At 40.2% G+C, this 72,089-nt stretch overlaps 3 protein-coding genes across 3 annotated transcripts; 2 read left to right on the top strand and 1 right to left on the bottom strand.

The window, feature by feature from the left end:
- The first annotated feature begins 29,603 nt into the window (after nt 1-29,603).
- LOC139744506 (E3 ubiquitin-protein ligase Trim36-like) lies at nt 29,604-42,421 on the top strand. The gene is made up of 9 exons (XM_071654939.1): nt 29,604-30,247; nt 30,769-30,912; nt 33,630-33,825; nt 36,519-36,665; nt 37,620-37,715; nt 38,130-38,383; nt 39,498-39,625; nt 40,376-40,750; nt 41,658-42,421. The coding sequence occupies exons 1-9, from the start codon at nt 29,622-29,624 to the stop codon at nt 42,317-42,319; spliced, it is 2,628 nt and encodes an 875-aa protein (XP_071511040.1). The 5' UTR covers nt 29,604-29,621; the 3' UTR covers nt 42,320-42,421.
- Nucleotides 42,422-48,114: 5,693 nt separating this feature from the next.
- LOC139744505 (cathepsin J-like) lies at nt 48,115-54,267 on the top strand. Its single transcript, XM_071654938.1, has 5 exons — nt 48,115-48,473; nt 49,317-49,509; nt 50,970-51,184; nt 52,137-52,374; nt 53,070-54,267. Exons 1-5 carry the CDS (start codon nt 48,210-48,212, stop codon nt 53,159-53,161), a joined length of 1,002 nt encoding a protein of 333 aa, XP_071511039.1. The 5' UTR covers nt 48,115-48,209; the 3' UTR covers nt 53,162-54,267.
- Nucleotides 54,268-65,382: 11,115 nt separating this feature from the next.
- On the bottom strand, nt 65,383-69,039 carry LOC139744482 (trypsin-1-like). The gene is made up of 3 exons (XM_071654915.1): nt 68,748-69,039; nt 66,669-66,811; nt 65,383-65,544 (listed from the first exon to the last, which is right to left on the bottom strand). Exons 1-3 carry the CDS (start codon nt 69,037-69,039, stop codon nt 65,383-65,385), a joined length of 597 nt encoding a protein of 198 aa, XP_071511016.1.
- Between the last annotated feature and the right edge of the window lie 3,050 nt (nt 69,040-72,089).

The raw sequence follows: 72,089 nt of genomic DNA, 5'->3' as shown, positions 1-72,089 counted from the left end.
TATTCGCCTTTTTACGAACTTCTACAATGTATGGATTGCCAAATATACTTTTATTATGTTATCATTTTCAAAATTTGATTTCCATATCATTTTGACTGTATAGCGTACAGTATGTATGTCAATATCATTTTGACTGTATAGCGTACAGTATGTATGTCAACTGTATAGTGAGAGGCTTGACCCCATACGAATCTACCACTCGTTTACCTCAGTGCAGTAAGGCAGATGACAACATGTATACTCTGTGTTGTAGGTCCCTTTCCATATTTTTTTTCTCGCAAATACATTATATAATTAGATTTACATTCTATCATTCAGTGCATGGAGTGAGCTATAGCAATTCAGCGGTATATATATATATATATATATATATATTTTTTTTTTTTTTTTTTTTTTTTTTTTAGTGTGTGTTGGTAACATTTTTTAAACTTCATTTTCTTTTAGTACAACTAAAAGCAAGATATTAAGACTATCAAGGTTATTGTCACAGTGTATGCAGCACCTAAGCATAATGTATAGTAGTCGAGAGAAATGCGGCAAATAATGTGTGTATACACTTGAATACTATACGTTTCGTGCAATGCCCTTCCATTGCACTCTACAATCCAAGAGTGACTACAAACATTGACAAAATCGTTTGTCCGTTTACTTTTACGCTTCCTTTCATAGGACTTGATACTGTTAACCCTTTCTGAGCCAGTGACTTTGGACAGTGTAATGTGTACAATGCTATGGGGTTTTCTTGCCAATCCGGAACTCCAAAGCGTACAAAGGGTTCAGAAATACACCGTGTGCTGACACCCTTAAACAATTTCAAGTGCATCGTTTTCCTGTTTAACCCTTTCAGGGCCACCCCCTGGATATATGCCATTGACTTTGCGTACAAACAGGTTGCTCTGAAATCCCCTCCTGAGGTGAGAGTTAGGCCTATATTAAAGAAACGGTAATGAGTGTGTTGAATCAGGAAACGTACAAAGGCAAAATGGCCTTCTTTCAAATACACCAGCACGCATTCCCACATCTCTTCTTCTCTCATTTCTCTCTCCCACTCCCCTCCCCCTTCTCTCTCTTACTGTTATTCTCTCTTCCTCCGTCGTCGGTCAATTCCACTCTAATCAATACAATCGAACCACACTCTTGGAAATGAAGATGGGTTGAGGCAGAGATTGGGAACGGCGCCCCTCCCCCACCTCCCCCCCCCCCCACATTGCTCCACTCTCTCTTGCGTTTATTGCTTGCCAGCGCGCCTTGTGTATTTACAATGCATGCACGTGCAAGTTAGAAGCTGCGAACTATGAGGTAGTCTCCTATTTTAGTGACTATGATGTCAACGGTAGCAGGCCCCTCCACATCCAGGGTTCTAGCTATATAGACGCTTCTCTAGATGAATACATGGACAAATTGAGGTTCTCTCTTCAATATGCAAGACATGTTTGGTGTTTCGGAAATGTCAGAGTGCTAGATTACTCATGAATGCCAAGGATCGAGACACAGACATGATGTAATTTCACTGGAGCCACGATCGATACAATCTTAATTCCACCTGCCATGAGTGACTGCCCCCATTTTGTCCTTCTATAAACGCCTTAAAGTAGGCTTATATGGGCATTGGGCCACAGTACTACTCGTATGCGAAAACCCACTATTCTACTTTCCATGGTGTTTTCCCCTTCCTCATACAGAGACCATAACCCAATACAACGGCAATAACAATTTTCACATGCAGTTTTCGTCATCTTTTACTGTGGTTCTATAGGCATACATTAGATGGTTAGATATCGATATAAGGTAGACAATTAGTCATAAAGAACTTCATGGCTTCGATCGACTCGGTCTTTGCCTCATACGTATATGTAGTCCCATACCTACTATTCTATGTAAGTAGAGAGAAGCATGTGTCGATATTGATGCCTGCTTTTCTTTAACTTTATTTTTCTTGAATACTTAGTATTGGGGAAGTCTGTCAAGGAAAGCCAAAATGTTATTATGTTGCTATATAAGGCTTTGATGATCTATTTTGAATGTCTCATGAACTCTGAGAAATAACCACAGTCATCACGTTCAATCATACTTCTAAAAAACAATAAACATCCCCCAATTCAATACACATTACGACATTGATTATACAGAAACCTGCTGGAATTCCCCCCCCCCAAAAAAAAAAAAAAAAATGTTGAAAAACGATCACCCGCGCCACAAAGATGTAGGGGAATTGAACACAATGTCTGTTGTTTGTGTATGTTACAACTGTACTGTTTGCTGTTTCCGTACATTGATCCTTCTACCACAGTGTTGTGAACATTTAATAGAATGATGGTTATTACTGTATACCAATAATAGGGTTACAACATACACACAAGATCTTCCAACACAGTTAATACCAAGGGTTTCATTTTTCAGATGTATATCGTGATTCTGTTACAAAACTTTCAAAACTATACTTGACTGTCTGTAAAAACCAGTCCCTTTTTAACCACTTTCCACTTGATATTATGGAATGCAGATTTCACATTTGCACAACTGTTTTCGACATCTGATAAACTTAGAACATTGTGAAGTGTTTTGAGAATTAAGCCGCACTTGACTCAAGTTTGCCTGGTTTGGTGTTCACGCACTGTATATGGCATTCAGAATCTTAGAAAGTCATTATCTATTCATGTACAGTGCTCCTGTTGACAAACATAATTTATCTGTTGACCTACAGTATATAGGAAGGTGAACAGCAGTGTAGAGAATTTAACATTTTACTTAACGAGGATATAGCCTTACTGAGATAACTGTATACCAAATGTCAGGAGGCTGACACATACGTGTATCTTTGTAGACCTGTATTGGTCTGTATGCCTACTTTTATCATCACATAGGAGCTGCGGATGCATTTGTTTTGTATATTGCCAGACGCGGTCAATCGCGACAGTTTGTGAAAACGCGCAAACACGTCTTCCTATTTTCACGAACTGAAGCGATGGGTTTACTCCGAGATTGCTCCTAAAATTGTGCTTTTAGAATACAAGATGACCAATTATGATATTATTAAGATTGGAGTAAAATTCTCATATTCTCTCATACTATTATGATATTTAGGTAACTTTTTGTGAAATTTGAGCATAAACATTGTTTTCGAATGATGAAAACTTCAGACACGATTATCTCAGAAAAAAAAAAATGTTTTCATAACTCCGGGGCTGATCGCGTCACTTCGTGAGAAAACCAGAGATGACTAGAAGTATATGGAGAATAATGAGTAGAAGGAGGAGGAGGAGGAGGAGGAGGAGGAGAAAAAGAAGAAGAAGAAGAAGAAGAAGAAGAAGAAGAAGAAGAAGAAGAAGAAGAAGAGGGATGAAGAAGGAAAAATGTATACCGTGTATTACATTGTTAATCAGTTATGGAGTTCTACAATATGCGACTATCGCAATCATCGCAACCTACACGTTTGTCGACAGCTTAGCAATAATGATAAGCGGAAAGGAGGCAATCTTCAACCTAAAACGGGCTTGCCATTTCTCGTATCCGCAAGGGATACCAACTTGGTACTTGCGCATTGTTAAAGCTCGTTATAAAGACACGTTTGACTATACATTATAGCAAAGACATTTCGCTCACCGTAATATTAACAATCCGTAGCATTATAATGCCAATTAGTCTTGATCCTTTTTGCATCAAATTTGATCAGTCCGATGTAATAGCAAGTCATTCATTTCACACTGTTCTACACTTCTAAGTAGCATTTGATTGCCAGGACGCGTGTGTGTGGGTCCTGAAGGATGCTACGTGAGTAGTTCATAGCATTACATCTGCGTACAACACTGTTTAGTGTTACTCTTTGTACGTTAATCCTTGTGTGTGTGTTGTAAGGAAGGTGGAGTATTTATTACACGCTGGGAGGTTGGAACTGTTTTCATTGCAACTAACTATGCAGTCCTTCGTTGAGAGCAATGTCCTCCCTTGCTCCACACAGAATGCTCTCTTCTCCAATACGAGCTGAGGACCCCCACAGCATGACGTAGCCAGCTATTTCTACCCGTGTGATCGCAGACCTCGCGGCGCAACTTCCGTTGCCTAGCAACGGCGCTGTCTACCGTAGATGAGGGCTTCGATCGGTGCGTTCAGACACTAACGCAACTGTGCAAGTGTGGCGTTATGGTGCGTAGCGCAAAATGTTGAGTTTACCCACACGTGGGACTCATTCTCTGTGAAACTGAACACGCAGCATGAGGTTTTCCTGATTCCACGTCACCACTCGTGCCTTGGAGGAGTGGCGCGGATCGATTGGAGTGACATTTCCCGAGGCATCCACACATATTTGATTTGGTTTCGCCTCATTCAGGAAGATCTTCAAACAAACCGACAAGGGTTTATTATTGTCATCAAACATGTCAAAGTGAGTTGGCTTTTCATCCATCTTATTGCAAATCAGTGTACTTGGATGAAAAAGAATAGAAAAGAAAAGGCATTACGCAGTGCCAAATGTCAATAGCAAACGATAATTGCATTTGAAGAAAAGTGCAACATGTCAATTCCAAAGTGCCTGATTAGTATATCATTATTCCTTCATATACACCCCTATGATGCATAAAAGGGTTTTGACTATAATCATACAAACCGACATGGATGGTATTGCTGTGTCCATATGAACACCACGCAGTGTATATATAGTAGATGAGTTTAAGTTTTCTTGCCATGGTCATATCCATTCCGTTACGTACTCAATGATTTTTCTCTTTGACAGCAGTGTTGTTCATCTCTCAAGATTGTCAGGGGTAACATACTGGACTTGGCTGTAAGAAAGTAGAGGCGCTGTGAAGAGAAAAGTGGTATATGATTCATTACTTTAAGCCATCCAGTTCGGTGTATACTCAATGTATATCTGGGTCTAAAATTCTAGCATTACACAGATTAAAGACCTTTCAGTAGTTCAAGTATTATGAGTCATACCAACAGCGGTTGTGACCTTGGAAGGGAAAATAAGGGGGCGCTACGTTTTCATGGTTTACGCTTGGCATGTACTACCACCTGTCAGTATTATTATACTTCGAAGTAGATTAATGTTTCCCGATGTGCTGGTTTATGTGCCTGTGAACAAGTGTACAGCTGATGTTGCTCATCAACGCTCGAACCACTTTGAAAATATTGATTGCTACCAGCCCTCGCTTGTGGATGGTGGCTGTTAAGATCCTTTTTTTTCCGAGTTTAATGGCATGTTGCCGGAATACTGTCAGCAGTAACTCTGTCATCATTATTTCAGTGTTATTGTTTTGAGAAAGCGATTTCAGACACAATTTTATTTCGGATATGATAATGATAAAGAAACAGCAGCATCTTTATTATATGGACAGTGACAAGGAGCATACCGTTTAAAGCCGTGAGGTACGTTTACGTTCCAAAAAGAAATAAAAAGAAGTGTAAGTGTTGTCCATTTCTGCTGTGAAATAATCTTGGAATTTACGTGTCCTGTGTTACTCCTGCTGTTATCCGCATTGTTTGAAAGTGCAGATATTATGTTAGTGTTATTCCATGGGCGTTGATATTCCGAATCCTATATGTGGGTACAGTTTAAATACCTTACACAGCACTCATATTTCTATGTGTCCACACTATTGTTTTCCTGAAGTACACAACGAAAGTCTTCGTCGTCAGCAGAAAGTACACAATCATTCCCTTGACCTGTGTCTGAGATATTATGTTAAGGTAAATATTATTTCTCCGTGCCTTCTGGATCAGCCAGGTCACCTGCAATTTTGGTGTCCTATAAAATCAATTCTTGTGAAATTCTTTGAGTGCCATTTTCTTATTGCCGTTCTACAACTTTGACATCTGAATCCATAGAGTTCATGTAGGCCTAATTAGAGAAGACAGCGGGTGACATTAACTAATGCTCTAAGATGTGATAACTTTCGCAGAACTTTTGATGGTTCGAATTTCCTCGAACTCGCGAGGAGTGTTTCTTTCGGTACTCATTGGATCCAATATTATGATGATTATGTTAGGGGAAACTTTCCCTTTGAAGTGCCATGAAATGGAGGGGCGACAGTTTCTTCCCTCCCAAATCTTCATGATGCTGGCTATGCAGGCTTTGAATACCCATAATGTGCTCTTCTGGTCGGTTTGAGCCCCTGAGGGTTGCCAATCGTTCATGACACAGCGGCTAACATTTGACATGAGACTGTCGTGAGCAGCCTCCTTCCAGGCATTGAATCACAGGAAGAACAAATTGTAGCTCGGACCAATAACGGGGGCGCGAGACTGCACATGCTTGCGGTTTCCCCGTTCCCCACCCCAGTTAGAGGCTGTAATGCGACGACGGGGATTCCCAAACATTACAAACAGTCATGCTGCACAGTGTCCATGTGTAGTAAGAAATCGTTTGTATGTTCAGATCCCTGTTGGTCTTCAGAGATTAAGCTCTTAATCCTTGTTAATTTTATCGTTCATATATTTCCATCACTTATGGAACAATCAATTTATCGACTCTATAGAGAGGCAAGATGAAAAGGGGTGTGAAGTGAGCAATACGATCCTTAGCTCTAGAAAGGATGTTTCATAAAAATACTTGATCCCAAATTTCAATTTGTGACTTTGATTTGTGTCTTTATCTCCTGTTCAGTTTCCCGCTCTTTTCGTTCTTTCTGCGTGAGGTCTATGTACTTCTCACTTACGTTCTTTCTCACATTCTATGTATTTCTCCTGCTTGTCATTTTTCTCTTCCGTGATCTCTCGTGATAGTAAAACTCTATGCAAGACCGTAATAGCTTTTCCCATATCAGTACGCAAACAGTTGCAAAACACATGAAACGTAAATTTGACTTGACGACGCGATGCTATTATTTCACGAATTTCTCCTGGACTGTTCTCATGGAGTGCAACAATCCCGAAAATCACGTGACCCACATTCATTGACATTAACGGATGATGAAAAGTGTGACGGAAATAGACTGCTTGTGAAAGTGAAATAAGTTATTCAGGGTATACATTACATGGTATATATACAGCGCATTCTGTGATATATTCTACACGTAAGCCTGGTGTGTACATTAAGTAGGATTTTTAAGGTACCGTGTACGGTACAATTTGTGATAAATTGGGCACATGAGCCACGTGTGTATATTCCAAGGCAGACAACAACAAAAAAAGTTAGTTGGGTCATTGTGCTACCAAGGAGAACTCCTTGGTGTTACTACCAAAAGGCAGAGTGGATATAGCCTACACGCGATTCGCGATTGTTTTTGTGACCCTTTCGTTGTGCAAATCACAGGATTAGGACGATGATAGCTACTCCCATTGCAGTACGCTCTTGTCTATAATATAGGAGTTTTGAATTTGTTTTCGGTGAATGGTTCGATGATATCTATAGGAAGAAAAGCATTGAGGTCAAGGGGATTTACACTCCGCAAGGTGCAAGCCTGATGCCACATGAGCGCGCGCGTTTCAGCTGACCTCACTGAACAGAATACTAAGTACGCTCCGTGCTGTCCGCCTGTTTGAGCCACAGAGCAGATGTGTCTCCCTGGATGTTGATCGAAGTGATCGAATATTGTCATCGTAGATATCCTCATTCTAGTGCGACGCTCTCGTCAGTGAAGAAGGGTTATTACACGCAAGACAAACGCCACGCAGTACACGGCTGGATATGACGTAATATCAAAGTAGCGGGCCGCTGTTGAAGTTACTGTCTTTCTACGTCGAAAGAAGATATCAATGATTTTTTTCGGATCTAAAGCCATATAGGGAGAGAGTGTTTTCTTCTATCCGACGACAGACAGTGAGAGAGGTAATTTTATTCCTCGTGTTTGTGTACATTAACGTACTGTCCACCTAGGTTGATAACAGAGGCAATTCGAGGATGAAATGCATTCGGCTGTGCTTCAATAAGCTTACGGGGTTTGATGGGCGAGCATGCATCGCAGTGTCATTTCGCAGTCCCATCAATACGTAGACAGTGCAGTGTTACAATTCTAGCAGCGTTTGACTTTCTGAATGCCTCTCACATTTTATGTAACCCGGTTAGGGAAGGTAAAGAGAAGATTAAAGGCCCTGCACCGTGTCATATGTGTTTTATCATCCGCAGGTCACCAATGACGGAGCTCTGAGCGGGAGACCACAGGGGGTGTGTCATTCCTGATTCTGTCAGCGATATTGAGGAAAACCGGCAGAGGAAGCATTTGTTCGAAGTAAGTGTGTCCTCGGTTAGGTTCTCTTGCCTTTCAGAGCAATGGTAATGTTCCTCTTGAATAATCCTCTTGGTAATTGTGTGAGCTCCGAAGAGTATAATCAGCTGATTTGAAGTTTACATGCTTATAAACCAATTTCCTAACGGGTACACTTGCAAGGTCTGCAATTAAACAAATTAAACAAATTAACTTTTACCGTGGAGTAAATCATTCTGAGGTAAAATTATTGTCAACTTTGACGTAACTCTGTACTTCTTACTTTAGTACATGGACTTGATAGTTATTGTCTTTCTGGTGTATCTCACGATGGTAATTCAAGAGGTCAACATATCAAATCATTGATATCATGGTAACCATGAAATATAATTATTCGACCAATTTACCCAAAATACGACGAAACAGAGAAGGCTGGAAGAAATACGATCCTTTTTTTCTGCGTGCTGGCAACAGAAAATGACGAAAGAAACGAAACTCTGATGAATACTGATTTATGCAAGCCTTTGTGAAACCTATATAGGAGTTGAAATTTGTTTATCGTGATATGAGGATAGGTCGGGAGACAGAATCAAAGTGATCCAATGTTGTGAACCGTCATCAGAAACAACGTCCTTCGTAAACCGTAGGATCATGCAGGGAGGTGAGAGAGAGAGAGACGCGGTCACATCTCCCATTATGTGAATGTACAGAGTGAATATGATCTGCAACTTTCTGTATCACTCCTCGTTCGGCGATCGACTCCGCGCTCCATTATACCAGGAAGGTGGAATTATCTTCCATCTCCCTGATTATACTGACCCCTTTTAACCATCTACTAGTATTTCGCCGAGATTTCTATTTGCCTCTATCACACAACGCTGAGAAGAGTGAAACACTTTTATAAGGTGCGAAGCGGGGAGCAAAGCTCTTAGGAACACTTATCTGAAAGTTGCATTTGATTTTGCATGAAATGATTTACACAAATAGTCGCCAATGGCGGTGTGAGAGCTAATAAAAATTATATGCATGTGTTTGAAGGAGACACATACGATACACTAACACATCGACACTTACGTCATAGATCGTTGCCTCTGTTTACAGTGTTCGTGTGGTTTACTCCACATGCACACTTAAATTGACCCTGACACATCAGGGACGTTCACCAATCCGTGCCATGCGATCAATACAACTCATGACGTCATGATATATGCCTTGACCTCACGTGACCGTCACAGACCATTCCCGGCGAAGGACATCACCAGACTATTGTCAACAATATTCGGGCGAAAATGGCAGAGCTGTTAGCCGTATTCATTATCTTCTATTGATTAACGCATCGATCACGTTAATGTTGGGGTTCGGGTTAAAGGGCAAAATTGGTGCTGTAACGTTCCAGACGTTATTATCATAATCGTGTAATTTTACCCCAAATATTTGAGGGTTTGGGTATGACAGGCAGAATTGGCGGTGTAAAACTATAACGGTCCAGACGTTATTATCATATTCATGTAATTTTCCCCAAGCTGCACTTTGCAGTAATTAAGTCTAGAATTTACCTATTTTGTTTTGTATAGGCCTATTCTCCCAACAATATAATATATTGTTGGGAGAATCCACCAAAATTATTCCTTCGCATGGCCATCTACATAATATGTAGATGGCCATGCGAAGGAATAATTTTGGTGGATGAGGAGTTTTATTTTCTGGGAATAATGAAACAGTTGTAAGGAACAGAGACTGAAGATCATCATTGCCACACCTCTCTCTATAACACCGAAGTATTATGTTCATCTTTTTCGCCAGATTTAGCAATTTCCCTCTGTTTGGACAAATTTTCTATTGTGACGACATGTATCTAGCAAAACCAAATTACATTCCGGTGTAAACAGCGTGAAAACGACACTATACATACAGAAAGGTCTGTTTATTCAGGAAGACAATTCAAAATGTGTGACCAGCTTTCAATGTTTGTCACTTTTGAAGGACGTCTCCGTAACATGATCATGTGTTTGCCTAACAGGCCGATATATTGTGTTGGGGAAACGCTGGACTATTTGAACGGCAATCTTGATCAAATAACGCGGTAACAGATACACTCCAGGATGAATGATGACGCGGACAATGGGAGTGTCGCCGGGCGAGTTTGTGCACTTTTCATTCCCCGTGTTTTCTCACTCCCTGGCTTTCAAAAAGCTCAGTTTTTCTTTCCTTAAGGGCAACTAAAGGCTCGAGTTAGGAAGCCACAATTGTCTTGAAGGTTTGCTCACGATACACAGAGGTGACGATACAACAGAGGAAGAATTGAAGTGATCTTATGTTAAGCAGGTGATAATGACAGATTGAAATACAAAGATACAATTCTAATGGACCACAGGACTCTTTACGCCCCCCCCCCCCCCCCACAACCACCACCACCCGGGCAGGTCTATACGGGAACGTCTGCTCTGAAGCGAAAACATATTTCACAAAACACTGAAAACAACGATGAGATATAGCGGGAAAACTGGTAATAAGCTCGTCATCATCATTGTCTAATACACAGAATCACTACAGTTTCATGAATAAGAGGCAGATGTTGGTTATATCATGGACCTAACCATGGTTATATGAGCATAGAGAGAGGTAGTATAAGTCTCAAGGAGTAGGTAGGTTTACGGAATGAGCTGTGCGAGGGAGAAAGAGAAGAGGGAGACCAAAAAAAAAAAAAAAATGGGGGTCACAAGGGAAGCAGACATCCAGGGTTCATGGAAGAGTTGCTGATCAGACATTGTACCGTGGTTCTCCCACGAGTCACGTCCAAATCATGTTATCCAGCTAAGTTTGTAGAATTAAACATCAACCCTACCAACGATTGTGTCATTGAAAAGAAGGTCGAGCAACAGAATTTTCCTTCAACTCCGCACAGCCGGTAAAGCAATCAGTTTCGGCTATTTACCACAAAAGGAGACATTGGCAATCACCGAGTAAATCGGCGATGATCAGTCGGTAATTCAAGCGAAAGAAGGCCGCGGTAGACCCTGTCCAATTCCAAGCAGATGCTCTTGCATGTTATTCGCAGATAGTAGCAGATACGACACCTTTTATAGATCCCCTGCACATATTGGAAATATCCAGTGTTCTGTTGTTAATTTCATGTGCGTCTTCATTCTTCTTTGTTTGATATTCTGTCTGATTTTCTATATACGGAAATGCAGATGTTTGACCATATAACTGACAACTTTATACCAAATGAAATGGTATTCAGCTTCATTTTGATACACAATGACTTTAAAACAGACATGGACAACCACATTTGCTCACATGTTGAAAATCGGAGTTTTCATTCAAGCTGTATACAGCATTGAGCTCACGGAGATATGCATTCTAGATTTGATTCATAATTATGTACTCGCAAGAAGGAAGCTTAAAGGTAGGGGATACCTTTTACAGACCTCCCAAAATGCAGTAAAACATTAAATATGAACCTCAGGGGACTTGTTTAGGCTACTGCTGAGAAATTTGGAAGTCAACAGTTATCTACAATTTGAATAATGCACAAAACTCAACTACTCAGTAGTTCTGTGTGTCAGCCACACTTAAAGCCTTTTTGTTGCAGTCTTCTGTATTTTTTATCTATAAACACAAATCTAAAAGTATAAGAGCTGATGTAATAACATAAAGAGTGTGTGGCAATAATATATATAGAAATGTTTGTAAGTTTTGATGAACTTTCTTCACAAAATATACACGAGGGACACACATGCAGTGCATTGGTCTGCAAAGGTAGCCTAGTAATGCACTGGAATTTACGGTGAGCCCCGAAAAAAAATCAATTCAAAATGTAACGGTCAATGAAAATGTACTAAATGTTACCTTCCACTTTCAATACTTTATGGGAGTTTCTAAAATGATACTCTCTTCAACATACCACTGTATTTGTACAACTCTTCATTTAAGGCATGCAAATGGGATTCCCTACCTTTAAAGGGATCGTATAATTTTGGTTGAAACTTAACTTTAGGTTTCTTACATTTTTGGGTGAGATAATGAGAAACCTCTTATAAATATGAAAGAGCATGTAATTCCATGAGCAATTCAACGTTTATTTGATGAAAATTGGTTTTGAAATGGCTGAGATATCCAAAAAAGAACGATTCTAATAAAGTGTGGGACCCACACTTTATTACGATGGCTTTGTTTTACTTTGTTTTTGGATGTTTCAGTCATTCCAAACCCGATTTTAATGAAATAAACTTTGAATTCCTCTTAGAATGGTATGCTCTGTACTATATCATAAGTGTTTTCTTGGTATCTCGCAAAAAGTTAAAAGCCCAATTCTCATCTCCACCAATCTATACCATCCCTTAATACTGTCTGCTTTCCTCGAGCAGCTGTTTGGCTAATCGTGTCTCGCTGATACGAATCTATCTATATGCTGTTTTTCTGACATTTATTGGCACTTCCCCGCGACATTGTAACTCTTCTCGCTCGTCCAACTTTCGGGAAATGAGTAATTCAATATTGTCATAAATACTGTGAATGATGAATGTGACTTTTTTCATCAGTTTCACTTTCATATTCAGAATCTACGCTGTACATGCGATGTGCTGTGGTTTAATTGCAATCCCTAGTAGCAACATATTTTTGGTTTGCACTGATGTTTCGCGTAGTCAGTTGCGTATTCACAGGCAGGCACATGCCGTTATATAACCAGCGATCATTTGCTACAACATTAGAACATCACCGTGTATCACACGACACCCCATATGCACGCCAGTTGACGTTGTCGATGAAGAGCGTAAAACAATCGACCTTCGACGCAACAGATGCGCCCGCTGCGTCGGTCAGCTGGTCGTCATTTGCCAGACGACACGAGTTTCGCGTATGTCAATGCCATGACAGATCTCGATCATCATTCGACTACTGTTAGTTTACATCCGAGCTGGGACATGGGAGAGAGAGAGACAACCCCTCCCCATCTCCACAAATTGAGGCTTATCCACTAGCTGTTTATGAATGCTTATCTATGGCGGCATACCGAAGCACATAACATTTTGTATTGACACTTTTGTCCAGGGTCATCTTTTCAAACGCTGCGTAAGAAGCACTTAATAACGTATTAGGGAATATCAGAGATTATCAATTTTCACCTGCATATGAATAATCATAATTAATATTCAGTTTCATCCATTAGTCATTGTCATAACTTATCAATGTTCTGAATGTAATTTTAGTACCAATATGACCATAGAATCACGACATTTATTGCTGCCACGGTGGGGTGACAGATTGAAGGTTTATGAAGCTAAGCTAACATTGAATTTTAGGCTATTGATTATTTAGTCGATAGTTATAAGGTTAATCTTTGAACCACTCATTGTGGATGCTTATGTATACCCTGTGAGTGGGTTTCCATCCCATAGCCATTCTCGAAGTCTGCGGAAAAAGCTTACAGTGTATTGAAGTTACAGAGGTTCTTTGCCCTATTATGACGTATATGCCTCCATCAGCTCGCATTCTGAACACGTGTCAGCTGCGTCACACATGGTGAAGGCCGACACGCCACCCTTGCCGACCTCTGTGGCGCACATGTCGAGGCGCACTGCACCCGGAAAAGTCATCGCAGGCATTCAACTTGCAAGAATTGTCGATGAACACGTGGCCCTTGTAATTAGGGGTCTATTTCTCTCCTTTTTTCCCCCGGAATAATGAGGAAGATTAAAAAAAGTGACATTTGTGACAATGCTGACATTGCTGTCAATGACAGCAAAATGACATTCAGAAACTCATGTACTCTCCCGCGTCCAGCTCTTATTCATTATAATGAGACGTTTGCCCCCGGCGTTTGCCTGAAATTTACACTTATCTGAAAGAGGGTGTTTATATTCATACTTCCTGTCACATGCACTACATATGTTCATCATTGATAAAGTATAAAATTTGTTTCTTGTATATATCTCTATGGATATTTTGTTTGGCATGAATCATAATCGATCAATCAAAATCTGATTGCTAGGACCAAAATTTCAAGATGCCCTGACATTCTATGGCATACATGTATATGGAAACGTGTTGCCAATGGTGACGATTTTGATTATTTAATTATTCTTAATTGATTTAATTGAAAAAATAGAACAAAGTTCAAAACATGACTGCACAAAGAAACGATGAAATACAGTAAGATTATGAAAGTAGTCACCTTCACTGCCCTCCATATGCATGTAGGTGCCTAATTATTATGTTGGTGGCGCTGTTCACTGAGGGGATTCATTATGTCACCAAAGTTGCATTGCATCTTCTCATCGTCCTAATTATACAAAGGGAGCATTGCACTTGAAAGTTTGTGTTAAACTAGATATGTCGCCTCTTTATAAAATCTATCAAACTGTGAAAGACAGACTCGATTTCTCTTCAGGGCATGGAGATGGTGTGCAATATAGAGCAGTTTGACAATAAATTAAAATTTATGGATATTCTTATCTCTCAGGATGTAAAGTAACATATATTATTCCTCGTAATCCCATCCATTTCGACATACTCTAGACATACATACATCTAGACATTTCAGTTCCTGATGTTCAGTTTGCATTCTTTAGTTATCATTAGTGTTTGTCGGGCGAGCTTCGGACAAGCTTCTGCTATGAACAAGAGTTGAATGCGTTACTGAATTGGTGTATTCTTCCCATTGACAACATTATGCATTTCAACAATCCGGCTTTTTTGGGAACGCTTGTAGGATTGATTCTTTTAATACTTCATCAATTATATCTCGATTATTCCTGTTTTTCTTTTGTTTCACTATTCTATGGGGGGGGGGGGGTAGAGTCACATCTATGACTACTGATCCTTCAACCTGTTATGAATTAATGAAAACCTTGAAGAATGGTTACAATTAAACTTGTCTGTGAAAACAAAAAACAAAATAATAAACATACCTTATGGAGTTGTCCTCAATGCATGACCAGCTCGGTGAATGTTCACGAGCTCGGTACGAATCGAACTTGATCTGTAATGTATCTGAGATGAGCCCATCCCCTCCCCTCCCCCTCCCCTTCTTTATACTGCTTTGTTTGTTGATGTATCTTACGATGTGTATACACAGCATTCATAAGAGGTCAACGCGTTGGCTGGATGGCCTATCCTGTCCGTCTATACACCTGTTTGACATTAATGATAGACTATCAATCTATCTGCAATTACTACGCCTATTGCCTCCTAGCAACCGTGTAAAGAGAGAAGTCTTAAACATATATCAATATCATGATCTGGATATGGCGAGATGGCGACATTTTTAAAGATGCAATTTCTATTCCGTGCTTACAGACTGCTTATATTATGAATTGTATTGCAGCAAAAAAAAAAAACAAAAACACTCCCCCCCCAAAAAAAAAAACAAAAAAACAACAAAACAACAAAACAACAACAACAACAACAACAACAGAAAACCCCACGGGATTTCCTTTTGTGCTAAAGTAAAGAGCAATTCTATAAACATATTCATTCAAATACTTTTAGAAATAAGCCTAAGTACCCAACTAGAAAACCGTACATAAAAGGAGACTTGCTGTTAAAAAGAAAGAAAGACAGACAGACAGACAGAAAGAGAGAAAGAAAGAAAGAAAAAAAGAAAAAAAGAAAAAAAGAAAGAAAGAAAGAAAGAAAGAAAGAAAGGAAGGAAGAGAGAGAGAAAGAAAATGCCTTTTTGGCACACAACACGGAGGAAGTTATTTTCAATGTTGTATATTGCAGATACATTACAAAGGATAATATTGTACTGAACAACATAGCGGTATACTATATGCACGTATATGAGGACTGACAGAACTGCTATGTCGCTCTGTAAAATCACATTGTATCATTATCCTCAACATCTATACGGAACTCATTGATCGTTGTCTCTTCTCCTCGAGCAGCTTGCCATACGAAGATCTTGATCGCTGTATAAGACTGAATCCATGGGGGATTATTCGGTGAGAGGATAGCGGAGGAAGCGCCGAATTAAGACGCACTTTGTCACGAATTCTGCAGGCGCCAGTCGCCGGATATTGGTAAGGAAAAAGTTCCCATTGGCAAAGAAAATGTGAGAGGAAAAAAGTCATTTTTTATCAGTTTGTTACTAAGAGTATTGTTCTCTAATTTCCTATAGTTGAGGTAAAGGATCGCACATACAATTGTGAATTATATTGGGAAGAGAGCGTGTTATTAAAAGTGCATTCATCGATCATTTTTAAACATGATTGTTTGCTTTGCTTTTATTCGTCAGCATGAATCCGTATATTTTACATCTCGAGATATTAACAGACCAGCCTTTTCCAAAGTTATGAAATTCTTCCGTCGAGATACTTTTATCAATCAGTTGCAGACCAGCCTTTTGCTCTACACCTCACATAAAGATTGCTTCTTGACCCTTTAATTTAAGCTGCGGTGATTACCAATAAATTATGTATCGAAGAGGTTTCTGGCAATACTCGTTTAGTGGACAGATTAAAAAACAACTTCGGTCTAAATTAAGGACGAGATAGGTAGCGTTTGGGACGTTGCCATGGCAACTGTCAAGCCGACGGATATTCGGTAATGATCTCCCGTCGTATAACGGTGCTCCCCTCCAACACGAGCCTCTGCCTTCGGGAAAGGTTTGGAAATTGGACTGCGCACTTCGATATCATATCGTTCATCCCTTTTCACCCCCTTCGGAACAGTGTATTAGAACTTCTGCCGGCTTCTATTTATTAATAGCTAGGCATCATCTTTCAGAAGAAGGCAGTCTTGTTTCAGGCATGCAGCCATATGCATGCACTTGGGCCAAGGAGGCGGAGTTAGGCCGGTTTATTGAACAAACATGATATTCGTTGAAGTTCCTCAAGACAAAATTAGTGGCATACTCGAGCATACAATGATATGCGCTGGGCACTTGCTGGGAGTCATTATAACTGGAGTATCCAAAAGGCGCTAAAGAAGATAAAATATTCATTGAAAATTTATACTAAAGTAATCGAAGAGCTCGCTGCATGCCAAGTCACATTAAAGTGATAAACTGCTGTTGTCTAATCATTGAAGAAAACGCCACGATAGAACAGTCATATAGTTTCAAGATTATCGTATTGTAAATTTAAAAAAAAATGTTAAATTCATGTATGTATAGCCATTGGTGACAGTCATCTAAATCATGCAAATTAAACATTGCGATTTCATTGCCTCGCCAACACATCTTTATTATAATTTTGTTTTGTTGATAATCCATCAACCAAATCGCTCCCCACGGAGACGACGTCCTTGCCCATCTTTCCTTTTCTAGAAAATATATTTGAAGAATTTAATTTCTGTTACATTCAGGTCTTGTCAAGACGGATTTTTATTTATTTTGTTTTATATCTATGTGCGATATTGGAGACTCGTAACGTCACACATCGTATTTACATAAGTATATGACTGCACCAGCCGACAGCACTGGCCTAGGAAAATGATATATGAAACTTAATATTCCACAACTTACCCTCTTTATCCATATTTGTGTGTATATAATAGTATTGCTATGTTTGCTTGTGTTAGTCATGTAGGCCTACTCTTATATCACTGCTTGGGAATTTTAGCTTTCAAGTTGCAATGAATGCGCTGAATAAATAATCGTATAACATCAAAAGAAGCATTCTTATTCACTACACCTCACGATGACTGGATTACATTATTGAATCATTGTGCACTATCATGACACAACATTGTCCTCTATATGTGTGTTTTGTCATTAGCTATATTCATTGTGCCAACTCCCTGTCTTGTGTAAGTGTTTCGTTGCCGTGCACTTTATTTCGCGTCACTCTCAGAAGGGGTGCATACGTTTCAATGTATGAATATCTCCTTTGATTGGTAGTCATGTCTTTCATTAGATGATACTTCCGATAAGTCCCACAATTATTGTTATCGCAAAAGATTCGGGCGACTTGGTGGAGGGCGCACTTGCGCGATCTCCATCTTGTAGTCAGATGAATCAAGGGCAATACGGAAAGAAGAAATGAATTGATAAGGCCTGTTATAATGCATTGCCTTGTATTTTTCCTAAGCCCCTCTACAAATCGAATCATATTAAGGTTCTTCTGATTATTCCATTATTTGAAGGCAACAGAAGAATCCTTGATACTTCATATTTGGTTCACTGATTTGGTCAACGATGTACTGAATTGTATACATTTCAAGTACAAGGAATTATCACTAATGGTATGTCATCATGTGCTGTCCAAAAGAGTATCTGATAAAGCAATCTTTCGGCGAATAATGTTCCCAAACATCTTAAACGTTAATGATGATATTGTTCAGCAACTTGGCATCAATTATATCTCAATTTTGATTCACACATGATGAGAGTGCGGTCGCATTGGTCCACCACTGTCTGCTGGTTGTCAATCTGAGTCCCTGGAAGGATTATATGGACTGTTCTTGTGAATTGTTTCTCTGCCAGTAAGAGAAGCGGAAGCCATATATTAGCCCGTCTCTTGGAGTCCCACCGCACGCAGCCGGGCTTGCACACTACTCCATGCATACACGACATGCACGACGCACGAATCGTGCGCCAGTCCTTCACTCTGATTCATCACTAATCACCCAGATCAAACAGTTATACAGGAGTGAGTTTTAATGACAGTCATCATACACTCCCGGTTAACTCACTTCACCTCGCTTCACCGCTCCGCTGGCTTTTCCCCGGCGACTGAAAAAACGGAAATTCCTGCAAACGTGATGCCATGCTACAAACTTTCAGTGTGGGGTTTAGGTGCGTCTAGAAAAAGACCCACCTAAAATCACTCCTCCGTATTTATACACGGACGGCTCTCGGCGGCACACACCCACTTGTCCTGGATAACGGTAGATCAATTTAGATCAGTGTAGAAGTTACCAACTTCTCCGGAGCCATGACAGTGTCCGTGTAATTGGAATATTAACTTAGTCCTGCTGGTACAAGTCTTTCAGAACTTCCCATGAATCGGTCAAGTTTTTTCGGTCATTTGATGGAATATAACTTCGACAGAAAAAGGACGTAATCGTGACGTACTCTATAAACGAATTTACCAGAACGAGAGTTGGAATCATCTCGCCGCTCTGCGTCTTTGCAAGCCTATAGTCTGGTAAGTTTTTGAAAATAGAATATTACTCAAATCGACGTTATTTTGATGAAATGCATAATGTTGCCTGTGCAATGAACGCCAATTGCAGCGATTGGAGATTGCATTAATTTAGACCATGAGGTTTAACCTGTCGTAGTAATACAGAGGAGTTGATAGTTGTAGCTGTTATGAAGTTTGAGCTCCATCAAGCACCATGCTTGTCTGTCAGTTATGGTTAACACTGCAAAAATTAAAAAATGACAACAATTGATTAATTGTAATTCGTTTCGGGAATACTGACTATTGCGAGCTACGGATTTGGCACAAAACACTTCAATGAAATACACTGTAGGTTTACTCGACAATTGTGATTGTATTGACGCGTTCGATTTGATTCCATTATGCGTCGGAGTGATTATCGCCCACTAGTTTGAAGCCGCAACCATTGTTTCCCTCTCGATATTTGCTTGAGCGTCGAACCTTGGCATGAAATCAAAAGCGAGGAAACACAAGCGTATATTAAACACCACACAGGGGATCTTGTGAATAACTTCTATTTAACCACAATTTTCAATTACCTTTGATTTATTTGGGTTTCATAACTATGACATTTTTTTCCACTTAGCGAAATTGTAATCACAGTGATATCTCATTAATTCACCCTGTAATCCGCTCTTTTGCTATTTGTGCAATGACATAAAGAAAAAAGTTTATCATTGAAAAATCGTGTTTATGACATGTTATACCTGTCATCACTGGTATTGGAATCTTTCGGACATTTTGAATGCTAATACGAAAATTAATGCAGTCCCAGTTTACACTATCATGTCCATACCCACTATGTTAATTCACCACAGCCTTGCTTAATGGTAACTATATTCCTCAGGTGCAAGCCTAGAAGTTGAATATGACCATCTGACTTCGAGGAATATGACTATTGTAAACGTTTTCCAAAAAATGAAAATAAAACAAAGCAAAAGATGTGACACAAACTTTCGTATACTTTTCTTCACGTCAATTTGACGTTAATCTAGCCCTTGTTTTGTCTGCGTGTTTATTGTGCAATTTTGGTTTTGGTTGTTTATTGGTTTTTGTTTATTTGTTTGTTTTTGTTTTTTGTTTTTCTTCTTCTTCTTCTTCTTCTTCTTCTTCTTCTTCTTTTTGATACAGGTGAGAACGATTACCTTTTAGTTAAGTGACATGTCTCGTTTTGGCTTTACCAGCGGCTGTTACTGACATTGTGTCTCAAATCTTTACGTTTTACAAATTATCCTCGTTACCTTGACACCCTACGATGAAATGGTAGTCTCTTTTCATAAAACAAATAAGCATTGTAAATTCATAGAGTTGAGATTAAATGTACATTACACCCTTCGCGTTAGGTCTTCGTCTTCCTGATAGCTTCACTGAAGGATCAGAGAGATTGCTGCGTGACTGTGAGTGAAGGCGTTGGCCTGACTCCAAGACTGCTTTGTATTTATAAATGTCATACTACTTTCCAGCAACTCCAAGTTTGATAATGTTTTTGAATAGTTCTACAGAACATGGAAAATGCATATTTCCATTGTAAACCCAAGATTAGTTTTACTGTGTCGAAGGACAAATGATTATTTTATAATTATATAGGCCTATAATACGTTTAACGTAATCATAATCGTCATGACCGTTATCATGATAATGACCACTATAAAAGATGTTATAGGGTAGCGGCTCTTGCTGGAATGGCAACTTCCCACATCAACAGCCTATCAGGGAGCTGGATTCGTGTCGTTACCATGACAACTGACCTTCCAGCAAGACTTGCTAACATATCATTTTTTTTTCATATAACAATGAGGCCCAAATGGTTGCGTCATTCAACTTTTGATTTATCACGGAAATCATATTCGAAGCTGAAAGTAATGATAGTACAAGTATTCCAGGTTCATCATTTAATTTTGTGTTGTTGTCATACTCTGCTTTTGCTTTTGATAATTGACAGCATTCAAATGTTCTTCAGTCTGAAAGCTAGACTATGCTACGAACTTGTTGGAAACCAAACCCGTCAGTCAAATGCTTACCTCCGAAACCTGAGTTGAATCATCCCCCTCTGAGAGGTGGGCTAATTGAACACGGAAACCTGCCCATATCCTCAGGTGGCATGCGCCATATTAGCCTCCCATCAAGACTCCTCCCGTCATTAGACGAGTGTAATCTAATTAAGATGGTGAAGATTACATCGATTAGGAGTTAGAGTGTCTTAACATCCAGGTATTCGACTTTGATCGAGCCGGCTGCATCGTCTGATCGATCGATCGATCGATAGCAAGACTGTAACATATTGGTTACCTAATATGCGTTATATTATGAAACTATAATCTATATTTTATAAGAGCTGGATAATGATACCTTGTAAAACATCAAGAAAAGCAATCTCATGAAATCTGAATCCGTCAGCATGTTCGAGATCAGTCACCGGAAATCACTCTCTCAAGAGGTACCATGAGGAAAGATTAGATTCACTATCTTCGTGACTTTCAAATTCGTCGTCATCCATGCAAAGGAATATCGAACTGTAGTATTGGTTTGGTTTGGTTATGATTTTGGTGATTGCCCTTAGAAGGTCCATCTCTATTTCAGCGTCCCCTTTTTCAATTTTTTATCCTCAGACGTATATTTTGCAATGACTCCGGCTAAGGTTGTATGTACATGTACAGCTATAGTACAAATTCTTAACATCGCACCTTTTCACACAACAGACTTAAAGGTACTGTTTACCACTGGGAGCAGTGATTTTAAAAAAATGTTTGAGATATCACGTTCAATGTATATGTGTAGGTCTGTTGTATCACAAAACATCCTAATATGTTAAAATTTCGTGATAAAGCCTAAAATAATGTAAGGAGACATCACTTATTTTCTCAATAAACCATAACTGTAGACGGCTTAGTCTAGAAACATTTCTTTCATATCTATTGTTCACATTTTGCATATTCAACAGTATTTAACATTAACTACACTGATTCAAATTTTTACTTTGGTTGTTTCTTTTGCTAACTTACATTTCAAAACTATTTTGAAGCTCTAAAGCTGGGGTTTTTATTTCATTCAAACTAAAGTACGTTAAAGACCGCATTATATCCTCGATTCTGATTGGTCGAAATTTAGAGCATAGGTTGAACATCTACCTGCTGCCCCATCATACATAAACCGCCCTCTGTTGGCTCGTAGCGAAACGTAATAGTTACTAGCTTTCATGCCTTTCATACCGCGAGACGTGAACCTTGTCCGATACGATTATAATGCAAACGTTGATATGGCAGCAGACGACAATTTGTTCATGATAGGGGAGTGAATTAGCTAACGCAATCACGACCGATAAAGTAAAATTTCATTTACTGTAATTTGATGTATAAAACAGATATAGACTGGGTTTTTTTTTGTTCGGGACTTTGTTCATAATTATTGATCTTATCGCTCGAACATGCGTGCAATATTATGTGCGCGAAGCGCGACGTCACTCTCTGGTGCTATCGTATAGCCTTATCTTAGAACAAAAACTGACAAAAAAATAAACTTTGGCAGGAGAAAGCTAAATTTTAAGAGGTAGGCACACACTTGACACAGCTTGAGCGGGAGAAATTCAAACTCAAACGGAAGATGATCGAGAGATTTCACGAAGATGACCTCATGCAAAGCGAGAGATTCTCCGCTTAAAGCGGGAGAGTTACCGATTCTCTGCATGAGGCCAAGCTCAAAGCTGCAATATTTCTTTCATTGAAGAGAACGTTATCCATATTTCCTAATCTGGACGGGGGAAAAGATGTCAATCGATTTCTCCATCACGAGGATCCTTGTTCTCGAACCATTGTTCATTTCACACCATGCTCAAGTTGATGTCTGAATCCCAGACTATCAATGCTATTCATCAGCAACAAACCTCCACGTCATCGGGTACAATGAAATGATGTTGGTAGTCATTTGGGGAGGAGAAAATATGAACTCCGAAAGTTGTTTTTTGCAGGCTTTTCCATTTATCAATGCTGATATTATTTCCGAGTAAGACTATTCGGAGTCTGTTTGATAGATATGTTTTGAGTGATATTAATTATATTGTTTGAATAATATATTGTTTGAATAATATATTATTTGAATAATATGACGCATTGCCACGAACACATTGGTGAGGTCACGATAGGCGTGAAAAGAAAGATAAACCACTTAATCGGTATGGACTTTGCATCAAAAGCAGTTCCTTCCAGTCATAATACGGCCTGCATGTCGCCTATTTGTACACACACCGACTGTTTGTACAATGACTTACATTTGCTCCGATACCATGAATGTTTCGACGTACGACGACCTTCGCTGAAACGTGGAGTGTCTAATCTGTAAGTGGAATTATCGAGAACAGGATGCGAAGAAAAAAAAAAGGTTTTATTAAAAATTGAAAGAATCCATTAAATATTCTGTCAATGATAGCAGTGACAAAGTGCGTTCGTCACAAAGGTTGCTATAGCAACAACCCCCCCCCCCCTCCCCCGGTAACTGCCCCTTACCCGTCTGGCTACAGGTGGATTTGAGCGTTGAGGGTGCTACCGCTACCCGTATAGTTTGCATTTGATATTCATCACGTCATTTTTACCCAGCCGCCATCTCGACAGTCACTCGCGTTGATGTGGAAGTGGAAGCGCGATTGGTGTGTATCAACGCATGACAGAAAACGGGAAAAGCTGTTATTGGTACCTGGCATGTTACACTGGAGCAGTGATACCAATTTTGTGAGGATATCTAGTGATATGAAATTGCAGCGCTGCTCAATTTGTCATTCCCAGGAAATGGATCTGAAATTTCACCATGAAATGGAAGTCGCACCTGCACGCAAGTAGCTTAAGAAGAGCGGTTATGGTTACACCAGAAAACTTATCGTTGCGTTCTATATCGAGGTATTATGCCAGCAAGTGTTAACATCGTCTCGACCTACCTTCAGTGGTTTTTTTTCCTCGAGAAATTCAAGAAATCTCATTGTTAATTAATGCAAGGATGAAGATGCCGGACATTAGCTGGTGTTGACGTTTTCGGAGGCTTTCAGGAATATTGTACTCACATGGGATATGATACCGTCAGCATTCGTTGTAACAATGTGAATTTTAACCCGATATCATTACTTTCGTGGACAAGCCGTAGCTAAAGTCATCATTGACGTCTGTAGACAACACCCATCTGGAAGGAGTGGTTTTGGCGTCAGTAGAAATCCCGCCGTTGATACTGTCAAGGTTTGAGCTCTTCCGCTTTCTTTGAAGCTGTCTCCAAGATGGCGTCCCCAACGGTGTCAGCAAAGCTAAAGAGTTTTAATTTTAACTCGCCAGTTTACGTCTTACCAAAAGGATGGTATCACGATGGTACGTTGTCATGGTGATTGACGTTTTGTTTTTTACTGTCCTGCATTATGCATCTTTAACCAGTTTGATTACTCTGATTGCTGTACATATTTTAACCGTTTCTACAAAATTTGTATGCAATATGTTAGAAATCATGTTGCTGTCGATTTTATTTGCCATACAAGCTGTTACATTTAATGTAGGCCCTACTCATGAAATATAAAAATTCTCACCACCAGACATATAAGAACAATATAAGAACAATATTCGTCACGTACAGTGTGTTGAATGTAGTGAATGTAATATATTTTGTAATGAATAATGTTGTAAATGACGTTAATTGTTATTTTTTAAATAGTGATGAATGATTTGAAAATTGTAAATACTTTCTTTTTTTAATCAACTATGTATTGTGTGAACAAATGTTGCAATTCAACCTTTTGGCTGCGAGAACATTTCATCTAATAAACCATACCAACCAATATGAGATGGATGAAATCGATGAGTAGAATTAACCATAGACGCATGTCACTGCATGTGAATGGTTGAGCCCGAGAGGTAAGAAAGGTGGAACAGGGTACATTTCAATAAGGTATCGAACATAGCGTCATTATAAAATGTTTTATGTAAGATAACCCACTAACATTCTATGACCTTGCCTTTTTAAGATGTCACCTCATTCGCTGAAATGCCAAACTGATATCAACTTGCAGGTGTAACCTTACGTTCACAAAGTGATTACGCCTCCAGAGTTCATTAATTCCGTCATAACAAACTGATAGGTGCAGTAGGTGACTGCCGACTATTGAAGTCGTCATAAAATCCATAACGTTAACCCCTTCATTCTCAAAGGGTTCATCACAAAAGTTCTTAATCATTCCCAACGGACCGTGTTTGGATATATATTGCAAAAAAAAAAAGTTTCAGCACAAAATAACCGACAAACGCTCCTCGCAAATGCTTCACTGTACTCATGCACATTTGTACATTTCTCTCTTATGATAAGCATATTCAAGGCAGTAAAAAAACAACAACAACAACGTAGAATTCCTCTGGTTACATTTTGCTGTATCTGTGTATAATTACTTTTAGTTCCTTGATTGTTTTGCTGCATTAGTCTTTCTATAACCAACAAGCTGTTAGACATAAATTGATACACCTCGTGTCATCTTCCAGGGTAATGACAAGCTTTCATGTAACGTTTCGAATAGCGGTGGATGGAAGAACCACTCCTTGTGATCATTGCAGCTGTCCAGCCAAGTTTATTTGAGTTTCAGCTTCTCAAACGCATTTTGCCATTTTGTCTCAGTGGGAATCGTGGATAATTTAGTGATCATTCCAGGTGCCAGATACAATACCATCCCTTTCAGTTCGACTTGAATTAGCTCACTATACTGACGATCAATTGCACGAAACGATGCCGTGGCTTTCCCTAACGAAGTCGATATTGGTATCTTGGTATATACCCCATACTATCACTAAGAATAAGATCTAATATTTGTCCGTTACTTCCGACTTCTGTGTATATCTCACATGTTGTTGTAGAGGAAAACTCGAGTTAGAGGAGTACAGTGCTAGAGAAAAGCGATCATTTTGAAGGTATAGTTCAGTTTGACAGTCGATATACGAGCTTTTCTCCATAATAAGAAATCTACAATATATTGTTTAAACATGATCCGACGGCACGAATTCACAGCGAAAAGGGGAAAGCAATGTAATGGCTGCTTATACTCTAGTCATTAGTGCGGTACATTTGTAGATCTATAATGTCTATTCTTCGCTTCTTCTTTTTTAACGGTCCGAAATGAAATGTTATGAGCCACAGTTTGGTCTGATGGTTTCGAGTGTTTTGTTTGTGCTTTGTGAAATGAATGTTTGCATTCTGCCGAAACGTGCTTGATTGAGCACTGGGCTGCAGCTGCTCCGCACCGGCCGTTCATTTACGATATGAAACAATCCACTGCCACGAAATTGAACTGGCAATGCAAACACAGCTGATCGCGTAAAATGAGTGTTATAGTACTGATAATTATGGCAGGCATGGTATTGGCAAGAATAAATCAACACGTGATATAATATGTGTACGTGTAATGGGTTCGAAGAACAGACACGACATGAAGTATATACGACAATGTGATTAACAAGCTATGAATACGATAGAAAATTACTCGAACTCCTTATTTTTCGTCCTCCAAAGAGATCATATTACCCGTGTTGGCCTTGCTGTTTTTACTTGTTTGTTTGTCCGTCTATCTATACAATCTAGTCACAAAGACGCAACTTGCAGGAAAGGTCAAAAATACTTCACGCAATAGTTAAGCAAATTTTGTTGGTGATCAGGATTACCGCCGTATTATAATACAACTGTATGTGTATATGTTGTATGCATACTACAGATCACTTTTCGTGCTGTGTGTATTGACATTTCCGGCAGACATGACTCAATAACGTCTGCAAATTTGCATGGCTGCCGTATCGCTATAAGAACCAGAGATTTTTAATCACACTACATCTTTTGTAAGGAAGTAATACAAGGACGTCCCCAAGGTATATCATACTGGCAGTATCAGCAAGTAGACGGAAGCTGGGTAAATATTAAGTGTCAGGCCCGTATCTGAAGAATGTGTTTAAGACTTGCATGAACACAGAATATAGGCCTATCGATATGCTACTTGTCATCTGTATGGTCATACAGATTGCGTATTTTGTTGTCAGTGATATCTCCTTGCCTATATGACATGTTGATACTATAATCATACCAAGCACATGTAAAGATCATCTTGAACACTTTGATATCAAGCGCCCCCACCCCTTCCGAGGAACCTTCATGGGATTGGGATTTGATTTATAGATTGTCGTCAATGTATCTCTACAGTTGCAATATATGATACGTTCTTTTATATTCATTAATCTATTACCATCATCTTTATCTTCATCTATTCATATATTCTATATGTGTACATCTGTCTGCACCGTTCTCCGCCTATCTAGTCTACATACCATCATTCTGTGTATATGTCTCGTTTCCGCTTCATCCATTCTCTCTCTCTCTCCTCCACCCCTCCCTTCCTCCCTCCTCTCGCTCTGCCCTCCCTTTTCATCTTCTAATGTTTTCAGTCTGTTTTGTTCTGATCGTCTCTCTTTTCTCTCTCCCTCCGTCACTCTGTCTCCCCCTCCTAGTTCACTGCCGGGGTAAAAACATGAGAACATTCATGCAATATCGATCTTTGGACTCGCGTCTACGTATATGCACACGCCATTGTAATCATAATGGCGACTGCCTTGGGAAATTTGCTTTGTGCAAACAGAATGGATGGAAGTCGTGGCCATGTGCGTTTATTGTAACTCACTCCAAAATGAGCCTGTCCGTTGGGCAGAGAATTCGTGCGACCTGTCCAATTTGTGGAGGGAGTTGACATGTGAGACCCATTTGTTGCAAACGAGACGAGTATTCCTGATGCATAATAAATATCTCATATTTATAAGTGAACACTGAGGAGACCCGCAGCGCGGTCATGTATACTACCATGTTATTTTGATTCTTAACCTAGACTGCTGAAACGAGCAAGCATAAAATTTAATATTATCAAATTTTCACGCCCCGGGTGTCGTTACCAGGTCGGATGAGAATCACGCGTTGCTAAAGAAAGTATATAGGCCTAATTTATATGTACAGAGCAGTGCAGCTATTTGATTCTATAAGTTTAAAACAGAAAGTGTAAGTGGTCAGGCGTTAGGTGATGTGTTCATGGGTACATTTTGCATCAAAATGAATTTCCATCATTACATGGCGCTTTAATCATTGCAGATGACTTTCCCAGAGCAGGAAAGGAATGCTCTAATTTCTACCCTTCCGTCGTGCAGAATATCAGCAAAATGTTACAGCATGTGAAATCGTGGGAAATTGTGGAAAATCCAGCGTTTTTAGAGACAAAATATGATGTTTACCTCCGATATCCATTTAAACATTTCGAGGCAAAAACATTTTGCAGGAAGTTCATGTTGACTTGACAACTTTGCAATTTCCAATAAAACATGTAGACGTTAATGATAACACCTGGCTCACATCACCCAGCTCTCTTTCTTATTCATTTCATTGTCTACTCTACTAATCAGACCAAGGAGGTATCACACACATACCCCCTTGATTAGACAAAATACTCAGTCGCTGATGAGTTGACCACCTATACGAAACACCGTGGTTGTTCCGCCTTGACAAGACCTATTGACTTCTGTCTCACCCGATCACCGTCTACTAGCGTATCCTCATCAGCGACCGCACAATGTAGTGACTCAAAAGCTTCGAGCCAATGGTATGACTCACTTAATTCTTCTCTAGCCACGTCCGAAACACCTGTTGCGCGAAGCATTCCGGTTTTCGATACCGGGCCAGAGACGCCATGCACATCTCTCTGGACGCGACTTTAGTTCTGTCACTGATCTGTTGAACCAGCATTGAACCATACATGGCAATGTGTACAGTATACTATCTTTGAATGATCTGACGAACCGGCGTGAGATGACGCATTGCAGTAGGTTACGATGCTACACGTGGCGCAAGACCCTGACTGTGCTAGATCATGACCATGTGGTCGTCGACGGGCCCATGGCGCCGGAGGTTATTTTTCGTAGTGGCACGATATCTTACTCGTCTTAGTGCTTAACCAGCTATTCTCCACCAGGATTGTCACCACGCGACCATCACGTGCCGATTTGCGAATCAAAGTAAATCCTAGTATATCATTTCCTATTCATGATCACGCGCTTTACTGAAATATGAGATGCCCTACCACACGGGCAGTGTTTCAGACAATGTCAAAACAGGGAGGTGGGAAGAAACATTCCCACCTCCCTGTTTACGCTGTCTGTATAAACAAACATACCTGTTGACTTCATTCAACTCTTTATGATTCCTTCTCGACAGAGTTATCAGTCCGACCAGGGACATTAAAGAATGAGTTGTCTTAACAGTAAATGCCATCACTTGTTTTATCGTTTGTTTTTCTGATTCACCCACAGACATTGTGCAACAGCTCTTTGCAATGGCGAACTGTAATATGGAACACTTGGAGAGGGAGTTGATCTGCCCGCTCTGTAGCGACTACTACACCACGCCCCTCCTCCTCCCCTGTCATCACAACGTATGCCATCGCTGCGCCAAGGCTCAACTGACAGGCTGCAGCATCACGCCCCGAGGCTTTCACGCCTCCAACGAGAGCCTGCATTCTATCGGCGGCGACAGCGTCGTGACCACACCCACCTCTAGGCCCGACAGCGCTGCGGGAAGGACCAGCTCACGCAAGCCGTCCTTAACCTCTTTTTCGTCCACGCCCACCTCCCCGCTAGACGCACCAGGTGGAGGATTCAACACGGCGCAGCGATCCTCCATGCGGAGGTCGTTCCGGAAGAGGGAGAGCGTAACGGGATCGGGCCCGATCACGCCCAGGGAGTCGGCAAGGACGAAGCGGAAGATGAGCGGGGCTGGGAGGGATTCCCCTAGACCCGCTGGGAGAGAGTCCCCGAGGCCCGAGTCTCCGATCTCCGAATCTCCCCGCCCAGAATCTCCCCGGTCGGACACCCCTGGACCGCCTGAAACCCCGAGGGGTCGCAAGGGTTCAACCGGGAGTTTAACGAGTCGTTCAGACTCGTTCAGCTCAAGTGGATCAAGGTACTCGTGCTGAGCCTAAAACATAGTCATACTAACTATTGGCTATGAAGGACATATACATAATTACGATGTTGTCACAAGTCTTTTCTGAACCTCGTGTTCCCTACGATGCAATGTGACTTTCATCAATGAAACCAGTTTTCAAATATATGCGTGGAAAAATATAAGGGTCAAATGAGAAAGGGGGAAAACATCAAGAGATAGAGACTGTTCTTGGATGCGTATTGGAGCTAACAATTTGAAAGGCTTTCTTTTGTTGTCTGTTCTAGCCACCTCCAATACCGTTGCAACATTTTATGCTTTTTTATACCTGAATTCGGGTAATCACCTACTTGTCTTGTACCGCCTTAATCTTCATGATTCCCTTCATACACAAGTAAATAATAGACAAGGTAAAAATTACGACGAAAATTGACGGCGCCCTCATGAACACGAATTGTCTCCTTAATTCCCATTGCCTATTAATACTTGCATGATTACCAAATGACCGGTTGCTCGTTCATGCCCCTGTCTCCTTGCAGAGGTCGATCGTCGTCGACCGGCAAACTGAACGCTCCGATGTCGACTACCATTCACTGTCCGTCCTGCAAAACAGACGTCTTCATCGGCGACAAGGGGATCAACGGGCTCTTCCGGAACTTCGCCCTCGAAGTTGTTGTCGACAGGTATAGATGTCACCCAAATTCTGTAGCTATTGGAATATGTGTGTGCGCGTTGGGGGGGGGGGGGGGGGGGCAAGGTCATCTCTAAGGAGATGAAGCCGGTGAAGGTCAGATTTAGGTTTCTTCGACATTGAGGGGGAGACAATTTCAGGTTCAGTGTTTCTAGCTTCGGCTTTCTTTAATGTGGCACAATGCATATTCCGTTTCAGTGGACTTACCGAATTGTTGCCATCCTCTGAGGTCACGCTTTAAAATTGAAATCCACATCTTGTCGATGTTGGCTGTAACAAAATAGTTTAAAGAGATGGACAGAATGGTAGGGGTATCATAGTTCCAGTTTGGGTGAATCCTCTATTGTTCTTTCTCGTTTGAGTTTGTTTGTTTGTTTGTTTGTTTGTTTGTTTGTTTAATTTCCATCAGAGAAGATGGCTAGATAGCCCATATTCAGCTGCAATAGCTGGTCTTCCATGGGATCCAATTGGATGTAAGGCGGGACCACTTAACCGGGTTAAACACCCTGCTCTTTGCGATAAATAAATGAAGCGGGATCTTTTGCGTGCGTGAGTTGTGACTCTGTCACACATGGGACCTCAATTCTATGTCCTCTATCCGAAGGACAGAGCGTTTTTGCCTCTTACTAGAGGGGACGGTATGACTACACAACATTGCTTAGTGGAACTCGGGACTTGAACCGGGGTATAAGTCTGTTATATTATATAGGCAGGCGCGCTACTGACTGAGACAACTCACCGCCCAATATAACAAATTAAAAAGAGCATACTTTACAGTGCTTTAGCCAATACAAAGATTATACTCTTTATATTTGCTAAAACAAGTTTGAACGTTGTTGAATGGTTGAATGTGCATGGTCTTGAGTTGCACTATAATGATGATGAAAAATTATTATGTTGCTTAACAGATTGAAAAATTGGGACTTAATCTGTGTCCAGATTTATGGTTTCCTTGATGATGTTAATGTCATGAACTATAATGCATATTTCTTTAACGCCGTGAGTTCTCTGTAGCACATTTGGTGCGATGGGAAATTGCGTACAGAATCTAAGATTTAAAAAAAAAATGAATTTGATATCAATGATATTTGAAACCAAGATCATACAAGCACAGGACAGAAACAAATTTATTTTATGGCACAATATCAATATCGTTCGACCCACGCAGCGGAATGCGGAAATATGTACTCGTATTATTATTTGTTTTGTGACGAGCGCACTTGGTCCTGATTACACAAGGCACACAATCACGTCCCAACCTCATTTAATCTTGATATTTGAATATGAATGCGTATGATCACAACCATTATAGAAAGACGTGATTACGAAGAATTGTTGCTGCAAAATGAGCTGTGAAAGGCAGTTTCAGGAGGAAATAGATTTTCAGGTTTATGATATTCAGAAATAGATTCTGATTTTGGTTTGTATAGTGGGAACAACGTTTGTTTTATTATTACATTCTGTAATGTAGAATTTCTATATAACATGCCTTTTTATATTGATCGCATACTTTTATATTAGGACGTTTAGCCAATGGAACGGCACCAAATTAACCCGTTCCATACTGAATTCTGAAATGCCCATAGACTTAATACGCATGCCACCAGGTTCCCGTACGGAACGGGTTAAAGACGAAGCAACTCGGGAGATCGTAGAAAACGCGAGAAAGTTTACTGCAAAGCACTCTGATGGGGCAACGCAGTCATTGGTCATTGATGATAATGGGGAATCATTTAGATATATTCATTATCGTGCTGTTTCGCTTATTTCGTGCATTAGGGGATCCCGTGATTTCGGCCCGAGTAAACAAGGCAATTTATTTGATTAATCGCAGTGAATGACTTTAGCGTCTCGGATGAACGGACGATGCACTATCCCACGCATTTATCTGGGTCTTTGTAAAGCATCAAATGGTGGATCGGCCATGCGAGTCCCGTAAACAATAGAAAAGATCAGACAGAAAAAGAAATGAATGAAGCTGGACGTGCTTTGCCTTCATCAAAAGGTTTTCTATCCCTATTAAATGTTTATAGGTGTATGACGCGACTCAACCCCGGTGGTGATAAGAGTTTACAACAAAGCAAACATGCGGATAAATGTGACGGTTCTTTGACATTTGCTCCTGCGACAATTGCTCCCATGAAATATCTGTACCCCAAACCAAGCATAAATTCTATCCACAAACATAACCCTATCCCTAATCCTCACATCTAAAACCTTATCACAACCTTAACCCTAACAGCTAAGTCCTTGGAGAAAACAAGACCGGAGCAATTGTCGCAGGAGCAGATCATGGTAGTCTTCAAGTGTAACATGTTGCCTTATGTCATACAAAAATGATAAAAACTGTTATTAAGAGGTCATTCAGAGAGGGATTGAGGTAGACTTCACCATAGATTACAAGGACAGTTGTTCAGTTGGAACGTACTGCGCATCACCTCATTAAGTAATATCCTATTTCTATATGTTTAAGATGCTCTTGATCAATAATGTAATTTTTCTGTATCTCGTGGATATTTGATTACCCCTAAATCTTCATAATGTGAATGTGACACCATAGAGGTGCGTTTCTTTCTCTATTAATTTGATAATATTGACTTACAAAATAGCTGACACTAGCTATGAACCGGAAATCTGATTTGCAAACTGTAACGCGTACTGTTACAGCGAGATTCTCCATATTGATACCTATTGATTTCCCTGCCGCAGGTATAAACTAGCTGCGAAGAAGGCTGCAAGCATTCCGTGCGGCTCCTGCAAGAAAAAGCCGGCGGAGGACGCCACCAAGAGTTGTCTGGACTGCAAGGCGCCATACTGCACCGAATGTTTCGCCATCCACCACCCGTGGGGTACTCCCCGTGCTCAACACGTGTGTATCGGACCCACCTACAACTACAGACCAAAGGTATCCGTCCAATCATTTTTACTAATAACTGTTGTCATGATGAATTAAGATCATTACATTATCAAGATGTGCACAATATCGAGGAGTTTGCATTTCAGCAGGACACTTTCAGAGCCAAGGCCTGAACTTGAAATGACCCATTCAGTTACTTCTTGTTTCCATAGCAACGTTTTGTACAATCTCTCTGAAAAGACATTGGATTAGGGTTAGAAAATACATTATGCCCTCAAAAGGGTGCGAATGAGAACCTTTCTTTCATTATTCTTTTAACAGTGAGGCTTTAAAATGTAAATGTATCATGGTATTGATGTCCTGTGTGTCTGTCAACACTGCAAGAACATTGTCTCTTTGTTTGTTATTTCCGTTTTCATTTCCGGGAACTCCACAATCTTACTGTAATGGAACATTTCGAATCGTTTTCTCGTGGCATCTTAGTCGAAATGACGCATGTGCCACGCAACTCAACGAAGCATTACACTTACTCAGCGATATTTGTCTTTATTTCCCACGAACATGATAAGACATCGTGCAGCATTCTTTTATGTTCCGTCGTGTCGTCACACTGTAAATATTTACCCCCGACTTTTGTGATCAATGTACACCATGCATATCGAGTGCAATTCTAAAGTTTGCAGTTGTGAACAGTGTTTGCCGAGTACTTAGCCTTAAAAAGACAAAAGGGCGACAATTTGTGTTCCCTATCAGACGTAATGAAATATGCCATGTTAATAACAAAAAGAAAAGGAAGATAACAAGTTGATTTATTCAGACTGATCAGCGTGTTTGATACTCCGTATTCGATTTGAAATCAAAGTTTGCGTCTCACTTCCTTGGTTTTCCATAATGCATGTATCATGTTATCACCCGCGGTGAAGTGCACTATTACTCTTGTCGTAGTAGATTACAGATCATTTCCTTCTCAAAATCGTGCAGCAAAATATTAATTGGAAATTTCGTTAGGTGACTTGTATGTAAATACTTCAAGAGTGTTTGTAAGCTAAAATACAGCGTAGCGATCTTACAGAATTCATGGCATACGATTCCTTGATTGAATGTTCTTCGTTTTCTGTGCGTAAAATGGCCTTCAGTGCCGCCCATGTATTGCGGATCCAATTACTTTTTGTTTAACTTGTTGTAATCGCTTGTATCAATCAATATCACTGCGATCAGTAGGCAATTGGTGTGGTAGTCTGTGAGTTCATCGCAGTGTAAACGAATTAACGATATCCCCCTGTCGGTTTGATGAATGGGGTGAATGGATTGCTCATTGGGGGAGTGTACTCTGCCCCCGGCAAAGAAAATGAGACTTTGAACCCGTATCCGCGTTCATAATAATACATACCTCGACTCTCCACAAACGAATGATCCTGAGGGCTTCTTTTTAGGTTTCAAACAAAATAATTGAGCCCGTGTACAAAAAAGACTTGCCTAAAGGCAGGGGAGTTCCGATCAGTGACTCATCCACTCTTGGGATTTATCATAATACAATCCATTTATATTCGTCACGAGCGACGAACTGCCCGAGACGTATCGTCATCAAAAGACTTCTCCTCTTGGCACCCTCGTTAACCAAGAAATATAATAAAATGAACAATAAAACAAACAAACATGTTCTTTGTACAAGTTCAAACTGGAAGGTCAAGTCTGATAAGAGTGACGTTACAAAACGAGACATGCAAATGACGGGAATTCATCGGTATAGAAAGAACGATTTTTATATTCCTTTATGAAATGACTAACCATAGCTAAATTTATGTGTACATTAATCGATTTCTTCTATCGGGGGGTTGTTGAAGCCTTACATTAATATCTACTCTTTTTTCGTATCTTTTAAATCATTTCGCAATTTGACACACAGGTGTTGCTATTCGTGCCAAACTTTTATAGGAAAGAAAGATTCGAGTGGCGCTGCGTGCTGGACATCTCAGTGTTATAGGTCATGTGCGCATTACATGAGTTTCGTTGGATCCTAATTCTCGCATGTATTATCGATGTTCATAAAGCATTCAAGGTATCGCTATAGGACATCATAACGTCTCAGTTCAAAGGCGTCATATTCGATGATTAAAATGTTATCGTAATAATAGATCTTGGAGGTACTGAGGTCTGGCAGGGGAAGATGATGAGAAGTCTGTTCTTGCAACAACCATACCCTTACTTTAGCCACAAAAGGAAGTAACAAAAGTGCGTGCTCTTTCTCACAGATGAGCAAAATATAGTTGTAATTTTTGTGCGTGGGTATCGGGGCTATGATCATGTCGTCTCGCATCGGATATCTCTAAAGCTAAAAATTAAGTCGCCGACGTGGACTGTAATAATAGTATGGAAAATTTATATTGCGCTTAAAGCAAACATGTTTCGAAGCGCTTTAAAATTATCAAAAGAAAACACACATATAAATCAACTACGAATACAAATAATCCACATTACGTAATCATCAGTTCTGTTCTTGAAATGAATGGGTTTCGAGTTTCTTCTTGAAATTATTTTAGATCGGACTTTGTGAAGTCCGATCTAAAATCATGAATAACTCAGGTTTCCTGGATGTTTCAGTTGGTTCCTCTTTTCTTTTCTTGTTTTTGGAGGGGGGGGGGGGCAAAATAGGGCACTCCTATGTGCATTCTGCGTTCCCGTATTGACTAGCCCGTGTGTGAAGAAAGTAATCATTATCTTCTGTTCGTGTCCGCATACAGACTCTGATGTGCAATGAGCATCATGGCGAGAAGATCACCATGTACTGCGAGGGGTGTCACAAACCCATCTGCCACAGGTGTAAATACAACGGGGCGCACGCCGAACACAAGGTCTCCATCATCGAGAAGAAATATACGGCGCTCAAGGTGAGCTCAATGACTGGTAATGTGTGTTGCTTACCGAAATGATGATGTCACAGTCTTATGTTATAACTTGGGTTGGAACCAGATGCGAGCATGGTTAGCGATGATAGTGTTCTGAGGGGCATTTCATGAAGCGTTTTGGTCGGATATTTTTCTGACAAACTGTTACAAGCTATTGAAATCCTTGCATCTGATTGGTTGATAGCAGATTTGTCCGACAACTTTGTCTGACAAAATGCTTCATGAAATGCCCCCAGGTTCACAGATATTCGGGCTGGTGAGGTATACTTATAAAAACCAGTTTCCATGGGTGATGAATTGCTATGAAATCACACTTCGGTACTCTATATTGATGTACCTGCCACTATCCACAACCAGTATACAGATGACCTCTAAATACTCCTCATATTGCCGAAGGTGAAAGTTTTCAACCGGAGTCCTTTACCATTGATGTATGCCAGTATCGGAGAAAGGAATGATGTTTGTTGCCTGTAATTCCGGTGAAAGGCAAAATGGCGATAATATAAAAAGTAATTGTCTAAAACATCCTGTATTTTCGGTCATCCAGAGTTTTCCCTTTGTATTCCTCACACTCTCCCCGTTCACAATGTCGTTTATGAATTTGTTATGAAACTGAAAAAGTGAAAGTTGAAAATAAATTCATGACTGGAAGCACTTCGTCTGTACTGTATTCTTCACATTTTACTCAATGGAAATATGGATGGAAGGGGGAGAGGGGACTTTGAAATCTGGAATTTGCGATTTTGCACATTCTGCATAAGTTCCGTTAGTTTGATACGTACACCACATTATTTTCCAGGTAGTCAAGTGTGCTTGTTAACAAAGATTGAAAATGACAACAATCAAATAGTGGTAATGACACATCTCACAGGAGACCCGTATATCATCAGTGATCAAAACTCTTCTTCTAATGTCGTAAAACATTTGATTTTACAGGAAAAGATGGAGCAGGCGATTGGAGCAATCCAAAGCAGACGACACAAGATCAGCGGACAAGTGGAGAAGCTGGAAAAGATATTCGCCTCCATCGAGGTATTCAGTCCGACAGAGGGCGCTCTATACCATGTTGATGTTGTTCATCGTTGTTTTATTTTTTTACCTGGGGTATCTCTCAGTAGTTAGGGGATGTACCGTAGTTTTCATGATGGTATTCTTTTACAGTCATCTGCAGTGTTCACACTGTAGTAAAACACTCAAATCATGTCAATGCAAGTACTTTATTAACACTAGTAGGGCCTATGAGGCAACTTTACTTCATGGGGATGCAGTGTTGCATTCATTTATGACAATTCTTTACAAGGGCATATTCACTCCTATTGTGAAAATGTAATTTGTATTTTGTAGAATCAGAAATATAACTTACTTTAAAATAGTGTGTATGTTTCAAATACGTCACTTAAAGTGCTCACATCAAGATTTATTCCTTGCACTGCTGTTTCGTTCCAGGGCAACTCGGAAGCCATGCAGAAGGCGTTGGCCGAGGCGCTCGAACTGCTACGCGCCACCCTCGCCGAGAGACATATCGCCCTCACCGAGCAGGCGGCTCAGGAGGGCGAGAAGAGAACGAAGAACATCAAGGAGATCCTGGACACCTACAAGGCGGTGCTGCAAGGATGCAGCGTGGCTGACCTCGCCTCGGAGCTCCTCAAGGAGACGGACAAGGCCATGTTCGTACAGGCGGCCAAGCCTCTCGTCGGAAGGTACGAAGCCCGTGATTGGTCAACTTCATCTTTATTCTACCTATTTGTTTACAATTCTTCTCCTTATCGTGTAATATTTTACAGAGTTAGAGTGAGCCCAGGCATGGTGGGTTATTTCTCTCACAGGGTTCATCGGAAGTTACGAAGGCAAGCTGTAATTGGACAACTTCATCTATATTCTGCACTTATTTGCTTGTCATTGAATGTAGGGTTGTTTGAGAATTCACCGGCAGGTAGGTTGTGATTGGTCACCTGGGTTCACTTAATTTGCATTCAAAAACAATGTTCGGTTGCCATGGCAGTTTTTCCATCCCTTTTGAAAGGGCTCAATTTGACGTAGCATCTCGCCTCATCTTAATAGGGTTTATGGCGAAATGTTGAACAGAAGTTTTGTCTGCTCTTGTAATGTTCCCACTCCAATTACGGATATTTCCCCTCACCCCCGTCAAACTTCTCGATCTTTTGCCAGTGTGAACAGGCGAAAGTGAAATCGAGAGTAATGTGATGGCTCAATTTTAGCAATATAAAAGGTCAATAATTGGAAACATCCTTCGCCATCTTGTTTTCAATAATGTTCAACACTGGTCAGCAGACTGTTTTATATTCAAAAGGACACCTTGAGGTTCTATTGAGTTGAAAGTGGAGACCAATAGAGGAAGAGATGGCGCTTTGGATATTCGACTACTTTTTCAAAAGGAATGAAACTAACTGCAAGCATACATGGCAAGTGCTGATGTAGAATGATTGATTTCGAACGTAGCTTGAGGCGAAAGCGTCGGGGTAGGTGGTTCGTGTAGGTAGAAGGCAGGGGTTGATGATAATAGTGTGGTTATTAGAAATAATCACCAATTTTACTGAAAATCACCTGAAATCATGAATAGAATACCAGATTATCTCACTCGTGTATCTTTTCATGCAATCTGGACCATATGCGACTATTTTTTAAAATGAATTTCACTCCAATTTTCATTCTACTGCCACTACTGATCATTACCTTTAAGCAAGGCATTTTGATACAATACGAATAGGAAACTTTGATTGTTGTATATTATTAAGTTGTCCCTACATTAAATTTTCTATTCATTGGGCCTATCATCTTCCCACGTGTTCCCAGGCTGATGGACACAGCGAAGTCTCTCAAGCAGTCTCAGGATATGTGTGAGAATTACGAGACGTTCGGAAGCTTCACTCTCGACTCAGCTGACGCCCTGAAGAACCTCCAGAATTTGGACTTCTACCAAGGTAAGATAGTATTTAGATATTGCAGATGTCTAGATCATAGATAAAACAGAGAGCATCCCCCACCGACATAATGCTTTTCAATCAATTTTGGAACCCTGTCGCAGCTGGCAGTTGGAGCGTTTGAATACTCAGTCCAGTCCAGACGTAGTAAAAACGTACGGTAGCATGCGCTTCTGTATTTTTTTTTCTACCAGATATCGTCTTGAGATGACAGTTGCTAAGTGATTACTGATTTCAAGCTTTGACCATCACATTTCTCGGTGTACAAAGAAAATAATAATTTCTTCAAGTTTGCCTGGAACTCTGAGGTGAAGACGATGTTATATGAGTCATAATACCAATGTTGTGTGAGTGACAGATAGGACATACAAGCATTATAACAAACGTTCTTTGTAAAAATCATGTCTGCCGCTAAGGACCTTGTTTTTTTACCTGTAAGCAATATTACTCAAAGCTACCAACTGATCTTTATGATATTTTCAGGATAGGTTCGTTGTTGTAAGGGAAATACGTGATTTTTTCGGTGCTAATCCCGATCATAATAACTGATAATCCTGTCAAAAGATACATTCTCAGCTCTAAGACATTGGCGACTAATTCCTTAGCAGACTTTTACAATTTCCAAGTGCTTTTTCGTCTTTTCCAGAAAAAGCTTATTTTTGTTACGGTGTTTTTTAAAGGAGTTTTGACTGCATTTTCAATACAAACATCTTCTAATGTTTTAACTCTCCTCGTATCTGCCCTACACAGCACCCGGTCAACCGTTACTGCGTCCTCAAGCACCAAACAAAGCGGTGTGCCTCGAATGGGAACCACCCATCGCTGGTGGCGCCGTTGACTCCTACACAGTGGAATACAAAGTGCTCAACGGGCAGCAGCAGACGGGCGACCGGCCCGTCGAGCGACCATCCAGCCTTCACCTCGACACGAACGGGAGTGCTCCGGCTGCGGAGGAGGAGGACCCCACCGAAGAGGGCTGGACGTCCGTCCCGGATTTGACTGAATGCAAGTTCGAACTGGATGACCTGGATGTGAACTCGGCATACAAATTCCGGGTCAAAGCGTGCAATCCCGCCGCGGCGACAGCGAGTGACTGTGTGGTGCTGAGGACCCCACCAGCACAAGGTAAAATATATTGATGTTAAGGTTGTTTGGTAGCGATTCGTTTCGGGTATTTCTGTTGGCGTTGTGTGTGTAATGGTTGCATCGCTCATCTCAGATACAGACACACAAAGCTGAGAAGCAACTAGGGTTCATCGGGGTGCCAGCTGTGAGAGTGTTAAAGGGACTGTACAGTTCTGGTTGAGGTGAGGATTTAGCCTTTAACGTTTTGCGAGATATTCAGAAACCACTCTATGGGATGTCAAAGAGTATGCAATTCTAAGGGAAATCAAAAGTTTATTTGATGAAAATCGGTTTTGAAATGGCTGAGATATCCAAAAACAAGGTGAAAAAAGAGATCCTAATAAAAGTTGTAGCCTGTCGCCTTTTATTATTATCACTTTTTTGGATATCTCAGCCATTTCAAAACCAATTTTCATCAAATAAACATTGAATCCTTCTTAAGATTACATGCTCTTTCATATTTCATAAGAGGTTTCACATTATCTCACTTAGGAATGTTATAAACCGGAATCCTCACCTCAACCAGTACTTAAACGTCGATAACTATCGTTCTAGATGAGAGACGACGAATGCGAAAGTATGATGTTTTATTTCCTTCAGCGTCGTCCGCCCTGTGGTCACAGGCCATCTACATGACAACAATATATTCTTGTTGGCCGTAGCTAGTTTTCATTTCATTTCATTCTTCTCATTTCCACATTAAAAACAACAATCATAACAGTTTCAAGTCATAGTATGAGCATATTCATTGTAGATGACCAATATTAAAGCCTATCAGGCTTCATGAGAAAAGGCCCCAAAGTTTTGTCATGTTAACCTGAAATTTTCAACTACGATATATTATTGACCCATGCTCTTGCACAATAATGATTATGCTATTTTCTTTTCATCTTGTCCAATATTACAGTGTTGCCTTTTAAGTGGACGTCTTGCCAGTCCAACCTAGCTCACACCTCTTCAAAAATCCGCAAGGATGGTCAGGAGGTGTTGGTTTCTCCCACCGCGTCACTCTTCTCCTCCAACTCGAGCTCATTTCCGACGTCGCCGATCGCCATCGAACCCGTCCACTTCGTGGGTGACAAGAAGCTCTCGTCGGGCCGCCACTACTGGGAGGTTCGCGTAGACCAGTCTCCGCTGGCCGTCCACGTCGGCGTGGCCAGCGAGCGCATGGCCGAGCAGTTCAGCCGCAGCGGCGGCAGCGACGCCATCGCCGATCGCGACAGCGGCCACGACAGCTGCGACGAACTGGACGACGACGCCCTGCAGCAAGACCCGACCGTCTTCGTCACCCACTGCTTGGGAAAACTGACGCTGCCGTCTACGGGTACATCGCCGAGGAAGAGTTCGAGTAAGGCGTCGAGGAACGGTCCGCGATCGTGCACCATCAACTCCAACATCATCGGCGTGCTGCTCGACACGGAGGCAGGGAGGGTTGCCTTCTATGACGGATTGACCAGGGAATGCCTCTTCTCAAGAAAAATCAAAGTGTCCGGTGTCATCCAGCCGGCAATGTCTATCATTGGGTCAGGATCGGTTAGGTTAAACGGCAAATGTGCAGACGGGAACTGAGCTATGATTTCCAATCCCAGTGTAATTCGTGACTGAACGAAGTGCGTTTTAGTCGACAGGGCTAAACATTCTCCTCACCTTCCTGAACATCTACATCCACCGTGACGGAGTAGTTGTTCGAGCCAGGTTAACAAGAGAGGGCGCTCAATTCATTCCAAACCTTGTCCGGACCAACCATACCAAGTGAAATGATTTCGTAAAAGGAGTGTGAATGTGTGAATTCGTTGAGTACCACAACCTCGTCATGTGAGTCGATACTTTCGTAACTGAATTGAAAGAAAAGAAGAGAAGGCAGTTTATCGATAAATTCATTCATTTTTTTACGTCATGTGGATCGAAATATATTTTTAGATAATTTCCATCGCAGAAATTTAAATAATCTGTTTCGAATGCGTCAAACTGGTCAAATATCTTAACGGAGATTTAACGTTTTTCGTCATAAAGCTTGTATTGAGCATTTTGTTTGAGGTTGATGTGGGGAGCTGGTTAAGGCTTGGAATGTTGAATAAAGAAATTTCAGTCTGTTGATTAGATTTCTGTGGCAATTGTGTTTCTTGGCGATATGATTTATTTACTTCAAATGAAAATGAGCAATAGGTTTGATTTTAAAATATCTCTGGGTAGAGGTCGCACCCAATGGAAACGTTGGTGTGAAATGGTTTCCTTTCTAGATTTTTTTTTTATACTGCGAATCTGTCGCCAAGATATTTGCTAGCTGAAAATCACGAGTTCACGTTTCATGCTCGAATCATTGCTATATTATTGGTATAGTGATATGAAATCTGCCACCCATTCAGAATACAGATGCAATCTGAGCATGTAAGACGCCAGTGTAGCGCAAAATGACATCGTACAATGATTGGAAATATCTTCAAATTTTTTATGTTTTTTTGTTGATCAAGCTTATTCCAGCCCCTTGTGTATTCAGCAACCTCAATGGAAGTATTCAATAGGACTATTCTACTTTAAAGAAACAGTATGGAAATGAGGGGTATTATTTGTTCATGCTCTCGTACAGTTTTGCCCCTTCCTCATGTTTGTGAAATGAGGGCCATCCTGGGCCCTATTTCATTAAAACTTGTTATCAGTGACAAGTTGTCATAGTTGTTATAAGCTACTGAAATCCTTGCGTCTGATTGGCTAAGAGCAAATTTGTCATAGAAATGTGGCAGTTGTCAGTGTTTCAGCAAGTAGTTTTTATGCCTCCGCCACGAAGTGTCGCCGGAGGCATTATTAATTGTCTTTTCTGTTTCCTAGATAGTTTGGTTGCTGGTTGATATGGGGTCTCCCAGAACGCTTGTTCTTGCTGAGAGACAGTGACTGAAATATAGCAATTACAAAAAGATGGATATCCTATACACACCGGAATAGTTAAGAAAAAAGATTTAGTAAAATAAAAACAGTTCACTAAAAACTACCATAGAAAATATATATACCACAATGCTGAAGTTGACAAAAATAGCAATTTTTCATTCCACCGCCAGTGTTGATTGGTTGGTATGTGTTCATAGACTGAAATGGTGCACAAATACAGGAGATAATGCACTTTATCTGTGGGTTTCACTATCAAATTTTTTGTGATAACAGATTGCAATTAATTGTGCAATCTTTCACGGTCATGACGTATTTTGACTTGTCATTGTAACATGGTTTTATGATGATGATGATTATGATGATGATGATGATGATGATGATGGTTGTGATGATGATGACAATGATTATGACGTTCATGGTTATCATCGTTATTGATTTTATCATTGTTATTATCATTTTAATTGATTTATAACTATCATGTTTACTTGATTCTTGTCATAAAGACACCTGAATTAATTTGTCACGACATTTGATACGTTGTGATGGCATCGAGCTGAAATGTGTATTTCTTTCTTGAAAACGTTCACTTTTTAAATTCCAAGTTCCTATCTGTGATATACGACGACTGTAGACGAGGCTGAGAACACGTGCAATCTTCACCCCTCCACCCACTTACTGAGTTTGATTTCAATATTTATTTCTTGTATAGGCCTGTATAATTGTATCTAAGCACCTTCCGTTCGTATTCATATTGATGTCTGTCACGCGCACACCTTCGCACTGTGAGAGAAGCACATCTAGACGTGTTGGAAACATGATATATTTGATCCCTATATGCTGTGTTCAACTTCAATAATTTGTACTTTATTCCCCACTCTTTTTATTTTTTATTAACACCATGAAGGAAAGCTAGGTAATCTCCACTTAATTACAGTCAAATACTTTAATAAAGACCATTCAGGTGAAACTGAAGAAAAAAAAAACTTCTTCAGATGTAGGCATTTTTTTTCTTTCTTTTTTTTTTTGTATAGACAAGTTCACTTAACCCTTACAGGATTACTGCCTCGAAATGTTGTCATTTCCTGTAAGAAAGACGCTGATGGCATGAACATAGGTAACGTTTAAGATGCTATCAAACAAAACATGTATACCTGTCATTATCGGACACGTGGTCTTTACAGAGAGACGGTCGCTAGAACAGGATTGAGTGTATTTTCACCAATCTATACAGCCTGATGTGTCACATGTGGGGCAGAAATATCAGCAGTTAACCAGTTATGCGTATCCTCGCCCCCAATAAGAAAATCAGCATTTCATTCCACCCTGTTATAATGAATACGTCTCAATCATGTGTAATAGCTTAGTTGCAATATACCTATGAGAGGTAGATACAATCGGGTGTTGGCAATTCAGACGTCAATGAAAATCATGCCTTACGTCATTTGACACGTTTGTGTCACCTGACACGTTTGCTATCACCTGGCATTTCTAGACATATGATAGTCACGTGTGTTCATTTTACTATCATAGACTGTCTCGTGATAAGACGCGATGTTATACATTTCGTTATGATCATTGTTTGCATAGACGGTAATCTTGCGCCTTTGCTGAAACCAAACCGAAAATTATTATTGCCTTGCTTTTATTTTCAGCTGTGCGCTATAGGTTCTGACCTGGCGAACGTGTGGATGTATGTGTATATGCACTGCGCTCATCTCGTCTAATACATCCGGTGAAAAGGAAATTGTAAATACTGAAGGATTCTCTGCAGATGAAACTATGCCTTTTGGGAAGAGAAATTCTTTATCATATTTCTATAGTTTATGCGAGTTATCTTTATGTAGTTGTCGGTTTTAAAAAAGGAAGAAGAAGAAGAAGATAAGTGCCTGGCCTTAATGTGTGCAATGTTCGTAGTCAAGTTGAAATATGCGTCATGTTTATGTGCATCTTTTGTCAGATAAGAATATCATATTTATCTTATTTTTCATTCTACAACTGCAGCAATTTTCAACGTGTAGTGTATTCCGTGTACAGACAGTTTTTTATCGCAAATTAAGAAATTATGAGAGCTGTATATATATTGTGATAGATTGTATTGGAGGAATGCGGAAGCCTGACGTAAAGTTGATATGATTTTGTCCGTGTGTCGTTACTCTTCACAACTTTTGCCGGAGTAAAATGTTTGATGAGTTAGGAGGCTATGCAGACGAAAGAATGTGCACAAGCTTTTACACTGCTTTTCACATTGATGATATGTATTTCATTGTAGCTATCACTGCGTAATAAAGTCCATTCTGATATCAGAACAATATTACATTGCGTTTGTGTTATTTTGCCGTATCACATGCGTTTTATGTCCTTTCAATGCAACCGCATACTTTTACTTTCGCTTTGAGTGGTGAGTCATTTCTATCTATAGTATATCTCACTTTACCCAGTAAAATATGACTGCTCAAATGCCGTATACTATGGAATAGCGATCTTTACTTCTATTAAATGTTGGACGGCTGGCATAAACTATAGGTTACGCTCACTGTCCTTGGAGGATTACTGTATGAATCTGCGATTGAAAATCTAGAGGGCTTTTTACACTTGTGTTTCTTAACCCCGGACTTTCTCTGACCCAGGACTATCGTTTGTCCCGTACCAATTTTTTCAGCTTTTTACACTCGCCAATTAGTCCCGTACTATCTCTTGTCCGGGGCTAAGGAGAAAACTGACCTTTTTACACTCGTATTTCTTAGCCCCGGACTTTCCAAACCACATGAATATTCATAATTACGCTGTGTACTGTACACGTACACGCACGCACCGGCAGCACTTGATTACCTCGTTTCTGTTTGGTCAGTGAGGGTCGGACTTCGTCTCCGTCGCTTAGCCTTATTTTTTCGTTCTGTTTACACTCACTTGCTTGGCACCGCAATTGCGGTGCTAACCCCTGCTATTTTGCAGGGCCAGATAGTACCGTACTATCGGTGGGGCTAGCCCACTTTGGCAAAAACGAGTGTAAACTGAAAGTGGGCTAAGGATAGTCCCGTACCAACGGTGGGGCTAAGGGGGGGGGGGGGGGGGCCTTAGCCCCACCGTTGGTACGGGGCTAAGCAAGAATTTACAAGTGTAAAAAGCCCTTCAGTGTACGGGTGTGATAAATTTACTCATCTTAGCCTAAAGTGATGATGATGATGATGATGATGATAATGATGATGATGACTAATGATGATAACGACAACGATGATGATGATGATGATGATGATGATGATGATGATGACGGTGACGACGACGACAACGATGATGATGATGATGATGATGATGATGATGACGGTGACGACGACGACGATAATGATGATGATGATGACGATAATTTGAATTCCTAAATTAATGATTATGATGATACATGTAGTAGGCCTAATACTAAAGGCCTCCATCATCATTCTCAAAATCCTCGCCACTGTCACCATCACCATTATCTTCACTGTCATCACCATTAATATAATTGGGCGGAAAAAGGTCAATTTAGTTGGTCTGTAGTGCCTTCTTGAAACACCCCTCTGAAGCCCAGGATGGAGCAGCCAATGTCCAACGTTAAGCACGTAATAACACAAACTAAAAGGCTCGTACATTGCGTTATACATGGGCATCTGAACAAACACGCAGAAAGCCGTGGAGAAAGGGAAATGGAAAACGGCTCAAGAGTGCTGACAGTATAACAATGTTTCAGTGCAACTTGAGCAAATAATTATGTGAGTTAATTCGTGTATGCGTGCATGAGAGCGGGTTTCATCCGCCGTTGTGATGTAGATGTAAGCGCATGCGATAATTGCGGGTTAACGAATGTATAATACTCTCATATTCTGGCTCACGTTATGAAAATAATTGAGTCCTTGTTTGATTTCTGCAAAACAAAAAAAAACAGATATATATATGTATATATAATACGGACAAACTTGTCATTTACCAAAATAACTGAAATGGGAGCGGATATAGAGCGAGGGAATAACAATGAATACACGCAAATAGAACGGTAAAAAAAAAGAAAAAAAACTATTTGGTTGGATTAGATGACCGACATAACAGAATATGAAGTAGAGACGCAAGTGTCTAAATGATATCGTCAACATTAAACATCACTGATAAAATGATAATGATATTGTGTCTTAATGTGTACCTTAATGTCCCATGACTATTTTATGACGTTTAATAGCGCCATAACAGTCACATGTGAAACCAGTCTAAAAAAAAAGAGTGCATGGCCTATGTGTTACAATTTCAGAGTGTACCTTTGTGCATACAGTTCGAGGGTTTGGCGGTGCTGGCCTTTGCTATTTGTTCAGTGAAGTGTAGCATCTCTTCCGTCTATGTCAATACCAGGCACGCTGTAAATGTCAGGTGACAGATTGCATGTGACTTGCGGTTGGTGTTCTGTCTACTAGTGCGTGGAATATATTCTTTTGAAAGCCTCATTGTCAACCTGGCAGCGCACCACATCAGACATTCTACACAAGATCAATACTCGCATACACGGTGAAATTTGTGCTAGCTGTCATAACGAGTTGGGTTGCACCGTAGTATATACAGGATGGCGAAATTTCTCACATACGTGGTTCTTTTGACCGTGCTCTTCGCTGGGTTGTCGCACGCAGCCGTTGTCGATTCCGCGGTGCTAGACCTGTCCTGGATCGACTGGAAAATCAAGTTCGATAAGCACTACGAGACTGTGCGGGAGGAAGAGGTCGCCCGCGCGACGTGGACGAGGAATCTCGAGTTCGTCGAGGCGCACAACGAACTCTATCGACTGGGACTGAATAGCTTTCGAGTGGGGTTGAATGCAAGGTCGGATCAGGTATCGAACCGAATGCATTTCAAGTTTGCTGTGAAAATATAATATGCATACAAATAAGTATATACATGTATTTCATATGCTGTGATAATAATGTGTACGTAAGTACATGTATGTATATAATGATTATGTAGGGCCTATATTCAGTGAGGATGTATTTATGTGTTTGTATGTATGTGTGTAGGACACATGTATTTATGTATGTATGTGTTATATTTGATATATTGTTATAGTGCTTTTATGATATATTCATATATCTCTTTGAATGGAACCTGAAGTTAGGGAGACACTTTGTCATGCTTATTATCTCTACAATCATTAAGGAGACTCAAATTATGTCTCCTTAACGTTTCAAACATGTTATATCCCAAGCTAGATCAAGAGTTTTGTGTACATAATTATATATATATATATATATATATATATATATATATATAGAGAGAGAGAGAGAGAGAGAGAGAGAGAGGGGGGGGGGGGAGAAAGAGGGAGAGAGACAGACAGACAGACTGAGAGACAGAGAGAGAGACAGAGAAGGGAGAGGGAAGAGAGAGAGGGAGAGAAGATGAAATGATCGTAAATGTTTTACACAAGAAACGACATCCAGAGTCCTTAGTGTCTATTTGAAATGAAGATTTTTGCGTTTTTCCATTTCTACATGAATCGGGACACTCTATGAATGTGTAATTCTCGACGTAATACTATTGTTCCTAGCTGAAAATATCGATGGTTACGGCAGATAGTAGAGAAAAGAGTGATTTTCAGTTTTGAACATGATTTTGTTCATAAATTTGCTAGTTCTAATATTCAAAATATTTCGCTTTCGTCTCCTAAACTATCCTGAACAAGGAGGCCAATTCTTTTCGACGTCAACCTCTGGTCGAGCTGAAACCTCAGCTTCAATACAAGACGCAATCCCAGCCAATTCGTTCACCGTTCTCATTAGGTTTAGCGCCCTCATTCGACTGGCGAAACTTCGGCAAAGTGAACCCTGTAGTGAATCAAGGGTCGCTTGGTGAATCGCTCGCCTTTGACGTCGCAGGTGAGAAGAAAGATGCACATACAACACATACACTCTCATATTGCTCAGTTATTGCCTGTTTAATGGAGTAATATTATACTGGACATCCCATGCAAGTCATATTTTCCGCAAGAAATCCCAAAGGGACTGTTTAAGTATGTTAGATTGCAATCATTGCAGAAAATGCGATGGGCCGATAGTTTTGTAGCACTTGTGAAATTCACATCATTTTATTCTAGTCTGGTTAGCAGCCAGTCAAATTCTGAAAATACATCGCAGTGTACCTGACGTGACGTCACTGTAGGCAATATAACGATTTTGATCCGCAGTGTTCACGTGATTGCATCCAGATCCTGACCAATCACCGACCAGAGTAACGCTTGTGTACGCATTCGAAGAGTTTGATCGTAAAACAGGTTAAGCGCCATTTTAAAATCTTCTAAGATAAAAACCCAACATCTGATTGAGCAAAATAGAATCTTTCTACAGATGCCTCCTCACTTCAATTGTTGTCAAGTATGTGCGAGTACGTGCGCCCATGATTTTTTTTTTCATCATGGCTACTACCAAAACACTGATCAATTATTCAGTGTTTATTTATTTACGTCGATGTAGGGCAATTTGTCAATCAGTTGCAATGATGCAATGAATACCTTTGACGCTTTAAAGAAAAAAAAAAAACGTCCCATAGGCCGATTTTCTATTTCTATTGTCAGGTTTTGCAAATGTCCCAACTTGACATAAAAGAGATCAGTCTCTTCATTTGATATTACCACACAACATAAACAAACTAGCTAGGAAAGAATAAGATCCTTAGACATGTTATTAGTATTATACTGTTTTCGTTTATGTGCTCCGAATATTTTCCTTCTTTATCTTATGACTCACTTGGTGTGTAATCAGCTTTGTACACAGTAATTTTATTCAAACCAGTAAGCGGTAGATGTTGACATGTGTGTTCTATATCTGATTATTCTCACCAATTTTGCCAAAAATGTATTTTTATTTTTCCAAACTTACAAAAATCGTATCAGTCCGAAATGTCATCGGCTTTCGAGAGTTCGTCCATAATTCTTCCTGTAAGTCAATACCTTTATAGAGGAAGGAATCAATATTCAATTCAATTCAATTCAATTCATTAATTCAATATTTCAATAATTCAATAATTTACAGTCTGATTTCTAAGGCAGAAAATTATCCGATGATATTCTCCTAGCGAGTTCAACATCGTTACACCCGTAGTAGCAGCAACGACAACATCAGTTAATAATGATATCAAGCAACGATATTTTTGTATAGTAATGATAATTATAATTTATTGCCATCATTATTTTCATCATCAATGTCATTATCATAATCATTCTTACTCTCATGATTATTGCTATCATCATTGTCGTTATCATTATCATTATCTCGAAATACCAACAAAATTATTAGTAATACCGAAGAACTATGTCATTATCTGTTTTTCACCAATACAGATGCCGTCGCCAGCTTTTCGGCCATCAATGAGGGAACCGAACTATCCGAGCTATCAGCTCAAGAAGTTGTGGACTGCTGCCTACCGGATCCGATCTACGGCGCCCAGGTATTCACATGTATCAAGAACAACGGCGGGCTGTGTGCGAACAACACCTACCACACCGGGACAGGCGTCAAACCCTGCAATAACGACTCGTGCAAGGCAGCAGCATCGGTAAAATAGCATTTACTATTTTCCTCACTCTTATAACATCCACAAACAACAAAACCGTCAGACCATACGCTGAAACGGGAAGGGAGGGGAGAGGCGGGGGCGGGGGCTGGGGCTGGGCAGATAAGATGCGGTTGCCCTTCCTCACCGCTAAGATATTTTCAGAGTATGGTTTTTCGAATTTAACAAATACTGTACAGGCCTACACATTCAGAGAACAAAGATCAGAAATATGGAGAGATGTTTTATTTAGTAACATTATACACCATTCTGTCACCACACCAAGATTTAGTTTGGTCAGGGTAATCAGGCCCTAAGAAGTAAACGATGTTAAAAGTATGGGCGTGGCCAATTCTCTGGCTTTTGGATACAATCATGTGCATAAAGGAAACTCATTTTTGTTATTTTGGGTGTTCTTTTCTTTTCTTCAAGTTTGTTTTGGGCTTTTTCCGTTTTGTTGTTGTTAGGGTTTTTTCAGCCGTGTCTGCTCATGAACAGTTTAGGCAAATTTGGTCTGTTTATTCTAATGTCTCATACAGCAAAGCTTCCATCAGGGTGGATTCTAGTCTCAGCTGGCCATCACTTTTACTATCAACTATTCTGGTGAATTACTTTGGCAGCAACACAGTCTTTGTAGCAAGAAAATCTACTTGTCTTTAACTTACCACACTGAGAGACATTGCAAATTAGTAGGAATTAAGTCAAGTTTGATCAATTAAAGTTTCTATCAGACCCCACACGACGTCTTAATTTTCTGCTCTACAAACTATAATGGTAGACTTAAATGCATTTTCTCAAATGCTGTCACTTCTAATATTCATCAGAACAGCTGTAGCTTACTTAACGCCTCTAAAAGGACACCAAGGACACTCATTAAAACATATGAGTTTTGAATCATGTACAACATGTTTGATATTACTTGTTACTCCTTTTATTTTCTCGATTTGTCAACTAGCCCAAGCATGGCGGTCGAAATGTCGAGGCAAACAACGAGACGGCACTGGCCGAGGCGGTGTTGATTACACCAGTGGTAGTGGCCGTCGACGCCAGTCACACGTCCTTCCAGCTCTACGAAGGTGGCGTCTACAGCGACCCGTCGTGCTCGAAGACCGTGCTCGACCATGTTCTCCTTGTCGTGGGCTGGGGCACCACACCTAACGGAGTAGAGTACTGGATCTGCAAGAATACATGGGGTAGGCCTAATTATGTCGTAATTCAATTCAGTTCTTTTGGTCATCCATAAGAAATAACGCTATATAATGATCGGTAGATACATAACGTTAGGTAGAGTCGGGAGCATCGTGTTTTACAAGATGGGATGTATAAATAGAATAAGACACAAAAGAATAATCTGGTGGTAACCCCAAGAAAAATGCATAGGTTATAGACAGACACCAAGTAAGGGTAAAGATGTACATATTTCAGAGGTGTAATATCGGGAGAGGTGAAATCATTTGATTTGAGACGCTTTCAGTGTAAAGCAATTGTTTGTTTAAGGTGACTAAAAATGTAGTAAAGTCAGACAAAGAAACTGGAAAAAAAAATCAATAAAAATTGGACAAGCAGAAAGAAAGTCCTGGGAATTACTTTCACAAAATATAAGAAACCAGGCTTCATCGCTTGACTAGTCTCGTATTCAAACTACGTCCAATTTTTTATTTAATTCTCTGTATTTCTGTGTCAACAATTATGTCCTCTTTCTATTAAAAAAATGAAAGAGAAAGAAAGAAAGAAAGAAAGAAGAAGAAGAAGAAGACTGCGGAAGTTGGAATTGTTCACCGTAAAAAAAAAAGGCCACTTGGTACTATTAATGTTACGTGATGTATTGATATCACCACGACATACATTTTCTCAAAATAACGTTGAACAATGATTTTGTTCTTTGCAGGAGTAACGTGGGGCGAACAAGGCTATCTCAACATCGCACGTAACAAGGACAACATGTGTGGTATCGCTTCGATGCCCATTTTCCCTTACTAATCCCCAAATGGGTACATCCGGGCTTTTTCACAGAAGGGACTACCTCAAGCCATGGAGCTACAACGTTATAAGTCCTTGGTGACCACCAGTGCAGATAAAAGCCTTTCCAAAGCTACAGAAAGACAGATTTAAGATTCTATTGCATTTAACGAAAAAGATTGAAAGAAAAGAAGGTGGTAGCATAATGCTTTTACTGACCGCATTGTGCTTGTTGATTGATAGTGAAATATTTTCCTCTCACCTTGAAATTTTGACGAAATAATAATTGTCGAATATGAAAGTAGATGTTGTCCTACATCATGATTCAAAGCAGTCCTAAGAAAAAGAGATCAGAAAGAGTGTTTGGAACAAAAATGTCTGAATAGACCCTACTTTTATAACACAGCTAGATTTCCTGATAACTTCAAAAGAAAAATGATTGGATTTCCTCTTTGATTTGTTTCTGTCACTCTGTTGACATCTTCTCATTCAAACAGAATCCCTGAGGTATTATCTCCTCAACTGTTGTGCAGCTGATAATTGCTGTGCCAGTGACCTGAAATATATTATATATTATCATATCGTTAATATGGTCATTTATCATTGACCATTATACTCAAATTCCAGTATATAACGTACGTTTTTAGTCATTTGTATAATGTGTGTGCTCCAACTCTTATAGATGTGCTGATTTTTTTATGTTGATAGATTATCTCTTTAGTTGTTTTTAAAGCAATGTAGCTGTCATTCAATCCCTCGCCTTCTACTGAGTAATCCTTATTCGCAAAGCAAAGAATAAGATGTCATGATCATGTATAGCATATATTGAGATTAAAGATGTTTACCATTGTTTGCCAGGGCCAAAAAGTACACGATTGTGTTCGTAACATGCCTCCTATATATCACTGACTGTGAAAAGAAAAAAAACAACAACAATACACTGCAGCCGCCACAACAGGTTTTATATGTACCAAACGAACACAATCTGCAAAGCCTCATAAAAGTAAATGTTTCAGAGGTCACAACACCTAAACTTTGTCTTAGTTTCCTATCTTCCTAAATTCTGTGTTCTTGAATCTATGCATTTTTTTTGTTATTCCTACTGTAAATGATATTTTACGATTGAATAAAATGAGTACTTGATTAAAAAAACTCATCTGTTTTACGCTTTAAATGGTGTCCTTTGTCGATTTTCTGCGTACGATGAAAATGATCTTTTGCTCGAAACAGCGTTATGCCGAGACATAGCATATTACTTAAAATGTGTCTTTAAATAGGTTCTTAGCATTTGAACACAAATCTTCGCTACATTTCCATTTCGAATATATTCCATAACGCGAAGTCATTTTGCTCTCATTCAGCTCAAGAGTTGCAGTGATTAAGCAAGTGTTGAATTTACACGATAAGCTACAGCTGCCCAGATGTTCACAAAATTATATTTCTGTTGATTTATTTACAGGGGATATCCACTCCCAAAACAAGTTAGTCTGATAAAAATAATAAATTGTTACGAATTCAGTACTGTAGTAAAAATTTGACTGAACTCTGATGAAAAATAAGGAAGTTATAAAATTTTGAAATTTTGCTTATTTCTGCCAAACAGTTCTTGTACAGTGGATATGAATATGCAAATGAGTGAGCTGACCATGTCATAACCGCACAATTTTCCATTGATCGTGTACAAAAATGACGAAAATTCAATGTTTCTGTCATTGAAGTCTAAAACATGATGTTATTCCTGTTGAATAACTTTAGAATAGTGATCAGTTAGATATATCAGGATATGAGCCTCCGGCATATTTGCATTTAAACGAAAAACTTGAAATTTCAAAATTTTATGTACAAAATAAACTGCAATTTGTGAGGGTATAACATGCTCACTTTGCCATTTGCATATTCACATTGACCGTTCAAGAACTGTTTCCTGAAAAATTAGCGAAAATTAAAAATGTCATAACTTCCTTATTTTTCGACCGATTTCAATCAAAATTTTACTGTTGAACTCGTAATATTTTACTCTTTCATATCAGACTAACTTACATTTGGACTGGATTTCCCCTTTAAGAACCAATTATGATTTGGACAGCATAATGAATCCTCACCTGCTTATCATTACAATTGCTGATGCTGCAATAACACATACAGAAGTGAAATTTTGTCAACTTTTGATGTTCCACAGCTTCATCAGTTTTGTTTGAATGAAATAGCTGTTCATAGTGTCGAGCGATGTTATAATCAGTTGCCGACTAGTCCCTACATTGCAAATATTTCCCTATCGTCGAAAGGTGGCGCACCCTTCGGGCGGTTTCAACGATTGCACGAGGGGTCAAAGGTTAGCGGTTCCCTGAAGGAAGAATGGATGGGAGATAAAGGAGACACACTCTGTTATTCCTTGTGATTTATCAGAGCGTTTGTAGATTTGTTGGAAGCAGGAAACTAGCAAAGATCATTCGTACTTGTGTGTTTTGGACAGAAGCGGATGAGGATTTGATAAACAATTAAAAAAGAAAAGCAGTGGAAATCTTGTTTATGCATTTCATCAATTCAAGGTGACATTCAACGACAAAAACATGTCACTTTGTCATGTTTGCAATGGACAAACGTTGCGTGAAATGTGAGTGACTATCGAGCTTTCGATGTAGCGACAAACTCTGAGAATTTTTGTGGCTGCGATTAAGACCTATAGTATCACAGATCATTCACTTCGAGGAAATGACGTGCATAGCTAGCAAAGTAATTCTTGCCTTCACCCTCTGTATGCGACATTCCTGTCCATGCACAAATGTGTGTAAGATTTTTGCACATTTGACTCATTGGCGCAGAAAAGGTTAATTGTTTTGTTGGCTTATCATCGACAATAATGTACGGTTAAACACATTCCCACACATCTGTACAAAATAAATCTTCCAAGGATGGTAATTCAAAACGCATTTTGTAATGCTTATCTTATGCTTGTCTTATTTCCGATTTGGCATGTTGGAGGCGTTGAAGCGGCACGAGTGCAGATGAAACAATATTGTGTTGACGAGAGGATTAACGTTTTGTTAATGGAAGTATAATAGATGAGATCCCTCAAAGAGCTTTCTAGCTCTGTGATGAGGTTCTATCATCAAAAGTTGAAATAGAAGAAAATTGTTATGTATAGGAAAAACACGCATATTCTCCGCCTCTAATATATTTAAATCGAAGAAGGATACAGCTCGAAGCAAAGTTCCATACGGTTATGACGTTTAACAGCAAAGAAAAAAAAATCGGAGATGCTTGGTGCAACGTGGCAAGATAAAGTTTTGTGACCTTTATCCATCAACTACTGAGTGTGACGCGTGTTTGTACAGTCACAGCCGCTTGATCGGGACTCGGACGACGGAATCAACACTTTAATATCAGCACAAGATCACAGCAACATTTCCAACTTGTGTTGAATTTACATAGAACAAGAGAGCAATAGAACGGAACTTTATTTTCACCTATACTATTCGAACAACACTAGACACTTTGCACAGAATTCTTTTAACTGAGGGGAGAAAATTCAAATGAAATATAAAAATCCTAAGTCAATAAACGAGGCGGTTATATTGCTGTAACATGCAAGTTGAGGCAGTGTATAGCATATCATATTTTGCGACGCCACTTTTGACTCGTCATCAGTCCACAGTCCAACTGAAGTAAAGATACACATCGGTAGATAAACCCCTGGGCCCGTATTCTGCTAAAAACTTAGACCCGAGTTTAAACCCACGCCTGGGTCTAAAGTGGGTTTTGGGGGTTTAAACCTGAGTTTAAACCACCAGTTTAGACCCAGGTTTAAACCCAGGTTTAATTTGTATTCTACTAAGTCCAGCTGTGGTCTAAATTGGGTTTAAATTAAACCTACCCTGGAGGAGGTTTATTTCGAGTTTAAATCGAGTCTAACGATGACTGGTAAGGGTACCAGCACACGGATCAATGCCAATGGCACAATACGAGTGGCTGGCTGGATACAGCAGCTAGCTTGCCGGCCACACGCGAGTACACACGAGATACGCCTACCTCGTACTACATACTAGATCTAGGCCTATAGTTTGTAGCAATTTGTACACTTAGAAGAGACTCGAGATCTAAATGGTAGCAATACTACTACCTAGTACTACCTGTACTAATACGTTAGTCTAGATAAGCTTTACGATGAAAATAACCTGAAGACTAGACCAAGAACTCAATGTAGGACTAGAGGGTAGAGCCTGAGGTCGATTTGGCATAGAACCTAGTTTCTAACTGTTAGATCGAGAACCTAGATCGATCGTAGGACTAACGTTAGGACTAGTTAGTAGGAGTAGGGTCCTACTAACGTTAGTAGAACCTATTCGAATAGCTAGAGTACATTATTGTAACGTTAGGACTAACGTTAGATCTATTAAAAGTTAGGTTAGTGTGGTACGGTAGGTAAAATCTAACGTTACTTCTAATATCGAGACAGGGTTGATAGTAGATCTAGATCTATTTCTAAATTTTAGAATGGTTTCCATTTTTATTAACTGACAATCTTAAGAGAAAAGCTTTTATTCAATTTCCTACCTCAAAGTCCTGGTTTGATCAATTGCCAGTCCATTCCGAATTCACGATTCAATCGACATAAAAAGCCATGTCCCATCCAGCGCACACAGCAACCGTGCCGCCGGCCGGAGTGGCGCGATGGATCTGCTGGTACTGAGCATTCAAAGCTAGCTAGCCAAAAATATGATAGCGCTACGCTATTAGACGCTTACCATGTATCCTGTACATGATGTGCGTCGCACACAAGGGCGTACCGAGGGGGGGTGTTTTGGGTGTTCAAACACCCCCCTTTGCCAAAAGGGGGGTGTTTAAGGTGTTCAAACACCCCCCCTTGGGCAAAAGGGATGTGTTTGAGCTATTCAACACCCCTCTTCAGCAATGCTTAGATGTTGACAAATGAAACAAAAGCTGTCTTTACGGCTTTTATTTCCGTTTTGAATTCCGCCTTTCCTTTCTTTTGCGTTCATTTTTTCTCTCTCTCTCTCTCTCTCTCTCTTCCTTGTTTTAATGTTTGTGTGGATGATGATACATTATGGAGAACATTACATTATATCATACGCACTAAAGAACTCGTGTACAGTACGTGTTAATACTACGTTACTGCACCGCGCGCGAAGCTGACGCGCAAACAGTAGACATTCCCGATCCCTGCTTTGCTTTCTGACCGAATCGCGAAGATACATTGCGCATAATGTTCACTGTTTACCGGTCAAAGAGATTACAATCTCTTTGTTACCGGTATTATACCGTACGAGGTACCGTAAATTGTGTATGATGCATAATATTATGTGTGTACAATGCATGCTGCGCTGCAGCCTATTATAGGCACATTGCATGCTAAGTCGGTAGTATCAACTACCAACAGTGGCGTATCTGGGGGGGGGGGGGGGGGGGCAAGGGGGCACGTGAAAAAAAAAAACGAGAAAAAAGAAGAAGAAGAAGAAGAAAAAAAAAAAAACCCTCGCCCGGACGGGGGAAGGAGAATGGGGGGGGGGGGGGCAGAAAACCAAATCAACAAGATAAAAACAAAACATGAATTCCATGTTTTGTAACGCTGAAATATAAAAATTTTCGGCTCGCTCGCTGCGCCCGCTCGCCAAAATTTATCCAAAAAAAAAATAAGAAGAACAAAACGTAATGATGACGTGGAAATATAAAAATTTCGGCTCACTCACTCGTAGTAAGTAATTTTCCAAGTCCTTAGTTTGCTGGCATAAATCGTTATCTATGAAGCCGTCACTATATCTTGATTAGAATTGTAAGATTTAATAACCAAAAAATGACAAGAATTCCATGTTTTTTAAGGTGAAATACAAAAATTGTCGGCTCGCTCGCTGCGCTCGCTCGCCAAAATTTATCAAAATTTATCAGATTTTATATCACCCTCAAAAAAACCCTTTTAAGTGCTCGAAAAAGCATATCAAGGGGGACTTTTTTTAAGTCCCTACCGGGATGGGATTGGGGTTGAACACTGTTGGTATAAATCGTTATCTATAAGACCGTCACTACATCTTGATTAGAATTGTCATTCGAAGATTTAATAACCAAAAATGACAAGAATTCCATGTTTTGTAAGCTGAAATACAAAAATTTTCGGCTCGCTCGCTGCACTCGCTGGCCAAAATTCTTCAATATCTATTACATTTAAAACACCCTCAAATGACCCCTTCTATAAGTGCTTGAAAAAGCACATCATGTGGACTTTTTTTTAAGTCTCTACCGGGATGGGGTTGGACACTGTTGGTACAAATCGTTATCTATAAGGCCGTCACTATGATTAGAGTTGTAATTCGAAGATTTAATAACCAAAAATGACAAGAATTCCATGTTATGTATAAAGCTGAAATAAAAAAAAAAATTCGGCTCGCTTGCTGCGCTCGCTCGCCAAAATATATCAAAATTTAGGGTTGCCTATTACATTTAAATCACCCTCAAAAGACCCCTCTCAAGTGCTTCAAAAACCATATCATGAGGACTTTTTTTAAGTCCCTACCGGGATGGGATTGGGGTTGAACACTGTTGGTATAAATCGTTATCTATAAGACCGTCACTACATCTTGATTAGAATTGTCATTCGAAGATTTAATAACCAAAAATGACAAGAATTCCATGTTTTGTAAGCTGAAATACAAAAATTTTCGGCTCGCTCGCTGCACTCGCTGGCCAAAATTCTTCAATATCTATTACATTTAAAACACCCTCAAATGACCCCTTCTATAAGTGCTTGAAAAAGCACATCATGTGGACTTTTTTTAAGTCTCTACCGGGATGGGGTTGGACACTGTTGGTACAAATCGTTATCTATAAGGCCGTCACTATGATTAGAGTTGTAATTCGAAGATTTAATAACCAAAAATGACAAGAATTCCATGTTATGTATAAAGCTGAAATAAAAAAAAAAATTCGGCTCGCTTGCTGCGCTCGCTCGCCAAAATATATCAAAATTTAGGGTTGCCTATTACATTTAAATCACCCTCAAAAGACCCCTCTCAAGTGCTTCAAAAACCATATCATGAGGACTCTTTTAAAGTCCCTACCGGGATGGGGTTGGGGTTGAACACTTTTTCAGAAATTAGGGGCGCAATTTTCGCGCTTGCCACGGGCGCCGTTTTCCCTAGATACGCCACTGACTACCAAGTACAGTCAGTATAGTAGCCTACTGGAAGCAGCAAGCTCTGGAAGCTCTGGAAGTAGCATTGCTATACTCAATGTAATTAGTAATAACACATGGACTTGGTAATCGACATGAAAGGATGATCAAGAAAAAAAGATATTTTTCTAAGATTTCTTTTAACCATATAATTAAAGAGGTATAACATTGTTCAAAAAGCCCGGAGACGACAAAAGATTGTGATTCAGCGTGATTCCTGGTTGGCATTTTGAATACAAGCAGGATGTGCGCAGTGTACTCAGAATATCGGAATGGCAAGAAGAGTCGCTGCAATGTTGCGCAATGTTTGATAGGTTGTACACATTTGCTATCAAAGCTTGATCATTGATTTTGCAGTGTTGCTTTACATACTAGTCTATATTAAAATGCCTTGCATTGCCAATAATAAGACTTGACCTTGGCCATTTCCTAACTTTTCCATCTATATGAAACGCACACACTCACAAACACAAACAAATTAGGGGATGCTCTATATAAAGTGCAGATTTTGGACATCCTTCTCCCGCTTGGTCACTTCGACGCCCCCTCGCTGGTCATACCTCCCCCAATCATGAACATTAACCGACACCCTTGACTATACCAGTGGCGGATCCAGGGGGCGCACCGGGTGCCCCCTCCCTCCAATGCGAAAAAAATATAGCTACAAACGACAGTTTTTGGACGGTAAAATGTCAAAATTTTCAAGCTCGCTCGCTTCGCTCGCTCGCATTTAACCGTTATAATATGCCATTCTCCTGATGTTACTGCCAGTAATTACCAGCAGCTGCGCCCGGTGCGCCCCCCCCCCCCCCCCGAATTTCCAAAGCGAAAAATAAAGCTACAAACGGCAGTTTGGGGACTGTAAAATGTCAAAATTTTCAAGCTCGCTCGCTTCGCTCGCTCGCATTTAATCGTTATGCAATTCTCCTGATGTTGCTGTCAGTAATTGCCAGCAGTTGCGCCCGGTGCGCCCCCTCCCCTTAATTTCTAAAGCGAAAAAATATAGCTCAAACGGCAGTTTTGGGACTGTAAAATGTCAAAATTTTCAAGCTCGCTCGCTTCGCTCGCTCGCATTTAATCGTTATGCAATTCTCCTGATGTTGCTGTCAGTAATTGCCAGCAGTTGCGCCTGGTGCGCCCCCTCCCCTTAATTTCTAAAGCGAAAAAATATAGCTACAAACGGCAGTTTTGGGACTGTAAAATGTCAAAAATTTCAAGCTCGCTCGCTTCGCTCGCTCGCATTTAACCGTTATATGCCATTCTCCTGATGTTACTGCAAGTAATTGCCAGCAGTTGCGCCTGGTGCGCCCCCCCCCCCCGAATTTCCAAAGCGAAAAAATATAGCTGCAAACGGCAGTTTGGGGACTGTAAAATGTCAAAATTTTCAAGCTCGCTCGCTTCGCTCGCTTGCATTTAATCGTTATGCAATTCTCCTGACGGTGCCTGATGTTGCTGTCAGTAGTTGCCAGCAGTTGCGCCTGGTGCGCCCCCTCCCCTTAATTTCTAAAGCGAAAAAATATAGCTACAAACGGCAGTTTTGGGACTGTAAAATGTCAAAATTTTCAAGCTCGCTCGCTTCGCTCGCTCGCATAATCGTTATGCAATTCTCCTGATGTTGCTGTCAGTAATTGCCAGCAGTTGCGCCCGGTGCGCCCCCTCCCCTTAATTTCTAAAGCGAAAAAATATAGCTACAAACGGCAGTTTTGGGACTGTAAAATGTCAAAATTTTCAAGCTCGCTCGCTTCGCTCGCTCGCATAATCGTTATGCAATTCTCCTGATGTTGCTGTCAGTAATTGCCAGCAGTTGCGCCCGGTGCGCCCCCTCCCCTTAATTTCTAAAGCGAAAAAATATAGCTACAAACGGCAGTTTTGGGACTGTAAAATGTCAAAATTTTCAAGCTCGCTCGCTTCGCTCGCTCGCATTTAATCGTTATGCAATTCTCCTGATGTTGCTGTCAGTAATTGCCAGCAGTTGCGCCTGGTGCGCCCCCTCCCCTTAATTTCTAAAGCGAAAAAATATAGCTACAAACGGCAGTTTTCGGATTGTAAAATGTCAAAAATTTCAAGTTCGCTCGCTTCGCTCGCTCGCATTTAACCGTTATATGCCATTCTCCTGATGTTACTGCAAGTAATTGCCAGCAGTTGCGCCCGGTGCGCCCCCCCCCCCCCCCCGAATTGCCAAAGCGAAAAAATATAGCTACAAACGGCAGTTTGGGGACTGTAAAATGTCAAAATTTTCAAGCTCGCTCGCATTTAATCGTTATGCAATTCTCCTGATGTTGCTGTCAGTAATTGCCAGCAGTTTCGCCCGGTGCGCCCCCCCCCCCTTAATTTCTAAAGCGAAAAAATATAGCTACAAACGGCAGTTTTGGGACTGTAAAATGTCAAAATTTTCAAGCTCGCTCGCTTCGCTCGCTCGCATAATCGTTATGCAATTCTCCTGATGTTGCTGTCAGTAATTGCCAGCAGTTGCGCCCGGTGCGCCCCCTCCCCTTAATTTCTAAAGCGAAAAAATATAGCTACAAACGGCAGTTTTGGGACTGTAACATGTCAAAATTTTCAAGCTCGCTCGCTTCGCTCGCTCGCATTTAATCGTTATGCAATTCTCCTGATGTTGCTGTCAGTAATTGCCAGCAGTTGCGCCTGGTGCGCCCCCTCCCCTTAATTTCTAAAGCGAAAAAATATAGCTACAAACGGCAGTTTTCGGACTGTAAAATGTCAAAAATTTCAAGTTCGCTCGCTTCGCTCGCTCGCATTTAACCGTTATATGCCATTCTCCTGATTTTACTGCAAGTAATTGCCAGCAGTTGCGCCCGGTGCGCCCCCCCCCCCCCCCGAATTGCCAAAGCGAAAAAATATAGCTACAAACGGCAGTTTGGGGACTGTAAAATGTCAAAATTTTCAAGCTCGCTCGCATTTAATCGTTATGCAATTCTCCTGATGTTGCTGTCAGTAATTGCCAGCAGTTTCGCCCGGTGCGCCCCCCCCCCCTTAATTTCTAAAGCGAAAAAATATAGCTACAAACGGCAGTTTTGGGACTGTAAAATGTCAAAATTTTCAAGCTCGCTCGCTTCTCTCGCTCGCATAATCGTTATGCAATTCTCCTGATGTTGCTGTCAGTAATTGCCAGCAGTTGCGCCCGGTGCGCCCCCTCCCCTTAATTTCTAAAGCGAAAAAATATAGCTACAAACGGCAGTTTTGGGACTGTAAAATGTCAAAATTTTCAAGCTCGCTCGCTTCGCTCGCTCGCATTTAATCGTTATGCAATTCTCCTGATGTTGCTGTCAGTAATTACCAGCAGTTGCGCCCGGTGCGCCCCCTCCCCTTAATTTCTAAAGCGAAAAAATATAGCTACAAACGGCAGTTTTGGGACTGTAAAATGTCAAAATTTTCAAGCTCGCTCGCTTCGCTCGCTCGCATTTTATCGTTATGCAATTCTCCTGATGTTGCTGTCAGTAATTGCCAGCAGTTGCGCCCGGTGCGCCCCCTCCCCTTAATTTCTAAGGCGAAAAAATATAGCTGCAAACGGCAGTTTGGGGACTGTAAAATGTCAAAATTTTCAAGCTCGCTCGCTTCGCTCGCTCGCATTTAATCGTTATGCAATTCTCCTGATGTTCCTGCCAGTAATTACCAGCAGTTGCGGCCGGTGCGCCCCCTCCCCTTAATTTCTAAAGCGAAAAAATATAGCTGCCAACGGCAGTTTGGGGACTTAAAATGTCAAAAATTTCAAGCTCGCTCGCTTCGCTCGCTCGCATTTAATCGTTATGTCATTCTCCTGATGTTACTGCCAACAACTGCCAGCAGTTGCACCCGGTGCAACCCCCTTAATTTCCAAAGCAAATATATATATATATATATATATATATATATATTACATATACATATATTATCATATATAGCTACAAACGGCAGTTTGGGGACTGAAAAATGTCAAAATTTTCAAGCTCGCTCGCTCCGCTCGCTCGCATTTTATTGTACAGTTATGCAATTCTGATGTTGCTTCCATGCACTGAGGTGCGCCCCCCCCCCCCCCCCCCCATGTCTTGACCCACGGTACGCCACTGAACACCCCCCTCTAAAAAATCCTGGGTACGCCTATGACTAGGGTATTGTTCTTTTAGGAGAGAGGTCACCAATATTTTATACAGCTTTTGGCTTTGTCTTGAAAATAATTTTGCACAATATTCAGAGAGAAAGGAGGAAAAAGAAAACAGCGCGTAGCATTGAAATCATTATCCTTCTTTAATACTCTTCCTCCATTATGATACACATGACGCTCCACAGACAGACGATGAACATCACCTCACGCAAATACATCCACAGTCACAAATCTTCCCGTAAGAACATTATCGGATCAACGCTCCAAAACATAGCCACACACGAACATTAACCAATCGCATTCGTTAATACTCTCTCAACCAGCACAATTGTACGAGGATTCCATCGGCGGGATAAAAAAAAAAAATGACAAAGACTTAATCATGTATTACTTGCCTTCAGCAGTTTATTCTGTCTTCCGATACCATTAATTCTCTTTGTGATGATTATTATGGCCTGGTACAATAAAATATGAAATGTTTGATCGCATAAGGGGTTAAGTGCCATTTGTATAGATTTCAAAGTAAGTCCACGAACAGGCCTTTCGAAAGATACCTCACTTGTCAGAGTTAGGATTGAAAACATCCCTTATTTTGTCATATTTATCTTCTTTTTTTTGAGCAGGTGTAATTGCAATTATATAAACTTGACAATAGATTTTTGCTGTCAAAATCTTGATACAATGCGTTGTGTCTGCGTCAAAACTGTGTCTCCATTTTGTCAACATGAAATTAACCAATAAGGAACGACACACGTCGTCTATTGGACATCATTATAGTTGACGCGTTTTATCACGATCTTGTGATACGTGGATTCTTGTTTGTCAGTGAAGGTCTAACTGGTAATTAAGTATACGTGGCGTTTTTATCATGGTGTTTTGTTTAATAACCATTTTGTAATGGTGTTTCAATTTTCATCTGCTCAAACAAGGCGTCAATGAGGTGCCGTGCTCGGACCTAGTTCAAACTTTATTTGTGGCGATCCAGTCCTGGAACTTTGAGACATCTGCGTAGACGCCATATTTCCCACGATCTGCGCAGCCCTCGCCCCAACTAACCACGCCCCCAAGGTACCATACCTTGTCACCCTCGTCATAGAATACCAAAGGGCCACCACTGTCTCCCTGCACAAAAAAAGACAACAAAATCACAATGGAAAAGAACCAAAACAAAAAGACAGTCAAAAGTTTGTCGACCTTCGTCCCGCTTTCGGGCAAATCAAATTACATAATAATTCAGTACGTGTATATGTGTGTGTGTTTCCCATGTCATGAATGTGCTATGATTTAAAAAAAAATATGATAATAATGATTTTTTTTTTTAAAGACGAAAAACTTAAAAAAAAAAACTGATTGCTATAAGTCCCCATCTCTAAGTTCGCTAGTTACGCTGAATAAAAAAAGAATGCTGGATTAATTCTGCGATTTCCTCGCATAATGAAAAAACAAATTACAGAAAACCTGTTCAAAATCAAAACTCATTTTTCACACACACACACACACACACACAAAATGCGATATGAGAGAAACATGAAACTGAACGTGCAGCAAGGTGTTGCCATTTTGAGGATCAGTCATGCCATCAGTAATTAAAAACATTTGGAGAATTCTGCATCTGAAACAAGCAGTTGCCTTGAATTGTGATGGAAAACAAAATGCTCTTATCTTACGTAAGATAATTCATGGTACTATATCTTCTAAAACACAAGCGATGAACTAAAAAAAAAAAGAATCACACTTTTTTAATTTTTGCGATGCAGCACGATACTATATCGAAATGTTAACATAGAGAGTGGTTTGCGGTATACCATGTGGGAAGTTCAGAAAAGGACTTAGAGTGGAAATGCGGGGAAAGTGAAAATGAAAGTGTTTATTTAGAGTACACAGTCTTCTTGTGCAGTGTGTATCGTTGTGATACGAAGGTGGAGTGACAAAATGTTGTTTCCGGTATTTCATTGGTTCGATGCAATATATCGTAAACGACTCTTTTTCTTGTATTAATGACAATGTAAAAAAAAAAAACGAAAATTACTCTTTAGAAAATGGATTCCTTTCAAGTTCTTTTCATGACTCATTTTGGGTGCATATATTTCCTTGTCACTGTTGAATACAGTATGGGTAGGGATCCGCACATGGACTTGAATCAAAGTTACCAGGAAAGACGAACAAAACAATTTATAGATTATTTGGGATTTCAGAATTCATTATGAATCGGGTTAACTTGGTGTGTCCATCACAATTGCCCTTACCTGGCAGGCATCCTTTCCACCAGCCCAGTATCCGGCACAAATCATGGTAGAATCGATTGAACCTGGGTATGCATCATCGCAGGCGCTATCCGAGACAATGGGTACGTCGACTTGCTGTAAGTAGTTACTCGCTCCCACAATTTCTACGTGCGAGAAGAAGAGATATACGAAAACAAAAAAATTGATGCGATGTTGTTGTTTTAGCGTTCTTTCTCTCTCTCTTGTTATCCTTTTTTGTCATTACTTCCCTTATACGCCCTATTTAGTCTTCGTCTCTGGCATTGGAAAATACTGCGAACAAAATAGATAGGGCCTATAGAGCCTATGGACTGAGATGGAATATTCACATGGCTATCTATCTATTGTATCGAGAGATTCTTCATCGGACTTTGAACACCTGTCCTTGGTTCATTCAGGGAGGTGGGACACCTCCCTGGTTCATTGCAGGAGTATATTGCATAACGCATATCCACTTGAGCTTGGACTTAAAGAGTGACTCTGGCATGTCCGGACCTACGTTCTTCTGGAGCTAATGTTTCATCGCCGTAGTACAGTGTATATGATATAGGCTTTTCTCTCACAAAAGTGTTGCAAGTAGTTGGCATGAAAGAACAGTATCATGGTCACCTGGCTTATAGGCACCATATTCCGTTTCCTCAATTAGTGACGACACGGCTATTTTACTCTCATTATAGATTTTACTCTATGTAACTTTAAACAACCCAGAAAATGAACAAGAAGAGAGCACGAGTGGGTTTGAAATTAAATTTAAGTCCAAGCCCCATGCAACCTATTATCTGCGCCCTAATCATTGAACTCTTTGATCACGTTGATCAAGCACATTGCGTTGATGATGCAAATTTATTTCAGTGTTTTAACGTTTCTAATTTTATTTGATTCATTACATGTAACACACTTTCTATACAGTCCATAGGCTGTGGTCACATGTGCTTTGGCATTTGACCCTTGAACTCTTCCTCCTTTATAGTTTCGTTTGACTATTACTACTACATGTACTCTCTACTCACGAGGGCACTGCATTCTACAAGCTAAGCTTTTAACCCTATAAAGCCCAAGGGGGGCACGTTGTGCCACCCCTACCAGATTTTCATTCGCCACTCCTTCGCCCTTAATCCAATTTTAACCAAATTTGGTCACTTTTCCTAAAATCTTATTCCAAACATTTTGATATATAATTTAGCTATATTTGATATTGCTGGTTGCCATGGCAACCATAAACTGGCAACCATGTCAGTCAGATTTTGCGTATTTTTCTGTTCCAATTCCAATTAACAATATTATAATGTATGAAATGGGCGTTTCTTGGTTGAAATTTGCTGAAGAAGCAAAATGTGAAGTAATTATGGCCCTGAAATATTTGTCCTATTATTTCCTTTGTTTTTCTGTGACAACGGCATAAAACAATAGATATTTGAAAATAACAGTATTTTCCAAAGATTGCCGTTCTATTTTGTGTCATTTTGATTCCTTCACCCAAGTTATACCTCTAATATCATTTGTTTATCACATTATCAATCTGCAAACTTAAAATTCCAATATTATGGGAATATGAAATATGATAACTATGTATGTACCTATGCTAAGCAATACATCACAGGTCTCATAATGTATTTCTTTATTTTGTTATGAATAGCACCCCCACGTGCTGACCTTGAGAAATTACAACCATAAGAAATAATGAGCTTTGACTTGCACATCTTTTATGGCAAATATGAAAAATATTGGTCTATGATAAGACATAATATACTGGGGATAAAGAAAGTATACAGAAAATCATGTTTTTAACATATTTCCTATGTATTTCTTTATATTTTGGTAAACAGCGCCCTTTAGTTTGACCTTGAAAAAAAATTCAAGTATGCGGTCATGTTGAGTATGAGTTGCTCTATACCCATGTGCCAAATATGACGATGAAACATGAAACAATAACAAAGTTGTATAGGGGGAGGGGCACAATGTGCCCCCTCCCCCCTCGGGCCTGGGAATGGTCAAAATAGCTTGGGCTTTATAGGGTTAAGCAGTTCCCTCCATTTCCGACATAACCGAGAACACACGTACTCTCCTGGTCCCCCCAGCCTGTAACCCAGGCGGTGGTGCCAGCTGCCGGGGGAGTGCTTCGCATACAAGCCACTGAGACTCCGTCACTGTATGTCACCGAACGCCTGAGCTTGATAAGAGCCACGTCGTTGGTAAAGCTCGCGGCCCCGTAGTTCTCGTGGAGAATGATTTTCGATGCCGTGAATTTCTGGTAGTACTCTCCCTCGTTGTCGATGTGGTGAGCACCCAGCACAAACTCATAGTCGCTCTCGTCAGGACTGCCAAAGATGCTGTTGGGTATGTAAGGCACCATTCTTGGGATTAATGTTAAAGCAAAAGGGAATTTTTCTTTCTTACCTCGATCATGAGATGTTAGTCTAATCTCACGCTCTCAGCGTTCGTCTCACTTTTGCCTCAATTCCTTACAAGATATGGACCGGTAACCGCGACCAGTTACCAGCTTGCTTTGACGCGCTCATGAAATACACAGAAATAGAGTAAATTCTGCATATTCCACGTCGTTTATACTTCTACGCCTTACATTATATAGTTATGTAGAGTATTAAAGGGATAGTACAGTTTTGGTGGAGATGAGAATTGGGTTTTTAACTTTTTGCGAGATACCAAGAAAACACTTATGACATAGTACAGAACATACCATTTTAAGAGGAATTCAAAGTTTATTTGATGAAGATCGGGTTTGGAATGACTGAAACATCAAAAAACAAAGTAAAACAAAGCGATCGTAATAAAGTGTGGGTCCCACACTTTATTAGAATCGTTCTTTTTTATATCTCGGCCATTTCGAAACCAATTTTCATCAAATAAACGTTGAATTCCTCATAGAATTACATGCTCTTTCACATTTTATAAGAGGTTTCTCATTATCTCACCAAAAAATGTTAGAAACCTGAAATTAGGTCTCAACCATTACTGTACAATCCCTTTAAGAGATATAGGGATTTCAGTCATCGACATTAACACTCAAAGAGGCGATATCGCAAAGAATTTTATATTCTCATGCATTCTTTCGGTCATTTTCTATGATGAATCAAATTATACACGATTTTTATGTTGTTGTCGTTGTTATTGTTATTCTTGTCGCCGTCATCAGTTTCCATCCGACAAGACGATCGGATAGCCCATGTTCCGCTGCACTAACTGGTCTCTCATGGGGTCCAGTTGTAAGTACACGTCCTCTACTTAATTAGGATATGGACAACTTCAACGGGTAACAGGCACGGACCATGCTCTTTGCGATAGGCTATATACATAACATTATGATTAACAGTGATTACTCAAGAACTGTATATGACCGACCATCATGACCTTGCACACAAAACTGTTTATTTGCACCTAGTTGAAAAAAGGGGTAAAACATGGCACGGTCTGACGAACTATAATCCATATACCTTTTGTGTGAACAAAATAATAGCCAAACCTTTTGAAAGCAGTCAAATCTCCTTTCCTTCTTCCCTTCCTTCTATCCTATTTCTACGTAAGTCACTCTTCCCCTCTATTTTTCTATATCATATTGTATTAAATGAGTTAGTCAAAAACCGGTTAGTGATTGGCTAAACACAGTCACGTGATGGAGGTACATTCGTTATGTTCGCCCACGGGCGAACATTCTTGTAATGTTCTCCCATGGGAAAACATTTTCACGTAACAAATGACAGAAGGCCTAGGACCGCGCGCACAGTGAATTTGGCTCTGCGCGAGCGAGCAATCGAGTGCGTTGTGCTGGTGATTGTAGTTGACGTATTTGACGTATTTGACTATAAACCAAATACCGTAATATAATAGATGATGACTTTTGTTGTCGAGAACATGTACCAAACGTTCCACCCTCACGGTTTGAAATGCTATTTCGGGAGGCTATAAGTCCCTCAACCTCCCTCAATAGCATTTCAAACCCTTCGGCTGGAACATTCGGTATGTTCCTTCCCCCGCCAGTCATCATCTATATAATGTATCATGTTACAAGAGCTGCAAAAAAAAAAAAAAAAAAAAAGCTATGCTCAAGCCATAGCCCTGCTCTATCATTAATTTCATTTCATCGCGTGCACAATTTTGTTAAACATTGCAAATCCAACGGACACATAATTACTTTGTAGATATCGTACACGCGCAAGTACAGTATACATACATATTGATGACGCAGAAACCAAGAAATCAAATCAAATCATCCATACAATGTATCTTCATGATAGGACATGTTACTAGTCGAACTTACGTATGGAAGCAATGGGCAGCCGACAAGACCCACTGATCATCAATGAGGGTTCCACCGCACCACTGACTTTTGTCAGCCTTCACGCGTCGAGGCGAATTAAATACATAGGCCTATATACATTTTGAATATCAACGCTTATAACACTTAGAAGTTATATTTGAAAAACATTTGAGTTTGTTGGTAACTGCATGGAACGATGCCATCGCAATATGTCTTCACGAAAAAGACTACTTTTTGTTTTGTTTTGGTTTGTTGTTGTTGTTTCTTCTTCTTCTTCTTCTTCTTTTTTTTTTTTGGGGGGGGGGGGGAGGGACAAGGACGGACTCCTGTTCGAGCCTGGGTCATCGTAAAAGCAAAGAGCGGGTAGCCGAACTCCAGCAAAAAACATCACAACAAAACAAAATAAAAAAAACTAAAACAAAAAAACAAATGACGACAATCGACAACCACTACACGAGGTTCGATGACGTCAAATGACGCGTTGCTTATAAGAGGCAAAAAACAAATCACTAGTGTATTAAGCGCATAGCTCTAGCGCGCAGTTCGCGCACCGCATACTAGTACCCGCGCCTACCTATCACGGGACGTGGGATGTAACGTACGTTACGCGCTTGCCCACAGTAACGTTTATACAACACCTTAGAATGATGTCGAATTGTGATTGGCCAAGAACATGTCACATGACATTCAATAGAAAATACCTATCAAACTCATTGAGAGTGACAGCCGTGCAATAGGCCCGTGGCATGGGCCTATTGCACGGCTCGAAGGTACTATAGCACGGCTTCGCGGGGGGCTACTAATGCACGGCCGCCGCTCACACTAGCAAAGCGCCAGCAAACTACGTGCTGCAGCTTTTCTGGCCGGCTGCGCTGCCGGGGGCAGTACTGCAACGTCAACGTGTACGCGCAGCTACTTTACCTAGCTAACCAGTTAGTTGCATGTATTGCGGCCTTACCTACGGCTGTGCTTTTACTTTTGACTCTGATCTGCTACGTGGACCACAGTGATTCCAAAATCAAAACTTCATTTCAAGTTGAGAAACCGTAATTTGATTATTTTTCTGTGTTTTTATACAAAATCACTTTTCGGAAATAGACAAAGTCTAGACCTACTTCTAGATCTAC

This window comes from Diadema antillarum, unplaced genomic scaffold (genome assembly GCF_040938485.1).
Source record: "Diadema antillarum isolate AM-2024a unplaced genomic scaffold, OU_Dant_1.0 seq00001184_RagTag, whole genome shotgun sequence".
NCBI lineage: Eukaryota > Metazoa > Echinodermata > Echinoidea > Diadematoida > Diadematidae > Diadema > Diadema antillarum.
Note: the sequence above shows the minus strand (reverse complement) of the source record. Positions and strands in the feature narration are given on the sequence as shown.

What these genes read in the sequence shown, in the direction of transcription:
- LOC139744506 (XM_071654939.1), top strand. Translation starts at nt 29,622, where the DNA reads ATGGCGAACTGTAATATGGAACACTTGGAGAGGGAGTTGATCTGCCCG. An exon ending in CTCGAAGTTGTTGTCGACAG is followed by an intron (nt 30,913 to 33,629) that starts GTATAGATGTCA and finishes TCCCTGCCGCAG; the next exon opens with GTATAAACTAGCTGCGAAGA. An exon ending in GAATTTGGACTTCTACCAAG is followed by an intron (nt 39,626 to 40,375) that starts GTAAGATAGTAT and finishes TGCCCTACACAG; the next exon opens with CACCCGGTCAACCGTTACTG.
- LOC139744505 (XM_071654938.1), top strand. Translation starts at nt 48,210, where the DNA reads ATGGCGAAATTTCTCACATACGTGGTTCTTTTGACCGTGCTCTTCGCT. An exon ending in GCTCGCCTTTGACGTCGCAG is followed by an intron (nt 49,510 to 50,969) that starts GTGAGAAGAAAG and finishes TCACCAATACAG; the next exon opens with ATGCCGTCGCCAGCTTTTCG. An exon ending in GATCTGCAAGAATACATGGG is followed by an intron (nt 52,375 to 53,069) that starts GTAGGCCTAATT and finishes TGTTCTTTGCAG; the next exon opens with GAGTAACGTGGGGCGAACAA.
- LOC139744482 (XM_071654915.1), bottom strand. Translation starts at nt 69,039, where the DNA reads ATGGTGCCTTACATACCCAACAGCATCTTTGGCAGTCCTGACGAGAGC. An exon ending in AGGCTGGGGGGACCAGGAGA is followed by an intron (nt 66,812 to 68,747) that starts GTACGTGTGTTC and finishes TCTCGCACGTAG; the next exon opens with AAATTGTGGGAGCGAGTAAC. An exon ending in GTGGAAAGGATGCCTGCCAG is followed by an intron (nt 65,545 to 66,668) that starts GTAAGGGCAATT and finishes TTTTTTGTGCAG; the next exon opens with GGAGACAGTGGTGGCCCTTT.